A 61,186-nucleotide genomic window follows, 5' to 3' on the forward strand; every position below is an offset into this window, starting at 1 on the left:
CCTGAGCAAAACTGCCCAAGCATTTACCTCTTCTCTGGGAAGTTGAAAATTGAGAATACAAACGTGCATCTAAGATAGTCTCCATCCATTTCAGCCAGATGACCTAACATTTTTCCATGAAAGCACTGCCTATTATTTTTCTGGTCAAGATCAGGACTTCAGTAGATAGGACAAGAATTACAGAGGACTAAGCATAAGTCTTTCATGTTTCTAAAGAGTAATTTAACCTCCCTCTCAAGAACAAGTACAGAGCTGGTAACATCAGAAGACATTAAAGGTGGCTCTGCTCCATACTCCCTTCTATTTTGTAGTTTTTCCTCCTGACTCAATTATCTCATCCCTTTTCACAGCTTTAACTACTGCTTCTCTGTGAATGAGTTCTGAATCTATCCTTCCAGATCTGACCACATTCTCTCTAGTCTTCTCCCTCCAAGGTATGATAAACTTTCCCATTGGAGACTCCATCAGCACCTCAACCCAACTTAATCTAAAATATAATTTATATTCCCTTCAAAACTAGCCTCTTCTAGCTTTTTTTTTTTTTTTTTTTTTTTTGCTGTGACAGGTAGCACTATTCTATGAGTCATCAATGCTGAAAACCTCTACCTCATCTTAGGCTCCTTTCTTTTTCCCTCATTTCCCTTTATAGCCAGCCTCCCCACCACTACCCCATCAGTCTATCAGTAACCAAGTTCTGTTCACGCTTTCACAATGTTGGTACCTCAGGCCAATCATTTCTATTCCCATGCCATTGCCCTAGCTTAGCCTTTTGGCATCTCCCATCTAAATTTACACACTAGTGTTATAACTGGTTGACCTGGCTTTCATCTCTTTTCCAAATTATCTGCCCAACGTCTCAAGAACAATTTCCTTTAAATAGTTTTTGCAGATCTTTTCATTCCCTCACCTATAACCCAGTTCTATTCGCATTCTATGTCAGATAAGTGGATCATCCACCTATTTTTCTGTTGAACAAATATGCATTGAATATATAGTTACCACATTTGGCAGGGTGAGAATTCAAATGCATATTTAAGTATCATCCTTGACCCTCAGAGAAGCTCTGTTCAATGTCTGTAGAATATCTTTCTTGTTTCCGTAATTGTAACCCATACCACTCATTTAGAATATTGTGTCTAGTTTTGAAATTTTCCTTAAAATCTTGCCACTTCTATGAAGCGTTCCCTAGTCATGCTATCACAATTTTCCCTCCTTTCTCAGAATTCCAATAGCACTTAATTTGTGTATCCTTCATTTTGCATTGCTATGCTGCCTTGACTTACAGTTTCCCAATGCCACTTAAATATATATATTTTTTCAGGTGACTTCAAGAACCTGGAGGCCAGAGCCTTTCTTTTTGTGGCCACAACATTTAGCCCAGTGCCCTAACACACGATTGTGCATCTAATACGATCAGAGACACCATGTTTGTCAACTGAAGAAGAGAATTTCTGGGGGCAGAAATGCAGTCTAATATCCTAGGAAATGCAACGGTTCTGAAATCAGAAATAAGTTTGTCTCCAAGCTCCACCAGTTGTTAACTGAGATGTTCAATTCTAAGACTCATGTACTCATTTTTATGAGGACTTAATGAGAAAACATATGGAAAGAGTAGACCAGTGCCTAGCACTGAGTAAAGGCTCAATAAACATCTGTTTCCTTCATAAGTTTGGTTCTGGTATTGAGGAAGGATGGATGGGATGGCCTGCTTTGGGGGCCTCCCAGCTTCAGCTTGTACAGGTCTATGAAAACACAACCGAGTGAAGCACTAACTACTTGGTCACTGCTAGTTTTCTTCCCATCTTTGTTCTTGAAACCCTTAGTTAGCACTTAGCTAACCTCTTTCCCAGTGCCTGGTACTTAGGTGGTGCTCCAGTAACACTAAAGGATAAAAGAATGGTTAAATTGATCAAAGTCTTAATTTCAACAAAATGGAGTAACATCTGGTATCAGAAAAAACTTTCTATTCAGAAGGCTGAGGCTGGAGGATCACAAGTTTGAGACCAGCCTGGGCAACTTAGAAAGATCCTGTCTCAAACTAAAATATAAAGGGGCTGGAAATGTAGTTCAGTGGCAGAGCACTTTGCTAGTATGTACAAGGCCCCAGGACCCCCTAATTGTGTGAATGGAATGATAACAAGAATCAAAAACATTAATAAGTCTCAGAATATGCCCACAAATTCTCAGGCCAATGTGGACCTTCTATTTCCAGCTTCTAAGAAAAGAAGGAATATCCCTACTATGTGTCAGTATAAGCTACTTATACATATGATATGTCATTTATCTACGCACACTCCAACTTTCTCCTTCCAGAAAGATTGCTTATTCTTTGTTCTTTAATACCTCCAAAAACGGGTAACTTCACATATTTCATACGGTACTTTCCCACTTCCATTATTAAGGTTTGCCTTTTGATTAGGGGCATTACCTGATGGTACAATTTAAATGCTGTCCATTTAAAGAATCCCCCTTATAACCCCTGCCTTATTTTCACCCCTACATATATCCCATATATATTTTGCTTTCTTCTCATGGGGTTTCTGGCTTCCTTTCCCACTCCAAAGGCAAATAACCCTCCCTAAACCAGTAAAAAGTAGATGAAATGAAAGAGAGACTGCTGGGTTAAGGTAAAGGCCTTGAGCCCAGAGAGCCTAACGAGGCTGGGAGGAGAGAGCCACCCGCCCTCGTCAAGGTGGCTTTGCCCGCAGTTTTTATTATGCATCGATTTTCTTATCCATCTTCTTTAGAGGCTCTTAGATCTTCGGGCTGCGGCTGTTTCTCCAAATTGTCATTCACTCCAAGCTCTCTAGCTCCTTGCAGCAGCAAGGGAGAGAGATTGCAGGGGGTGGGGGTGGAGGGAGAAGGCAGCCAAGAGAGGTGAATGGGGGTTGCTAAGTAACCGTTGCCAAGGAGCCAGTACCAAGAAGCATCCCAAGTTGCCTGCTTATTCCAACCTATCCTCCTTCCACATCCTCCCCTCACTTAAGTTCTCTCAGGTCTATAAAGCAGCTTGATTCTGTCACCTTCACCAGCTGCAAAGCTTCTTCCTCAGCTCCTCAGGTGGAGGGCTGCAGATTCCAGGGCTGGAGCACCTCAGTTCCCAGACCTGGGCGAGTCATCATGGTTCAGATGACGAAGTCAAAAATAAATGACTAAAACTAATTTAACTAACAAAAAGAAAGAGCCTCTCTGCCTAGGCAGGTTATTTTGTAGTATCTGTTCAGAGGTGGGCACAGCACACAAGTGAAGAGTCAGGCAGCAACCATCTTCCTGAGATGATTTGAGCCTCCACAGGGAAGCTCTACTCGATTTCACGTTGTGTGAATTCCAAGCACTCAAGATCTATCCTGTTTCAGAATCAAATCCGACCCAAAATGACATTTTGATTATTTAAATTTTGGATTATCCACGATTGTTCCCTCAATGGCTGCAGGGACTCCAAAAAGTACTATATAATATTTTACAACAAATTTAATTATTAATTCTGTTTAACTTCATAAACATTAGAAGTTCATATGCCTTCAGGGTGGTAGGGCAACTATCTAGCAGGAAAATTGGTTTGAGTTAGGAGAGTGTCAATGAGTTAAGCCAATCAAGAATTTAAACTTTTTCACAAATAATCCAGAAAACATATAATCCTTCTTCTGCAAATAACCCCAGGTAAGTCCAGAGTTGCCATGACTCTGAAGCTATTTTAAAGGAGACGAGGTAATAAGCTCAGATTACCCTGAGCTTTTCCAAGACCCCATTCTCAAACTGAGTAAGGTGGGCCGGGGATTTAGCTCAGTGGTTTCGCCGCCTGCTGCGCAAGCGCAAGGACCTGAGTTTGATCCCTGGTACCAAAAAAACCACAAAAAACAAAAAAAACTAAGTAAGGACATTCTCTTCACTAAGCCCAAAGCTTCCTATTATATGCCACATATTGTTTTGGGTACAGTCAAAAAGGGTCCTTGTCTTTGATCAAAGGAATCTCTCAGCCATTCTCCTACCATGACTGAGAAAAACAGATCCCAGAATCTACCAGAGTTTTCCATTCCTAAGAGTCCACATATCTTAAATTTTCCTGATACTGCTTCAAGCCAAACAGGGAACTAAAGATAACAAAGTATTTTTTACCTAAAGCTCTCCAAAAGATAGTTATACCATAACACACAGTAGTGGTAAAGAAAAGGTTTTGGAGGGGCCAGAGATTTAGCTCAGTGGCACCAAGCCTGTCTCACAAGCGTAAGGTCCTGAGTTTGATCCCCAGTACCAAAGAAGAAAAGGTTTTGGAGACAGACAAAATTTCATGAGCGAGGAGCTTATCCTCTCTAAGCTTCAGTTCCTCATCTGTAAAAAGAGAGTAATACTATCTATTCATGAAATTCTTCTAGAATTAACAAAGCAAAATCATTATTATCTCTGGCCTATTTAGAATTGAGTAAGTAGACAAATGAAACAGGGAACACAATCACCAAAAGAATCCAACGTTCCTATGCCAATCACCTTCCAAAATTGAGTTAATTATCAGTGAAGTGGACACAGAAGGCTAAAGCTATGTCGAAGGAGTAACAGGGACCCAAGAAGATAACCTGCACTGAAGCTAGGATGGAGTTCAGCCATAACGATGACCCACACCACCTCCTCAAGGATCACCAATTACATTTCAAGCCCACAGAATATCTGGATTCAGTAACTGACCAGAAAGAATGGGTAAGTGGATACTGCTCGATAGATCCAAGGAGTTCTTTGTCTTAACCCTTTAACATCCCAGCCCCATCTATTTACAGTGAGTCAGGAGGCAACTATCCATTAGGCCACCTGTGTCAATATCTAATTCTCCCTGAGAGTCCTTGATGCCTAACTACCATGGCTTTGCTGTGCCCGATGCCCACTCCCTCATGGATCTTCCCAGCTCTTCAAAGTCAAAATCATAGATGAAGAAGGTTGGGAGGGAAAAGAGAAATGTAAATGAGAAAGAAAGACAGTGAGAGGAGCTGGGAAAATAGTGAGTGGAGTGGGTTGAGAGGATCAGAGGTGGTGACGGAAGAGGTTGCTGGGCAAGAATTTTAAAACTAAGCAGCAAAGAGTGAAGTGAATGAATATATAGAGCATTCTTCTCAACTCCTCAGTAGTTGTAGAAAGAAAAAGTCCAGAAGAGGAGGAGAAAGAGATCGAGAGGAATGAGGAGATAGGCAGCCAGCATTTCTGCAGGAAAAGGAAATGAGTTTAGGTTCAAGGGAAAAATTTGCAATACAGATGCCACTTTAGGGTTGTAGATCCTTCTGGGGAAAGGACTTGTGACTTCAAGAAGGTCCCTGACTGAGATTGCTCATAGGAATATCTTCTCAAGGGTAATTTAACAATGTAACATATATGATGTGGAAGAAAGGATTAGGGAAGTTATTAGCAGTCTGGCTTCTTGGAAAGTGGTTGAAAAATGGTCAAGTGTGAAAGTAAAACAGTTAATAAAGATCATGACTTCTACTAAAATTTCTCCCCCTCATCCCCTGATTCAAAGAACCTAGAGAAGATCATTGTACTCTTTTTCCTCTTCTACTCCCATCCTCTCCTTCCCATATCATCTTCTGAACACAGGTCCTTGGGAAAATCAGTCATATTCACCACACTAATGTCAACCCTGGCACCAGAACTCACCTTAGCCTTGTCCCAAACTAAATGTCCTATTCTACCTGCCTAAGAAGGGAACAAGCAACACTGCCACTGATGAGGGGACAGACTCCAGAAAAGATTTCCAGCTATGAATTACAACAGTGGCGGTGAACCTATGGTGGCACACCACAATGGGCTGTTTGTATCATTGAAAGCTCTGAAAGGTTCATCATGCCTGAACTACAGCATCAGGACCTCCCAAGATTACTAACTCTGTCCTCTATTTAAGTCTGGGATCCCTGGGTTCGGGAGTCACCTTAACCATTCTCTTGTATGTCATTCTTCCCTTTCCTCTTTTAAACAATGGTATTTTCTGTTCCACCTCATTTACCATGCCCTCATAGCATAAAGTTCCTTACCAGCTCTAAAACCAACTTCAGTTCCCAGATGCTCTGGCTTCAGGTACAGCGAGTAACCCAGATTAGACAAGAACTTGGCTATTTGACGTCAAAGTTTAAATAAGTAACACTACTGTACTTATTACTGTACTTTCTGATCTCTGATGATCAAAAGAACTCTGTCCTGGATATGTCCTCAGCAGCTACAAGAAACTATGGTTGTTTCTCTTCCAATAAGTACCTCATCAACATCTTCTAAGGATGGGTCTGGATCATGGGAGCAAAGAGATAGGGTTTATCATGAAGTGGGAGAATAGAATAGCCTCTGTCCTTGTTCAAGACACTGCTTGCAGAGAAGCTGGTCCCAATGGGGTCAGAGAAGGATGAAGAGAAATAAGGACAACTTCAGTTTGAGAACCTTGCACTAACAAGTAAGATCTTCTCAACAGACTGAAGTGCCCCTCAGCATGTCCCAAGAGGTCAAGTCCTTTGTGAGAAGAGCCTGAGCCACCTGAGCTACTGAGAAGTTGCCTGAGCCAGTAACCAAAGTTACTGTTATCCTAACAGGCAGTAGGGTTTGGGAATGTTACTGATCCTCTGCAAGAGATACGAACTAATGCCACCAACAATTGTGGCAGGAGAACAGGGACAGGAGAGTACTCAAAAGAAGGCTTTGGTAATGAAAGAACTACCTGAGACTGCAGGGGAACTGGCAGATAGCATACTTATTCCCACAACCCTTTTTGCCTCCAAACGTGTAGCAGGGATCTAGGAACGACCAGGGAAAAACACTAAAATCACGCAGAGGACACCTTCCCCAAAAGCCAATAGGCTGTGGTCAGCTACCCCAAGAAGTACTACCAAGACCAAAACAGGAGGTAAAGAAGAAAAAGAAGCCTCTGTGTCAGCAATTTGCCTCTGTCTCTGTCTACCTCTGTCCCTACCTCTTCCCCAGCTTCTTACATCCTGGGGCACTATTTCAGAGGCCTCTGCCTTGATCTGTCTCCAAATCACTAGCAAGATCAAAGCTCTTAACACCTGTCTTGCTTGCTAACTCCTAAACTAGAGAAGAGGGGGCAGGGTCCATCCTGAGGCAAGGGGAGGGCCCTGACTTCCCCTCTTCCCAAAGCAGAGGGGAGGCTGGAAGGTTGGACCAATGAAAGAATCAAACCAAGGTTGGGTTGGCAAAATCGCCCCCTGGTGGAAAGACTGTTATTCTTAGTCTATTATTGATTTTGTTGCTGTTATTGTTATTACGTAGGTTACAGACTGAATTAACTCAATAATAGTAGGGTAAATATATTCCAGTGACCAAAAGGCTTTTCCCAATCTACTTCAGTCTCCTTATTAGTGTCCATCACAGAACTATTTATTTTATTCAGATATTTGTCACAATTTGTAATTATTTGAACATTTGTTTTCTTGCTTATTGCCAATTTCTCACTACAAAAAAACTCTACATGTAAACAAAAGAAAGAATAAATGATGAATAAATAAAGTATGAGGGATCAAATTTAGCAGTAAGATTTTAAAATTTTCCAAATAATATGATATATATACCTGGAAGTATCATGTCCAGATTTTATTAACAATAACATTCATAATTTTCCTCCTCCCACATCTCTATCTATACTTTTCCCTATATATGTTTACAGCTCATTAAATTTATTTAACAATTCTTAAGCTCTATATTAAGCACTGTGTACAGAATATAAAAATATATAGGACACAATCTCTGCACTCCAGAAGTATACAGTTGAATAAGAGAGAAGGGGAAGACATACAACTACAACTGAAGGCCATACATAGCAAGACTACCACTGTCGAATGAGTAGAGGAGTTCAAAGGAAAGAAATGTTTCTATGCTGAGGTTCTTCACGGAGTCTCAGAAAAAATGATAGTATTTAGGATGGGCCGTGATAATTGTGTAAGATTTTGGTAGTCAGAGATAGGGAAGAGGAAATTCCAGCAAGAAGATACAGCTAATAAAAGGATTTCTTGGGCCCGGGATTTAGCTCAGTGGTGCCGGTGCCTGCCTCGCATGCGCAAGGTCCCGAGTTTGATCCCTGGTACCCTCCCCCACCAAAAAGGATTTCTTGACTTTGACTATCATTTGACCTTGAACTTCTGTTCATTATTAGAGATTAAAATGCAAATCCCAGTAAAATTCAAGATAAAACTATGGAAGCCTGAGGTTTTAAATAAGGAAAAGAAGGATCTAGACCTAGATCTGAGCTAAGGTTCCATCTGTCCCCACTTTTTTTGTATCTGCTCTCATTTAAGGAATAGACAAGGTTCAGACAGGACAGGATGCCCATTATGCCTCCATCTATATGTCTCTCCTCTTCCCTCTCCCCTCACCGAGTTCTTTGTTAACAATGAAATGATCTCTTAATCTCATTACTTAGAAAAGCACCAAGCACAGAAGAACACATGCTACACAAATTAAGTTGGATAATTTGCATACCTGGGTAAAGGGAGAAACCTCTCCTCTCTTCACTATCCAGAGTCAATTTTCCCCGATCTTCTGACACCATATATCAATAAATATCTATATTTCCTCTTGCCCCGGACAAGAGATGTTGGTAAATGTCAAATGTAAAGTAAAGTTTGTCATAAAAATCCCTCATAAAAATCCTCACAACAACCAGCGATGGAAGATGGAGGAGGGGAATCTTCTGTCGTGTTTGTCTCCTGCTAGTGTTCACGTTACTCAGTCTCCTGCATCTCAGACAATCTTTTTGTAAAATTTCCTAAAGACGTAAACAGAGATATTTGGCTCCTCTTATTACCCTTGCTTCGGTGAGAATTCAGTCTGAGGTTTTTAATGAAACAGAACCACTATTTAAATGACCAGTTTCTCATAATCTCAACTGTAGATTTCCTAGTTAATATAATTTTAATTCTCTTCTTTCTGGGATGGCCAAAGTGTGCCATCCCAATGGGAGGCAGAAAAAAAAAAAAAAAGGAAATGACATGATCTCTCTGAGCACCTTCCATCAGGGGGTTCTAGGAGAGCATAGGTGGTTATGTGTATGTATGCACACAAGGACAACCTGGGTAGTAGGCTAGAAAGTAAAGGACAGGAGAGCATTGCCTGGCAGCTGCTGTTTCTTTCTCTGCAAACCTCCTCTGATTATAGCAGATTTATAGGGGCCCCAAAGCAGCCCAGCATCTTGGCCATAAACTTCCCAGAAAGAAAACTCATTGAGGTTCCCTTGAGAGGTGATGAAAAATAAATATCAGGGTTTGGTACAAACACATCAGCCAGGACCAGGGGTGGAAGCTAGCCAGTTCCTAATAGCTGGTTTAACTCATTCAGGATTTGTACACACACCATACACAAAAAGTCTAATAAATATACTCATGTTTATAGACTTGCTGACTTAAGTATCCTCTACTCCTGGATGCACATATCCAGTCAAAGGCAAACACATATCTATATAGAATGCATACACACACAGCCTTCACTGAGTTGCTTTATACCCAGCCTCACCCACTTCCCAAGCTACTGACTACAGCGTGGGGCACAGTGAAGTTAAATGAGGGAATGTCTGAGTATAAATAAGTTTGTATGTGTCCCAAATGTGTGTCCAACTACATTCCAAAAGCCAAATGGAAACTGTTTTTTCATTATTCACTATTTGGAATTATCCACTGTCTTGATTACCTCTAAACACACTATCCAGTTTCAATGGTATCTATCCATAACTAAGCTGCTAATGCATGCAGAGTAAGCTGTGCTCAAACTTGGTCTAAATGCTGGCGTCACTTCTTACTTCACCCAAATTACTCTCCAAACCTTAGCTTCAACTTCTATAAAGTGGGGATAACAATACTTACCAGACAGAACTGTTGTATTACATTAAATAATTATGTAAAGCTTTTAAAACAGTGTACAGGTCATAGTACATACTCAACAAACAGTAATTATTATTGTCCTCATTATATTAGGCATTAGAGATATAAAGAACTAATGAATGAGAGATAGTCTTTTCTCTTAGAAGTTCTAAAAAATCTCTTTGATGAGACTGAACATAGGGAGAATAAAAGGCCTAAACACTCTTTTGAGCCCTAACATGTAGCTTATTCTGCCAAATACAGTTGGTTTTTTTCTTTCAGTGCTAGAGGTGAAACTCAGGGCTTCACACATGCCAAGCAAGCACTCCATTACTCAGCTACATCCCTGGCTCATGATTTGAAATTTTGGGCAAAGGTTATAATACTTTGATGAGATTGTTGTTTTCTTCTATCATTCATTATCCCCATGCCCTACCATCTTAAATACATCTCACATCCACCTAATCATTCATTAAGGAGTTGACTGACGAATATTTGGAGAGAGGAAGATTTTGAGAGTTCATTTTGCACACTTCTCTGTTTCAGGGCAGGGGCCCTCCTGAGGCATTCAAACCAAATGAAACAACTATGTGCATGGCCAGAGAAAGTCTTCATCTTCTCATCTCCTTGAATTCTCTCCTTACCTCAGAAAACTCTCCTCGTGTTCAATTTTAACCCATTTCCTTTTTTTTTTTTTTTTTTTTTGCAGTACCGGAGATTGAACTCAGGACTTTGCACTCGCAAGGTAGGTGCGGTGCCACTGAGCTAAATCCCCAGCCGACCCCCCACCCCCCACCCCCGTTTCCTTTTTCTTTTCCATTTCCTTTTAACACTGACTTTTTGTCATTCATTCTTACTGTGAATAAAGTATACAAACCTGTCAAAAGCTAAAGAAAAGTTATTAAATGCCCACCTGGAACCTTTTTTCCATTGATTATGCCTGCAGGTCTCTGAAATTCTAGGCCTTATGTACTTTACTTGCCATTAGCCCATTAAAAAATCATAAGAAGATCCTTTAAAAACCATTAATTTGGCCCCTGCCCATGCATAAACCCTTATCCAGTCATCTGGTCTCTCCTTAAATCCTTTAAAAGGTGAAAATATTCCAATTTCCATTATAGATAGTTAAGAAGTCCTACTTCAATCCCTCCACCCCCATAGCCTCCTCAATTAATATCATTAGGATCATCAAATTGTCACTCATTTGATTAAGGGACAGCACAGCCCTGAGGCAGCGGCCTGACTGATATGACCTCCCTAGTCCCTATCAGTCCTTCCATGTGAAGTAAGGGAAGCAAAACTGGCAGCAATCCCAACCTATGTAACACTTGCCCCAGGGGAGTCCCTGAGGACCAGGCAGACTCCAGCGTGGGCACAGCAGGCATTTTCCTAAAGTGGGCAGAGTGCCAAACCATGGTGATTGGTATGGGAAGCCTGGAGACAGGGATATGGGCCAGTGCCCACACTTCTCCCTACTCCCTAAATTCAGTTTTCCCAGCCTGGGCCCCTCTTCCTGTGCTCCCACTTCCAAAATTCTCACACCCTTCCTATTTCCTTCCATGGTGTCATCATCAAAGGCCAGACCTTTATTACTGAAAGATGCCTCTCAAACATTAAAGAATATAAAACTCACTGGGGGAGCTTGATAAAAATATGGATTCCAATTCAGTAGTCTGGATTGGGGCCTAAGAGCCTGCATTTTTAACACATGATGCCTGTGCTACTAGCCCACGGATCACTGTTTGAAGAGCAAGGATCTAAAAGATTATAGCAGTTTCTCTAACAGTCTCCCAGGAAGAGTCCATCTATCCAATTCCATCTGTCTATCTATCCTCCACATAGCAATGAGAATCATATCTCACACCTTCCTGACTCAGAAATCTCCCTCCATGGCACAATACACAATACAAACCTAGCTTATAAATTCCACTTCAAATGTGAACAAGTGCGTCCCTCACAAGACTCTCATTCTTTCATGATTCCAAAGATTCATGTAGCCTAGAATTACTGTCCCATATCTTTTCTGATCTGCCTATCCCTCTTTTATTTCCCAAATTGCTCCATAGGCATCCTCCTCCAGGAAGTAACTCTTGACAAATATCTCTTTCTCAGTTTCTACTCATACCTTCCCCTTCCAAAGTAACAATGTCTCAATCTCTGTCTCCTTACTACTTCTTCAGTCCCAGGCTTTCTCTCCATTTGGGGTGTGAACTCTCATCCCAAAGAATTTTAGATGTTCTTACAATGTTTTGGCTGCAGTCTCTCAAAATGGCATCTAAAGAAGTTGGCAAATTTATGGCTAATCCTGCCTCTAGCAGTTTCCCTGCTGTCACCTGCTCCTTTGGGGAATAATTCAGAAATTCCACAAGTTATAGAGTAGCTTCCCATTTCTCTTTTCCTGGGGCAGGTCCTGTATTTAAACACAAAAGACAAACACTGGCCCTTCTGTGCCAAAGCATAAAACTGTGACTGCTTCAGGAAAGATGCCTGACGTGCCCACGCTGGAGCCAGTCTAGCTTTACAGATTCCTTGGAGGCAGCTACAGTGGGTTGGGCCTTCTATCAATTTCACGACCTCTTGCCCTTCCTGGAATTGCATAGATATACATGGAGAGGGACCAAGGGACACTGTTCCAGGCATTCTCCTGCCCCAAGGGTGTATTGCCCTTGCCCTTGTTGCTGTGAATGAACATCACTGTTCTTACTGTTGGAGGAGGGGATCTAGAGGAAGGAGAGAAAGTCATGCTTACTCTGAACAAGATTCTACTAGGATGGAACAAATAAGATAGTCCTCAGGACTCAGGCAGAGCCAAAGAAAGACAAAATGATCAACAGCTGCTGGGCATGGTTCTAGATCCTAGAAGGACGGGGAGAGAGGCTGTTCATCAAGGAAGTCTCCTAAAGGATAGCTATAAAATAAAAGGAGTGATTTAGCTCAATAGTTCCGCTGCCTGCCTCGCAAGCAGAAGGACTGGAGTTTGAGCCCCAGTACCAAAAAAATAAATAAAAGAAGTGAGACAGTGTTAGCCTGAAAGGAAGGAGAATCTTTCATACCAAGGAAATGGCATAAGGCTCAATTCAATAAAGCAGATATGTACACAATGTTCATTACATGTCTGGCACTTAGTTGGGGGGGTGCAGTAAACAGAGTACACAAAATAAAGGAAATAAAAAGACACAGAAAACTATGGTATTTTAGTTAGGTCTTTTAATAAGTGAAAGTGAGTGTTAGGAGTGAGTCTTTGTTTCCCTCTATTCATCTTTACACGTGGTTTCAGCTGAGCTTTGGTTTTCAAATGTGGTCCCTGGACCACAAGCCACATCATCACTTGGTAACTTGCTAGAAATGCAAATTATGGGCCCTACCCAGACCTACTGAATTTGAAATGCTGGGGGGGGGGGGGGCAACAACCTGTGTTTTCACAAGGCCTCCAGGTGGTGCTGATGCACTCTAAAATTTGAGATCCACTGAGGAGAGTACCAACTCCTTGCCTCTCTTTGCTCCCTCTCACCAGGACTTCTGAGCAAGCCAAGCTTGCCATTCCAGGTTTCTGTTTTGGTTTTGCTTTTACTTTTATTTTCACAGCCAGCCTGCCCACAGAACATGTGTGTTCCAACCTGCTTATCCATGACAAAAACCTAATAAGAATTCTCTAGCCCTGTGGTACAAGGCAGGAGAGGATTCAGCATGACCAGCGGCTGAGAGGGAAGATAATGTAGTGGTGTCTGATAGCTAACCAATGTGGGTGCAGATCTAACGTTGATTAAATTATCTGTCTGTCTCCTATATCTTGATTATCTGTTGGCTCCAAACATAGGGGATGGGTAGAGTGCTATTTATTGTACCTCTAAAACTCCGGCACTGGGTTTTAGTGAATAACTGATAGGTTATGATGCAAACTGCTTGCAATAGAGAAACCTAGCTGAGAGAATAAGAAGGCAGAAGAGCCAGGGGAACATTTAAACTAAATAAAACCCTAGAAATCATCCACTCTAACCTCTCATGTTAAAGATAAAGAAGCAAGGCACCAAAGGATTTGATTACTCAAGGTCACATTGATAGTTGGCAGCAGAGACAAGATTAAAACTCAGGATACCTGCCTCTCAGCTGTGCACTTTTTGAGTGGACCAAAGCAGACAGTAGAAAAACTTTAAAGCCCATGAATACAGCCATTACCTAGTAGAAGAACCAACTCCAGGGATTTTCAGTACAGTTAATAGGTGGAAAGCCAGTGTTATGTGCCCATAGGAAAGCTCTGGCTCCAATCCACTATCCATGTTGCCCATTCACATTGCCAAGTCTCAAGCTACACAGCCTACTCTGTGTGCTCTGAACACTGCTTAACTTTCCTGTACTCCCCCTAGGGCTATTCAATGTGCCTAGAACCCTCTGTCCAGCCCCACCACCCCTGTTTGTAGTGAAATCCTCTCTATCCTTGAAGATAGCCAACTGTAATGCTATTCATCCATAGTCTTCTCTGATTCCACTGATGAACACTCAGCACTCTGCCAGCCAAAAGTGATCACCCTCCACTCTGAATTCCCAAAACGTTTTATTTGTATATTACTTGTGTTACTTTTCACTCTCTATTTTGTGTCCCACCTATGCCTTAGGTATTTTTTACTAGCATATAAGCTCCTTGAGGGCATGGGCCACATTGTATCTCATAGGCACTACCCTCCATGATGCCTAGAATGTGGTACACAGTAAATATTTATTGAACTCATTATTCGACCAACCAGCCCAAGCTCAGGAGTCACATGTCAAAGAACATGTCACCTGTTGCAGCCCAAACATCACAGACACTGACACGAAAGGACATCATAGAACAATCAACCCCACTTTCCCCCTAGAAAAAGCTCCAAATACCTCTCAACATTCTGCTTTTTTACGCACCACATGACATAATCTCATTTGGGTTCATCTAACTCATGTAGCTTCATGTACTAATTAAGCTGTAAGACACAACAGGGCATGAATTTATTGTGCAATAACTCACACACGGGATGTTTGTGCAGTGCTTGGGCGTGAGTTATGACACATTAATTCACGGCCTAGAGGGCCTCATTGCAATTACAGAACCATTTTTTAAATATCATCTGGGTTTAAAATACAAATATTGTTCCTCCCAGTCTTAAAACCTTTAGACCCAAAATCCAGCTAGCCCCTCTACTTCTCATTCTGAATTATTCTTCCCCAGTTAGCTGTACTGATGGCAAAGAATGGACAGGCCAGTCATTCACTGGACTCACCTAGGACCACAGGGGCATTGTGAAAAGAAAGGAAGAAGGAGATGGACAGAGACCTCCTATCTGGAAGAAAGAGAGAACTAGCCTTTGGATCAGGAGACACTGGAGAAACAGATCCAGCAGCCCACTAAAGGCCTAAGGAAAGAGAAGGGCCAGAAAGGACTTTTATGAATTCTGGATTCAATACACCTCACTTCAACCAGGCAAAATTCACTCTGATTTTTATGTCCACAGTTAGGAGAATGTGATGGGTAGGGAGAGAAGAAATGTTACCTGCTTAGTAACTCATAACCAAAACCAATTCCTTGTCTCCTCTCTCCTCAGAGTTCTGGAAGAGAAGGTAAGCTCTTCTGCAGAGTGCTGGCCACATCATGCTCTATACACACCTTGGGCCATCTGTGATGTCAGCTGCCAGCTGCCTGGAGAATCTTCCCTGCTCTGGGAGCTTGTATTAAAACACTCACTTATAATTCCCTATTAATTTTTCACGAGGAGTTATTTTTAACTTGCTCAAACCATTGTCTGAATATGCCAAATATATTTTCTTAATGAACAAGCCCAGCATGTGGTTCCTCCCTCCTCTACTCCCCTGCTGCTATTCAAATGGTCCCCTCCTCACAGGGAGCAAGGCTTTGGATGAACAATTCTCAGCAATGCCCCGGAAACAAGAGTAGTGGAGAATAGAGAAAAATAAGTCAGGAAGCCCACACTTTCCTCCCTACTCAAGATTTGGTTTTGAGAGAATTTGAGGAAATGGCAACAGGCTTTTGAAAATAGAAAGATCAAGTCAAAATTGAAAAGTTCTTGGGCTGGGGGATATAGCTCAGAGGTGGAACACATGCTTAGCATGCACAATGTCCTGGGTTCGATCCCCAGCACCCCGCCCCCCAAAAAATGTTTAAAGGCCTCTCTATAAATTATCCAAAGAGACTCAAGTATTGTTGGATCAGGTCTTCCATCTAGATTCCTTTATTTGGCATTCACCCTTTCCAGTATTATTTACTTGAAAGCAAACAACATAGGTTCAATTCTCATGAACTGTTTCTAATCAATAAACCTGAGTTGTTCTCCCACTTAAAATCTTTAAGGGATTCCCCTTTGCCCTCAGGATAAACCCCAAGTTCCTTAGTATGGCCCTGCCAAATTTCATCACAATCCGACCTATACTTATTCTAGTCTCATCCTCTTCCCAGTTCATGCTCCTACCATGCAATCCTAGCTTCATCCTGCTCCCCTTTACTGAGCTAATGCCTACTTATCTCTCAGTCCCCAATTTATGAACTGCTTCCTGAAGAAGCCTCCCCTGACATTTCCTCTGGATTAGGTACCCTTCCTAGGTGCTCTCACAGCACCTGTGCTTACCCCACTTCCCATAAAGTACCAAGATTCCAGCTCAGCTGTCTGTCTCCTTCACTAGATGATGAGTTAAGGGCTCAATAAATATTTGCTGAACAAATGTAGAAACAGAGAAGAGTAAACCTGAAAGAGCAGATAATCCAGAATTTCTATCTACTTGACTATGAGATGCAGACTTTGTGGCCAAGCAGCCTGTATAAATCTGACTCAGGTAAATATATAAATGGTATTACATTCCTTGTAGAAGGCAATCAAAATGAAAAGTGTGAAGGGAAAACCAACTGTGATAAAACCTTGATCGCAGATAATTCATGGCATGTATAAACCACACATAGGTGATAAAGAATTGTTTGCCTGATTTTAGAAACATCAGGCTGCTTTGGGTTGCAGGGAACCATCTCATCCCCAGTTAGAGAATTCTTACTTTTTTAAGGCATGATGCTCAGCCCCCTTAATTTCAGTAGGAAAGCCCCCTAAACTAGAAGTTGTCACTTGGGGTATGGGCTCATAAGAGAGGCATAAGAAGGGCACATGGTAAACATTTTTAAACTGCATATCCTCACTCTGTGATGATTCTTTAACAAATATCCCCTTACTTCCCATGGCTGCTCTAAACTATCCTGACAAGGAATTGTCCAAAATTGAAAAGGGAAGAGATTTTAAAACTTTGCTTTACAGAGGAGAAGCACAGTTTAGTCATTAAAAATAAGAGCTCTACAGACAGACTATATTGGTTCAAATCTCAGCTCAACCACTTCATAGCTGGGTGACTCTGGACAAATTACAAGGGGTGATCAAAATATATGGTGAATGTTTAAATTTTACAAACTTACTGCAGTAAAAAAACCATTGCCAAGAACAATAGGATAGGTGTGTTTGAAGTGAGGAAAAGTATTTTGAGTAGAGGGGGATTAATGGCAATGTGTCTCTTACTGTCTATAATAACTTAATTTAAATATTCACCATATTTTTAATCAGTCCTCATTGATCAAATGTTTATGGCAATTTCTGCCAAATAAAAACATTACAGTGTGTCCTCATTCACCTTATTCACCATATCTGGCACCGTGCAACTTCTGGATCGTTCCAAAGTTAAAATGACCATTAAAGATAAACATTTTGAATGGATTCAGGACATGGAGGTAGCTACAACAGTGCAGCCAAAGACACTTACAAAAGAGGACTTCTAAAACTGCTTCAGAAAGTGGCAAGAATGATAGGATGTGTGTTTGAAACTAGATAAAGTATTTTGAGGAGAATTAATGGCAATATTCCTTTTACTGCAATAAATTATTTTTAATTTAAATGTTCATCATATGTTTTGATCAGATCTCCTATGATCACATCTTATGTGCTTTAATTTCCGCAACTCTAAAATGAAAGTAAAAGTAAATACCTCATAGGGTATTCTAAAGTCCAATAATGCATTTAAAGTAGTTAGCTCCATGTTAGGCAAAAAAAATTAACATAATACAATCTATTATTTAAATTCTGATCAAAATCCCCCCAACTTTGAAAATCAATTCATCTTTTTAAATATCTAGCCTCAAAATCTTTCACTGAAACTTGAGCCTGAGCTGTCTTTCATGAGAAAATGAAAACTTTTATTTCATACAATTTACCTTGAAGGTCTAAGGACTCTAATCAGACATCCTCACATATGCTAAGTGCTAAAATCCTTAGGGGTTCTAGGCCCACTGAATTAGACCAGGCAATGAAAAATGCAACTGCCAAATGTAATAATAATAATAACAACTGACATTTGTCAAACATTTCCTATGTGTACTATGTACAGTATTTACCTGTACTTCCTAATATCCCTGAGATTAGTCCTATTGTTGCCTCCATTTTACATACTAAGAATCAGAGGTTTAGATAAGCTAAGAACCTATGCAAAGTTAACACAGATAGTAAACAATGGAGCCAGGATTTGAATAGTCTGTCTGGTACAAAAACTGAAGATAAACTACTATACCACACTGTCCCCTTTCCTGTAGCTATCTTAGGACTGTGAGTTATGTGGGCTTTCCTTCAACATCCCAATTTCTTTTTTTCTTTCTTTCTTTTTTTAACATCCCAATTCCTAAAACAGGCTGATGTTGGCAGGAAGGCCAAATTTCCCTTTAGTGGCTCCTTGAATCTCAAGAATTCTGTCCAACCAGCCCTAAAATGAGGAAATGATTACAAAAGGAAGACAGAATGAACAGCAATAATAATAACAATGTCTTTGCCTGTGGATACCTCATGTTATTTGTGGAAGAGGCATTACTGGGTACCCTGATAACAAAAGCACAGATTATTGAGTCAAAATTTCTGGATTTGAGCACTAGTTCTCCTTCCTAACTAAATAGATTTAGATAGCTTGCTTAATCTCTGTATCATTTTCCTTTCCCCATAAGATGGAAATAATAATACTTGCCTTATTGGATCAATATCATAATTAAATGAAAAAATAAAGACTATCACACAATCACACATGGCTGGAAGGAATATAACTGGGGCTACCATTCTGAGGTGGAATCCTAGTGGAACTAAGGATCACACATTCTTGAATCTGGCAATCCCACTCCTACATGGATACTCCAGGGAAACTTTCCCCTGGTGCATAAACAAATCCATATAAGGGTATTCATCATACCACTGTTGCGGTAGTAAGAAGTTGGAGGCAACCCAAGTGTGAATTACATATGTAAAATCCTCTGTATATGCACAGGAGTTAGAAATAATAATGTAGATTAACATATAGCAACATGAGTAGATTAACATATAGCAACAGAAACAATATAAAATGGAAAAAGTAAAAGCAGGATGAAGAATATACACAATGACATTTATGTGCATGTTTTAAAACACAGCCAAAGTAGCACAGGGTATTTTCAAGGATTCAGATACATATAATCTTAAAAATATAAATCAGACCATATCATCCCTCTGCTCAAATCCTTCCTCTAGTTCCTTTTCTTACTCAGAGTATAAGCTAAAAATATGTATTTACAACAGTCTACAAGGTCTCACATTATTTGCCACTGACCCAGCTACCTCTTGGGCTTCTGTTTCTCTTTTCTCATTCATTTACTCTAGCCACTGGCCTTAAGCCATTCTCATCTCCTAACCTACAAGACAAGGTCCTGTCTCAGGGCCTTTGTCCTTGCTGTACTATACATGGATCACTATTACCCCCTATGCTACATGACTTCTTTACCTCTCTGTACTCAGTGCAATAGCCCATGTTTGGTATGACCTTCCTTAGTCCCCTGTATGAAATGGCAATCCACTCCTGACTACCCACAACACAGTGTATCCCATGGCCTGCTTGTCTGTTTCTATAGCACTTACCACTATTTAATACATTACTTGTTTACTTGTCCATGATTTATCTCACTCCACTAGAAGGTAAGCAACAGGAAGGCAGCAGTTGTTTTATTGTTTAGTTCACTTAGGCATTCCCAGCAACTTGCAACTGTGCCTGACACCTGGTAGGCACCATATATTTGTCAAACATGTGAATATGTCTAACTAAATACAAGCAGGATGGATTGGAAGAGCACTTACTAAAGAAGATGCCTCTGGTCAGAAGTGGGAAGTGAGAATAGAAGAGAAGGGAAAAGGGAAAAATAGAACAAATTGAAAAGAAGCCTTACATGGCTGATGACACCAGCGTGCCATGAACTGAGCTTGGTGATTAACTCAGTCCTGTGCACTTGAGCTTTAACTACATGAGACACTTGTTCCCTCAACTTTGTTACAAAGGGTGGTTGTGGGCCATTCCCACTTTTGGTGAAGATGACTGAAATGAACTACAGATGAAGGATGAAGATACCAGGCAAGCAACGTGGAGAACCAAACCAAGCATTAAATAATCATAGGTTGTAACTCAGACAGAAGCAGACAGAACAAACAAAGGAGCAGACTTAAAGAGGAAAAGGCGATCCCATGATTGGGAATCCCAAGAAACTCTAATGGCAACACAGTGTGAAACAACAAAAAGGACTATTTCTTCAAATGAAATTCTCAGGAACATCCCTTTTCTGTACAGTCATCAGCAATTATCCCAGTGGTTTATGTTCAGTCCAGACTCTTTAGCCAAGCTGTCAGAGCCCCTCCCTAATTCTGCCTGCCCCCACACTCAAGCCCATCACCTCCTTCCTAACTCAGCCCTGTAACCCTGCAACTCTGTTCCTCACTTCTCTCACCTCACCTCACTTCCCTGCAGGCAAGGACAAGCCTGCAGCCTGTGTACATTTACACCTCTTTCTATCCAGACCTGGAGAACTGGAGTTCTTCTCACCCCTATTGTACAACTCCCCACCACCACTTGTAGAAGCCTTTCCTAAGCCTTCCTGAGCAAATCCCCATCTCTAACCTCTTCCCCAATCCACCTGCTAGCCCTGATGCGCAACTGAAACTAGTTTCCCTGTCTCATGGGTCCTGGATGTGTCCCTTAAATTCCTTTATAGTCTAAAAGCTTCCAGAGCACAAGACCAGGATCTGTGTACCACTTCCTTTTAATTCCACACTCCCACCACCAATCCTTTCTACCCAAGACAAGGACCCTCTCACAATTGTACCAAGCAACCAAAATAAGACAGAGAAAATAAACACACAGATTTATTGACTGACTATTGGATCTGAGCATTCCTAGAAGTAAGAATTTTTAAAAGAGAAATGGCCAGGCAGAGATGGGAACAGGAGACAAAACATGCAGTCTTCTCTTTAAAGAGCATTTCCTGAGGACATTTCCTAATGAGAGCCCTGGGTCTTCGAATCTCAGTTTAATTAGGAAAGTCTCTCCCCAGGGAGGTGCTTGGCGCAGGGGAGGTGCTTAAAGAAATAGGGAGAAAGGCCAGAGAAGGAGAAGCCAGCTTGTATGAATTCCATAAAGCCCCTGGCTCCCTGCTGCCCTCCTCCTCCTCCCTGTGTTTCTCAGTCTCTAAGCTCTTTCCAAACTGCAAAACAAAAGTTCCATCCTAAGTAGCCAAGAAGAACTCATGTCAAATCCAACAATCCACCCACTAAATTGCAGGCTGTCTTGCTTTCCCAGCCAACCCCACCCACACTCTCCTTGGTCCTGGAGGTCACTGTGTTCATTTCTCTGCCTTTAACAAGGGCACTGCCCTCACTCTGGACCTTTCCTTTACAAAACATTTTCCAGGGAAGTATTTCCTCTGAATCGCTCAGTTGAGTATTAATAATCTTGTCAATCAAGAAGTTTGGCCTAGTAGCTTCTATTGAATAGTTTCAAAAATATTTTGAATACAAGTTGCTTTGCTAAAAATTTGATAAAGGCTTGTGAGAGGAAGGCTAATGGGGCTGTTAATTATTTCAGATCTCAAACTTTCAGAGAAATGGACTTTAAATGCAGTATCTCCAAGAGATTACATCATCCCTTTGTATTCAAGTATAGTTCCTTTCATGATTCAAATTATATAAGCTCTCTCCTTACGATTTCCAGAGCATGAAAACTCTGCATTAAATCAAACCAGTGTCTCCCTAACAAGTGTAAAGTTTTCCAGACGTCTGAGATTCCCCAGAGTTTCCTTAGTTCCACAGTCCTGACTCAAGAAACCTCTCAACAATGGGAAGGGACAAGACATTCAGAAATACAAGAGCAGAAGCTTTGAGTTCAGGGTGAGAGTTTTAAATAACAACAGTGGTGTATGTAGTAAACCAACACTTTCAAATTGGATTAAATTCAAAATAAATAAGAAAAAGTAAACCTTGCAAAAACCGACATGAAAACTGGGTCTGAGCCATAAGGTGTGCAAGGTCTGGAAGTAATCAGTTAGCAAAGCCAAATGAAAGTGGAAACTTTTCATTTTCTCTATGTGCACCTTCTCTAGAAGTCTGTGGCTCATCACACACTCATTCATTCATTTAGTAAATATTTACTGGTCCCCAACTACTCAGCACAGGCCATACAGCAATGAAAAACAAACACACCCAAAAAAGTCCCTCTGCTCGTTTCTCACATTTCAGCAGGAGGAAGCAGAAACTAAACAAATAAGTAATGGGAATATACATTGTGTAGATTGTTATCTGTACTGCAGGGAAAAGTAAAGCAAGAAGAGGTCAGGATGTACCCGGGGTGGGAGTGCAATTTTAAAGTGTGTGGTCCAAGAAGGCCTCCAGAGAAGATGGCATTTCACCAACAGTTAGGAGCAGGTGTGGGAACAAGCAATGATCCAGATCCCTGAAAAGAGAAACTATAAAGACTCTGGAGTGTGCGTGCGTGCGTGTGTGTGTGGTGTGTTTTAGTGTAGCAAAATATACCTTGCATAAAATTTAACTGGTTATAAGTATAGCATTAAGTACACTCACATTGTTGTTCGACCATTACCACCATCTATATCCAGAACCTTTTCATCTTCTCCCAACTAAAATCCTATAACCACTAGTCATTAATTCCCCATTCCTTCAGTTGTAGTCAGGATTTGAGCAAGCAAATACATTAAATACAGGACACATAATTTATAGGATTATTTTTATGATAATTACCCAAAAAGTCAAATGCAAGAGTGCAAGAGAGATTAACTGCACACTAGGGGCCCAAAGAATCCAGCCAAGGGCCTGGATCCCAGCAATGTCCCACACAAGTCCAGCTAAAGGCTGAGTCCAAGGCAATGTCCTCCATGAGTCCAGCCAGTGGCCTAGAGCCCAAGGCAACGTCTCATGCTTGTCCACATTGAGGATCTGCACCTGGAAGGCCCAAAGGCCAGTGGTGGAAGCCAGAAAACCTACACCAGTGAGACGAAGGATTTGTGCCACCAAGCTGAGGGATCCACATTGGAGACAGGAAGTGATGCTCACGGTGAAGATCACAGCTCCTCTGACAAAAACAGCAGCCATTCCCAGCGACAACAAGGCCCCAAGCTCCTGCTCTGATGAGAACAGCCTAGTTTGCATCAGGAAAACCATCCGCAACAAGCTTCTCCTACAAAGTCAACAGGCCACAATCTTCCCCTCCAGTTCTCTTTTTGTGGCTATTGGTAACAATGCTCAGGTGGATCTTCCATGCCCAGGCCATGCTGATTCAGTTCAGCTGGGCATTACAAGTTGACCATTAGTTAATCCACTATACCTTCCTTCCTCCAGCTATCAGAAACCACCATGCTACCTCCTGTCTTTATGAATTTGACTTCCCTGGGTACCTTGTATAAGTGGAACCATACAAGATCATTTATGTAGAGTCTTAGAGCCACTGTAAAGACTTCAACTTTTATTTGGGGTATCATAGAAACCCTAGATAAAGTACTAACTTCATTATGTGAGTCACTAATTTTCATGTTCCTTGAATTAAGTATATGTTTCTCAACTTTCACTGAGTGGTTCACTTTATGGATGATTTTTAGCCAAGACTCATTCACTTAAAGATTAGACAGGGCCAGGGATTTAGCTCAGTGGTTCCACCGCCTGCCTCGCAAGCGCAAGGACCCGAGTTCAATCCCTGGTACCAAAAAAAAAAAAAAAATCAGACAAAAGTAATCTCTGTATTGTTCCTTATTTTGGATTGACTCCCTCATTATCAGGCATAACTAAGAGCTGATATAGAGATATACAGTGGGTTTTTTCGTCCCAGAAACTGGTGGGATTAAAGACTGCAAAGATAGGGGTAGGCAGGCTCTCAGAAAAGGGGCGGGAGCAGAGTGAATCAGGTACTCACAGCCCTTGCAAAATTAAATGGATGAATTCAGTCCCAAGCCCCAGATGCCTCAGGAAGGACTGTCGGAAATGTCTGAGATGATCAGAGCTAGGGAGAGAAAGGGCCCCAAAGGGAAGCCTGAAAACACATTTTTGAGAGGCAGAGAGTACCTCTCATAACCTCACTTCCCCCCAGGCGACAGGGATGAAAGCTTCTACATCAAAATGAGAAGTCCAAGGAGTTATAGATTTTCTCAACAATAAATAATCTGGAGAGAATGGCCGCCCAACCACCGTTTATAAATGTTAGAAAATACACACTTGTGTGTGGTGGTGGGAGGGAGATGGAGGGTGGAGAGGGGGAAAGTTATGGGGTTGTCCCCTCTGGGAAAGGAGGAGGGACAGAAATCAGTTTTCACTATGGCATTCTTAGGATTCAAATTGGGGTTAGGGGAGGGAAATACGGTAAAATTTAGAAACCTAAATGACTAATTTCTCTCAGCAAGAAAACAAACCATGTACTCCCAGGACCTCTGTGCGGTTCTACTTTCCATCACAGGACCACCTTTCTCATCTCTCTCTCTACATGGTGTGAACACAGCCACCACCACTCGGGGGAGATAGAGACTCCACAGCACCCTTCACGTAAGCATCCCCACCTCCATAGTCTTTCCTCTGTGGTCTCATTAAAGAAGTTGAGTTACCCTTCTATGGCCAAAGATTTATAATAAAAATGGGACTAGGATAAAAGAAAAGGCTGTTCTTCACCTTGGGTAGAAAAATAATGGACCTTTGGGCCGGGGATTTAGCTCAGTGGTTTTGCCACCTGCTGCGCAAGCACAAGGACCCAAGTTCGATCCCCGGTACCAAAAAGAAAAAAAAAAAAAGAATATCGTCTCGAAAAATAATGGACCTAAATGACAAAGTGTTAGGTCATGAATTCATTCAATAAATACTAAGTATCTACCATACACTGGTCATTGTGCATGGAACACAACGGGGAAGAAAAAGACATGTTCCCTGCCTACATAAAACTCACAATCTTTTAAAATGTTCTTAATAGTCAAAAATGCACGACTTGAATTTGATATGAAAATAATCAGTCAAACTCAGACTCAGTGACCTTCTATACAACAACTAACCTGTGCACTTCAAAATTGTGACTATCATGAACAACAGGCTAAAGAACTATCCTAGATTGGAGAATGACAAAGAAAATTGACAACAAAATGCAGTGTGTGACCTCGGATTGTACCTGGGTTAGGGAGAAACATTTTACTATAAAAAATATTATTGTATAATTAGCAAAATTTACATATGGACTGTAAAATACACACATGAGAGAAAGCATGCGAATGTGTCAAAATATTAATAATTGGTTGATCCTGGTGAAAGATAAATGGGTGTTAATTATGTATACTATTCTGGCAACTTTTCTGTAGGTTTGATATTTTTCAAACTAAAAGATTAGGGGGAAAACAGGAAATGTAAATAATAAAGACGATGAAGTTTTCTTCCCTGAATAATCATTATACACAAACTTACCACCATGCTTTGGTTGGAATGAAATCCCACCCAGAATGATCTAGCCCCAAATTAGAAACTTAAGATCAGAGGGGTGGGTGGGACAAGAGAACTCCTTTGTCTTTGATTTACAACCAAAATTGTCAGCAAGTAAAAATGCCTGGAAAGAAACCACAACCTTGGCTCATGTTAGTATGGTTATAAAAAGTACATACTGTTATTGTCATTTTGCAGGATTGACACAAATTAATAAATCAGGGCTCTAGACTTGAACACTAGGAAGCATTGGGGAAGATGTATAGGGCTGGAGGTAGAGAAAAATGATATCCAGAAAATAAGAGTATCAGTATATGTGGAAGAATTACAGACATATGGGGAAAGGGGAGAACGGGAACCAGAATTTGTTGAGCTGCAAGCAACATCCATATATTATTTAATTTAACACCTATAACAATTATATTAGTCCATTCATTACTAATAATGAGCTACCTGAGGCAGGTTAACCTTATAAAGCAAAGAAGTTTATTTAGCTCACAATTGCAGAGAGTGAAAGTCCAAACAGAATAGCGCTGGCTCTAGTGCTGGGCTTCTTACTGGCAGCATCCCAGGTGGTACAGAATATCGCATGGGCGCAAGACAAGAAGCACATGTGTTCTCTTCTTATCTCTCTCCCTCCGATAAAGCTACTAGTATTCAACCATGGGGCTCCACTCTGATGATCTTATCTAATCTTAATCACCTCCCAAAGCCCCACCTCTGAACATCATAGATAGATTAAGTTTCCACTCTCTTAATACCTCAGAGTGGAGATTAAATTTTAGTCCATGAACCCTTGGGGGACACACTCAAATCCTGTCCCAGCCATAGCAACAACCCAGAGGTGAGTATTGATTATTATTAGTAATATTGTTACATTTGACAGATTTTTAAAGATTAGATAATTTTCTCAGTAAAAAGAACAGTTGAAATTTGAACTGGGTACTTTATGACTTCAAAAGCACCTATTCTGTCTACTACTTGCTTCCCCAAAGAATAAAGAAACCCAAGGCTAAGGCTGTTAAGGGGGTATTTTAACCAGGTTCTACCTTGGGCCCAGGTCACCCATGACCAATATCTTCCTTTTCCACTCAAACAGATACTGATAAGTCAGGGCTAGAAATAGAGAGATCATCTAATCTGAAAGTTCCACCTAAACCATTTCCTACAAAAGTTGTAATCAAATTTAGTGCCAAAAATTCTCCAGACAATCATTTTAGATGCCAAGAAGGGAGATTCCAAAGCATTCTTATAGTATTCCAATAGTTCCCAGACATGAGTTTAAGTGTAATTATAATTTCTTGTCCCGTGATTTCATTCTGTCTTTTTCTGCTTGATTTTTAGTGGAAATACAGGATAACAGATCTCCAGTCCCTCAGTATAAGTAACTCTCCTGAGACCCCATCAATCTATTCCAAATCTTTTCTAATCATTATTTCACTCTTGAGAAGAAAAAAAATCTTCAGTCAGGTTAGGAAATGCTAGAGGAGGAAATGAAACATTGATTTTCAATAGCCAAACAAAGTCGGAGGGATGAGGAGCAGACATTTTTTTAAATGGTAGCCCCATGGCAGGAAAACAGTTGCAATTTCTCTGACAACCTAAATACCTAGAGAGTTGGCCTGCTCAAACCTCAGCAGTCACCCAAGGCTTCCAGATGCTGCCGGCACACACGGTTAGGAAACATCTGCCACAAAAAACAGCCCCAACTGGGACAAAGGAGAGTAGGAAGGCAGACGGTGCCAGTTTAATGAGGATGGTTTAGCAAAACATGTTTAAGCTTCCTAATTCACTTGGCCATTTGCTCCTTAGATTTGGCTGCCAATCAGGAGCAGACTGGAGGGAATGTTTACCATCGAAAAGCATTCTCCTCCTTACCCCTAATCCAGAAGAACACATTACCCAAAAAATGTCAGCTGTCAGTCTCTCCAAAACATGATTAATTCCATTTCAGAGCTAAAAAGTCACAGTGATGCTGGGGAAAAGGACTTGAGCTACATGAGGTTGATCATTCTGGATGGGTTGTTCTTCACAATCAGAGACTTGATTGATTTACTAGAATATGAAAATGGATAATAGTTTCTCATACTGTGTCCCATGTCTATGCCCAGCTGTGAGCTCACAACATCTGCAGCATTCTGTGCTCATTAATCCTTCAAGGAAACAAACACAAACACTAAGGGATGTCAGGCATCAACACTGACCTCTCAGCTTTCTATGTTGAGATCTCCTCGTCATTTTTTTAAGGCTTATTAAGGAATATGGATGTGAGATGAGGATATTGTGAACATGCCATCAGTATAGGAAGATTCACAGTTAAGATAAAAAAATCATCTTTCCAAGGGTCGGGGATTTAGCTCAGTGGTTCCTCTGCCTGCCGCACAAGTCCAAGGTCCTGAGTTCAATCCCTGGCACACACACACACACACAAAATCACCTTTCCATTCAGATTTCAAAAGAAAGAATACCCCACCTATGTCTAAAGACAAAGTGGTTTGACAAAAGGATCCTCGTTTTATGCAGGAATGTTGCATGGATTAAATTTAAGGAATCTCAACAAAAAGCATTGGCTTCAGATATCTGAGGCTCACTATCCCAGCCCAGATCTCAATTCGGCCAAAACAAAATCACTCAGATGCTTAGCACCTTGCTCCCACTAGAAGTCTGTGCAGTAGTTCTTAGTTTGTATATACTATCTGGCCTCCTGCTGTAGTCCCTGCACCACCCTCTTGACCTCTAAAGTCGGTGACTCTAAGCAATGAGGTTCTCTCTAAGCCTCTCAGATTTACCCTAGCTGCCATCAGGGAGTGCTGTCTGCCCTCCCTGGAAGCAGCCTTGAGCCCTAAATCACTACATCCTGATTGCTGCATTGCAGCAGATAATTGAAGTGTGAGCGCCCTCTACCCTCCTTCTAGAAAATTACACTTTCCTCAAGGCCCAGAAAAACAACCCCCCCCACCCCCCGCCACCAACTAGACCTGCAACTTCCTGCTCTGTGAAATCCAAACTTATAAAATCGTATTTCCAGTGCCATCCTCTTGATGTCCAGTTACTGAATGACAGAAAATAATAGAATTTTATTTCTTTCATTGCTTTATTTAATTTGGAAAAATAAGTCACCTAATGCTTTAGCATTAATCAATATGATACTATAAAATAACTAAATTTAAGTGTATATTATAAAAGGAGGAGTTTCCCACAATTAAATACTTGAACATTATTTAGAACAGAATGTTACCTGTTTGGGGAAGGATAGGGAAGGAGTCATGAACTGCCTTGCTATTGTAAAGTCCCAGAGAAGAGAATTTTCTGTATTCACTACTATGTGTCCCATGCCATCCCTAAATAAGTTCACAGAACAATTCTGTTTAATTTGAGTTGAGTCTACACAGAAAAATTGGATGAGCTGAGCCCTATATGTTTCAGTGTTTCTCTCAAGTGGATAGGACTAAAAGTTTCTAAGTGATAAATGCTGGGCTCAGACTATTAAAAATGAGATTTCACATGCATAGATCCCTGGCTTTTATCCCCAGCACTGAAAAAATTAGATATCAAATAAGTATAAATGAATAAAAAGGCAAATTCCAAATTAGAAAATTCTCTTTGGACAATTATTCTTTTTAGAAAGGAATTAAATTAAATCAACATCCCCCTCAATCATTAATATTCCCAACATCACAACCAAACCACCATACACTTTTTTATATATAAACTAAAACAAATGGAGGCAAATAGAGAATTCCCCTCTCTTGGACCTCACAATTAAGGGCATTTCATGGATACTTCCTCACCCCTCAAAATAAATAAAAGAATGGATAGAACTGGAGATCATCATGTTAAGTATACTAAGGCAGACTCAGAAAGATAAGTTTTATGTGTTTTTCTCTAATATGTAGGATTTAGAAGAAAAAATTAAAAAGATGACATGAAAGTAGAAGAGAGACTATGAGACCAGAGAAAAGGGATGGGATGGATGGATATGATCAAAATATGTTACATGCATGTATGAAAATGCCACAAAAACTAATATTTTATAAATTTAATATGACCATTAAAATATAAAAAATAAGCAACTAAATCAGAAATGAACAGGAAGGTAACTGCATGAGTCAAGGGCATTTCAAGATCCCAGATGATGTCACAGTTGACAGAAGACATGACTGATAGGGGCTTCATTTTCCAGTGTTGGCCAGATTAGGGAGAATCTTCCACACACCTCAGGTCAGCCTGACAAAGCTGCATGGAAGAGGGAGGAATTGTCCCATGAGAGCATTCTATCTAACTGCTTCCCTGTGAAGATCAGTTCAAGCTACATCTTCATGATGATGTGGAGCTTGGACTATGACCCAACCACTAGAGGCTCACTTGGTTCTTCCTTCCCTCCATACCACCCACCAAAACCAACAGAGACCAGAACACCACATACACTTTGAACCTATAAGTCATGTTGGCCCAGCCATACAGGTCCAGTTAAACATTTGTTACAGATTTAGACTCTAAAATATAATGAGTCTCTGTCTTGCTATGTGCAGAAAAGGAAAAGAATCAGAAGGAAACCATTTCGATAGTAATAAGTGTGTTACCTCTCCCCGAGGAAAGAGAAGTAAAGCTCAGATAGCCTCGATGAAAGGTTAGAAAGAAGGCCAAAGTGACCAAATCCAGTTTACACTAAAGAAAATAAATATCCAAGCTTATATCCCAGGGGTCTTCTGTGAATGACCTCACCAAACTGACTGCTTACCAGGCATCTTCCCCCACCTATGAATTTACTTTGCACTGCATTTCTGTTCAAATGTTCCTTGGGAGAATATTTTGTCTCCCAATCTGAAATAAAAACTCCTCAAGGTAGAAACTGTTTGTGTTCTCCCACAGAGGTTAGAAATCATAATTCTGAAAGTAAATATTACTAGCTGCAACCAAGTCTCCACTTCAAGAGCTATGGCAGCCCACAAACTGTCAGCTCATTAGAAATGCCAAGAGGAGGGCCGGGGATTTAGCTCAGTGGTTCTGCCACCTGCCTCACAAGTGCAAGGTCCCGAGTTCGATCCCGGTACCAAAAAAAAACAAACAGAAATTCCAAGAGGAAACACAGGCACTTCCTCCAACTCACATACCCACCTTCAACCCCAGCACCACCCTCCCAAATCCCATTCTAGCTAGGCAGAGGTTGAATTCCAAGTTGGTAAAAACCCATTCCAATGTAGGCCAATATACTTCAGTTGGACCAGATGGACACTAAAGTGATGTAGACAAAATCTATCCAGGTACAAACCAAATTTCATCTAGATAGACCAAAACAGTTTTTGCTTCCTTCTCTCCATATTTATTGAGTCCCTGCCTCATGCAAAGACTACAGTTTCACTAGAAGTTATGTATAGTCCATGTTATCTAGTGTCATTCTAGGACAGTTGCGAACAAGTTGGCTTTTCTGAGTTACTCTGGGATAACGTTAGAGAGAATCATCAAATCCAAATTTCTTCATTCATGACTTGAAACATTCACAGGTTTAGTTTCAGTCACGAATTCAATTTTGGAAATTCTTATCATTTCTGTCACACCAAAAAAAGATGATCTTCTTGACAAATCAGAACAGCCTAGGCTTTTTTCTGGAGCTCTTTGGAAACTATAGATGAGCAACTGGGAAGAGTCAGAATTAGATTTTCTGAACAGGAATCAGAAGAACTAGGAAAATTCAGAGAGAGTGTAAGAGATGAAGAGAGTAGAAAGGTGATATGATACTTTGCCAACAGTAGAAACGGATCTCTTCTCTCCTCCCCTCTTCCCAGCCTACCATTTTATCAATCCAGAACTCCTCAAAAATGTCCTCAAGAGAAAGCAGTCTGCCTGTCTGCCTTAACTTTCCAAACTACAATTGTAACACAACATGGCCTTTGTCTACATTGAGCTCTGGCCCACATTCATTTTTTCCAAGAAATGGCCTTGGTTCTATTCCTTCCCCAAAATCCTTCATTTTCTTATAAGTATGGAATGTAGAAATCCATCCAGTCATCCCTTCTGTCACCATATCCTGTCTCTACTTTCAGTTACTCTACTAGCATTTATGAGTGACCAGAGCCTATAGCCCCTTTTTCCATGTTCCTCCTTCTAAGAACCATAATAATGCATTGTTCACAGGTAGTTCAGGAAATGTCAACTATCTCTCTGGATATTTTCCTTCATATCTTTATTTACAGTTCTTTGCTCCCATGCAAGTAGTTGTCAATCCCTCCTTCTCTTTAGCCACTTTCATCAGACTTTGCTTGGTTCCCCTCGTAGCCCTATTTAGCTGTTCCATACCCCCACCATGTCTCTTGAAAAGTTAATTTGTTTTGTTGTAGGAAAAATATCAGATCCTATGGATGAAAAGAAGGTTGTATCATCCTTCAACTTGAGTTCTTATCCAAATATAGGCCGATATGATTTCTCCAACCAAGACCCATCTGCCTCATTGCTAGCTCATATGTCATAATCTACAACTAATGGCTTATGGCATCACGATTTTTAGAGGACACTCCTTATCCTCATCCAGTTCTCTCTAATCCCCAATCTGCCTTGTGAGTCCTTTGATAATAAAAGATATAAATAAAATAAAAAATCATTTCTATTAACATATGAAATACAATTTTTAAAGGAAATTAGGATTTCCACATGATTTTGCTTAAACTAAGGTTAAAAGAGTCTCTCTCCTAGAAGCTTTACCTGTTAAACTGATAATGGAGAGAAGTTTCCCAAGACCTGCTGGAGAATGAAAGTCAACCTTAAGTTAAAAATTTGCCAAATATAGTCAGTCAATAAAACAGATGTCAGGCAGTAATAAGTGTTGTCTGGGCTTCTGGTGTTGCCCAAACTGTATATATGTGTGGGGTAGAAAGCAATTTAGGACTCCAACAGCCTTGGAAATTAAAGAATTTGAAGTATGTCTTGTCATAGCAACAAACTGCCACTTGGAGACCCAGAGCCCCAGTACTATTTCAGGCTTCTCCTCCAAGCCTTTATCAATCAATAAATATGCCTATCATGTACATAAAATTGATCGACTCACAGGGAGAGAATGGAGCCATCAAGTTTCAAGGTTTACTTAGCACTGACTCATTTGTGATATAGTTGGGTTTTTGTTCTTTGTTGTTTTTGTTTTGTTTGTTTTGCTGTTTATTTGTTTCAAAACTGGGGATTGAATCCAGGAGTGCTCTACCACTGAGCTACATTCCCAGCTCTCTCCCTCTCTCTCTCTCTCTCTACATATAGATATAGATATAGATATAGATATAGATATAGATATAGATTTTTTTGTGTGTGTGTGGTGGTGGTGGTGGTGGTGGTGGTTTGTTCAGATATGGTCTTACTATGTATCCCAGACTGGTCTCTAACTTCTGGGCAATCCTCCTGACTCAGCCTCCTGAGTGCTGGGATTACAGGTATCTAGCTCTCATTTGTGATACAATTAGGACCCAAGATAAGCTCTCAGACAGAATTTTAAAGACCGTTAGGCAGGTACACCCCAGTGGAACTTAATAATCTTTCCTCCCAAGCCTATAATCCCATGCTTTTTCACATTACTTAAAACTACCTCAAGCAACTGTGAAAATACATATCTAGCTCCTTGAGAAGGAAGATCTTCAAATTCCTCTTGCATTACTAAGGACCTCCTATGAAACTGGGACTGATACTCTACAAAGTCTACATCAGTGCCCTCTCTAAGATGAGACACAGTTTCAGAATCTGAAATAAGAAAGAATGACAAAACATGAACAAGGCAGCAGCCCCAGGTAGGCAAATAATTCATTCAAAGGACATATCTAAGCATACTGTGTGCTGGGCCCTGAAGCAAAGACAAAATGAATAAAGCAAGATTTGCACTAGGATAGAAAGGAAAGACCAAGGAGGAAAGCAGGACAGAGGGGGAAGGACACTGGAGGGAAAAGGGTAAGAAATAGCCTCCCTAACTCATATTTTCCCAGGATCAGGTTTGCTTGGAAAGAAACAGAACCAAAGCTGATTAGCAATACTCCTTGGAAAAAATAAGTGCAGATCAGCAGGTTTCAGGTTTGGAGTCAGATGGACGACAGGCCTCCAAATCACTCTGGCTCCAGCAAACCTACGTAAGTCCACAGTCCTCTGATCTGTACCCCTAATCCAGAGTCGAACCCCAGCACCAAGGAATACTCTGTTCAAAACCCTCAGGAACTCTATGATCAGCACCACACCAGGCCCTTCTCCTCCCACTCAAGTACCTTACCAACTTCATAACAGTGTTTTCTATGCCAGAGGAGAAAGATCTGAGCTAAGTGGGAGCTGTCTTTGGAAACCTGCCTTAAAGGAAGAGAAGGAAAGTGTGAAGGAGGTGACAGAATCCAGAATCCAGGAGGAAAGCTAGAAGTGTACAGTGGGGAAGGACTGGGCCCTGTTTGGGTGAGAAGGTGGAATGAGTGATAACATGGAGCTCATTTGGAGACTGGGCAGCAGGAAGTGGATTTAGAAATAAGCAGATGTTCCAGGTGAGTCCCAGGAGCACCTGATTGGCTGGAGGAGAGACTGGCAGGGTGGAGCCCTTCCAGTGACAATTTGCCAGCCAGTCCCCAAACCAGATTTTTAAAAACTCCACTCGTGTCCTTTACATAAGGGCAGAAGCACCCAGTCTCCTAATCTTTCCCAAAATGTTTCCACTAGGTTCCTCTACTAACATCACCTTTCCCTTTCCTTTTCACATTCCCCTTCCCCTTCCCCTTCCCCTTCCCCTCACCCATGTTTCCCATCAGCCCAGAGACACAATCAAACGGAAAAATGGCTTAGGCTTCACCGTGATGATATCCAAGACAATCATTCAGCATTCACACCACAAGCTAAGGGAATACTCATTGAGCACTGTGGTGGAGGAAATCAAGATAAAAAGATACAGTCCCTGCCCAAGAGCTTCCTACTGTCTAGAACACACACATTCAACAAGTAAGGCTTCCAAGACCCTGAAACATATGACCATAGGAAGGTATCTCCTTCCTTGAATATTAATCTTCAAACAGTAGCTTAAAAAGCCAAGAAAAAGAAGCACCATTGCCTTTAATGAACAGTGCTGCTAATCCTTAACCCTAAATTAGGTGCTAGAAAGACCAGAGTGAAGGTGGGAGGGAAGGGAGGAGAGTAGAGGCAGGACCCTGAAGACTTATGATCTATACTAATTATACAAAAGAGTATTGAATTTGGCACAGAAAAAAATCTCAAAAAGCCCTCCAACTAGGAAAACCTAAAAATCATAGTGACCCTGCCCTCCCACTTCCGTTAGACATGGACCAAGGGCATTAACTGAGCATCTCCTTAGTGCAAGGCCCCACACTGGGCAGTGGCTGAGTGTTCCCACTTTGGATGACAGAGCCAAAGCTCCCAGAGGCACAGGAGACAGGCAGGCATTGGAAGGATGGCTGCAAGGACAGAACAGAGGGGAGGAGCATCTGAGTGTTTGATTTATGTCTGTTCCAACAGTCCTAGGCTGTTTTCCCCTGCCTCAAGCTGGGATTTTCCCAGATGTGCACAGCTTAGGGGAAGGAGGGTGGGCACAGGGGGAGGGTCTCCATGTCCTTGCATCTGGGCCCAAGATCAACCCCTTCACTTTCTCCCTGCATTGTTCACTGCCTGCTGGGTAAAGGGTGGGAGACTGGGGGGAAATGCCAGGGGCTCCAGATAATCACCAGGTAATGAAAAGAACGGGCGGGGGGGGGGTATGCAGAGGAGTCAGATTTGGGGCCATAAATCTCTCAGGGAGAGGGGGTACAGTTGGCTGACAACTGGAGCCCATCCAGGTGATTTCACATGAAGTATCTGAAGCCTGAGGGGTGGGAGCAGGGTGACAAGAGGCAGGCAGGGATGTGAGCCAGAGACTAGGTTGAGGTAAAGAGTCAGAGATAAGAGAAACAGAATAGAGAGAAGGAAGGGAAGAGGTGGAAAAGTGATGGGGGAGGCAGCAAAAGGTGAGGAGGGGGCGTGGATGGAGACTAAAGGGCACCTGCAGTGAAACTCATAAAGATGTGATGGTAGGAGGGACCCTCAGAGACTGAGGGGAAAAGAGGGAGGCAGGGAGGGAGGGAGGGGAGGATGGTAGGCAGAGTCCTAGAAAAACTTACACCAAAAAATATCTGGAGTCAAAGAGACAGACAGACCCACAGTCAGACCTGCCTCACAAAGATGAAGGTGACAGAGGCAAAGAAGGAACAAAGAAAACAGGGATGCAGTGAAGAGTGGGGAGGGAGCGAGACAAAGAGAGAGAAGGAGGCAAGTGTAGAGCAGGGGAGGGAGCGAGGCCAGGGAGGAGGATATATATTTTCTTTATGATCCTCTTCAATCTCACTCTGCTCGCTGCTGAGCCTGTTCCCCTCTCAGGTGCTGCTCGGTGGTGATGTGCCCAGAAAGCTGATGGGGCAAAGCTGCTGCCATAGCTGCCCCTGAGATTGCTCCTAGCACCAACCTGGAGGTGGGGCACTCAGAGACCCCTGCCTGGAGATGGCAACCTGACCTGCCTCCCTCTCCCCAGATGCAGCAATCAAGGCAGGGATGAGCCCAGCCCTAAATTTCTGCAGATGCAGCCTAGTTCAACCTGGGCAAGGGAGCGTGGGGCAAAGGGGAAAGAGAAACAGAAGCAGGCAAGCAAGAGGGACGGGTCCTGAGGAGAGTGCTGGGGACAGACTTTGGCAGAGAGTGCAAAGAGTCAAGGACTAGGGAGATGACTGCATCTGAGAGCTTAAGCTGCATGCAAAGTATAAGCAAAATAAGATACTAGGGACTGTCTCCACCACTTTGGGGTCAACCATTTAGAGGCCTTCTGAGAAGTCTTGATCAATGCCTTAAAACAACCCTCCACTAAGAAGCTCCCATAAATATATACATGAAACCCACAAGAGAAGAAAGTGAGGCATAGAAGAGCAATCTTGAGGTCAGTGTATGTGCATGGACCTCAATTTTAAGGAAGCTATAATGAAATTAATAGTCAAATTTCTGAACACCTAAGACTTGACATGGCAATGTGGACTTTGTCTTTTTCCCTAGGCTTTCTTGGGGCTGAGGTAGTAGCTGAGCTCTGCAAATACTAGCTCCCCCAGCTCTTCTCAGGACCTAGGACAACCCTAAAAGTGTTAACTCAGGCAGCCTAAAGGGAATTCATTCCCATCAACCCAGTAAGCCACATTCATGGTCCATGAGGCCAGATGTTGGGTTACAGCTAGAACTCAAGGAGTCTTCTTAGCAGCAGGAAGAATTTTACCGCAGCTGATTTGGGCCCCCAGAGCTAAATTCAGAGGCTTCAGGGCAATAACTTGGGTTATCTACCTCTTCTTACCCATCCCAAAGGGGTATGGATGGAAGGCCACTAGGGCACAGGGTCAGAGGGTCTTCGCAAATCAGGGGCAAGGAGGACCCAAACCCCAGGGTCTCTAGCAACATCTGTAAGTTGGCACATCTGGAATAGGGACATAGTTGAGTAGCCCAGGCTCCAGGCAAGCTGAAGGCTCCCAGAAGGCAGCTCTGAGTCTGTTCCTCGGCTGGAAACGGGAAAGCTCTGCAATACCAGAGGGGACCGCTAGGGGGGTGCGCGCTAGCAACTAGGTTCGGAGAGGCAGGAGCCGGTGACGCCAAGGAGACCGGAAAGCAATCGATCAGAGTCGCCCTGGCAACCGGGCTGAGCCCGAGACAGACAGCACGTCGATAATGAAATCATCGTTAAATGACTTCAAGCCCTAATTAATAATCCAGGCCAACCGTGGCCATGCCTGACTGGGATCGGGGGAGGGGATGTCATTGTTGGGGGAGCGTTGGAAACTTCTGGACAATTAATCAATTAATCCACTTACTCAATAATTGGCTCCTTTGTCCTTTGCCATACCCCCCTCCCCCACCTCCTCCACCTCTGACTGTGCAGAAGCTGGGATGCAAGGCTAACAGTGTCCAAGAGCCACTGTGCCTCTCTCTCCTTCTCCCCTCCTTTTTATCCTGAGCCAACTCAGAAGAGGCCACCCTAAGTGAGGATTGGCTTGCTTTTTCATAAGACTCACCAAAGGGTGAATATGTCAGGACCCGGAACCCCAGGTGACCAGACACCTCCTCATTTCCCCTACTCCTTATCCTACCTCCCCACCCCACCCCCACCCCCGCATGCACGCATCATTTACCCGTCACAGCCCACCCTGGCTGAGGAATGAGCACTAAGCGATGAGTCATGAGAGGCAGGTAAATCCCGCCATACCAGCCCACCCCTAGACAAATGACCTTCAGCAGGTGATGTGCCTTCTCGGAGGCCTCAGTTTCCTCATCTGAAACCTGAGAGGGTCCAACTAATTTCTAAGGTGGCTTCCTGCCCCATCATCTACTATTCTAAGATTGTACCTGGATCACTTCTCAGCCCTCTACTCAGCTTATTTCGGGGAGGTAAAACTGAGATTACAAGGGGTGCCCAAGGAACTTGCCTTGAGACCTGGAAAAGGGCCAACGACAGAAGATACAGGGAGGGAAGCCTCCCTGCCCATCCCCCACCTGCCCAGTCCTGGTCATTGCCACCCACCTTGCTTATTGCTCTACACAGCCCCCAGCAGGAAATGAAAAAGGTACAGGAAATTGCACTTTAAATCCCCTAGCTCCTGGCTCCCTCCATCAAGCCGGGGAAACGGGGCAGGCTTACCTCACAGACAGGCTTTCTCTGTTTGCAATTAGTAAGACACTTAGGAAAAGGGGTCTCCCTCCCTCCTAAACAGCTAAGCATGTTACACCCCCCCCCCGAAAAAAAAAGTGCTGGGGAGAGTATATCAGGTTTGGAGAAAAGGAACCAGGGGCTCTTGGGAAAGATAATGAGCCAGTGAGACACCTGGACTGAATAGCCTCTTTTCCCGGGTAAGCCAATTTATAGCGCCCCCTGTAGACAGAAGAAATGGTATGCAGCCAAAGACTGGGCTGGGGACCCAGAGTTGGGAAGCAACACTCCAGAGACATCCTGGGAGCAAAACCCACCCCGGTGGACACTTACGAGGTTAACAAACTTCAGAATGTTCAGGGCTTACTTATAATTAAAGCCAGGAGCTGGGTCATTACAGTTTTTCCCCCAAGTTCTACTCTTTGCTTCCCCCCACCTACACACACACACTCACACACAATCTTTTACAAAAGACATTGAACCAGATCCTGGGCTTTAGATAATACCTCCACTAAAGAGATGGGCTTAATTTCAGCAAAAGAAACTTAGAGTTGACTTTATAAAGGATTTCTGTGGAGTTTGGGTTGGCAAATACAAATGAAAAGAAAAATATGACAGAATCTCCATCAATTCACACACACACACACACACACACCCCAAATAGGAAAGGAAAACCCTTTCTCTTCAGTGCTGTTCTTTTCCTACAGGACTGACCTCTACCAGTCAAAACATTGGGGCAAAACATAGCCTCTAAACATTAGGAAAATGCCTCCTTAACCCTTAGCTCCATGCCAAACAGCATGTAGATAAGAACCTCACACACAGACACCTAGTTTGGGATCTTCCCCAAGCCTCCCCCGCTTGTGTTTTATCTCAACCTCTCTGCACTTCTCAGTGTCCATCGTTTGCAATCACTCCACGGACCAAGTCCTAGAGGGAGGGAAGGAGTCCAACAGCAGGAGAAGACAGGATGACCCTGCCCTCTGGGATGTGAGGAAGGAGACACACAAAACAAGGAACTGAAGCAGAGGGAAAAAATAAAATAAAACATGAAAGTTAATCAAATGTAAGTAGATCTTCAAAGGGCTGAGGGAACAAAAGGAAAGGAGTGTGAAAACAAGAGATGGAAAGTATGGCTGGGCATAGTGCCCACACCTGTAACCCCAGGTACTTAGGAAGCTAAGGCAGGAGGATCACAAGTTCTAGGCCAGCCTCGGCAATGTGATAAGAGCCTGTCTCAAAATTATAAAATAAAAAGGGCTGGGAATGTAGTGATAGAGTGCTCCTAGGTTCCATCCCCAGCACCACACAAAAAAAATGAAGATCAGAGGAGAGTAAATGGAGTGTTAGAGATTGGAGAGGGTACAAAGGGTGTGGAAGCAAGACAGCTGATGTCCTCAGTAGGTATGAAGAGATTAAGCTAGAAAGACACCAGAGATGGGGATACAGCTGATTTTTAAAGGCCTGATACATTTAGATTTATAAATTTTTTTCAGCTGTACACAGTTCTTTTGCATAAATCTCATTTTATCTTCAGTAGCAATCCACAGAAGTGGCTAACTAGTATTGTCATTTTATAGATAATAAAACTAAGACAGAGAGAGGTCAAGTAACTTGCTAGGCAGGAATCAACTTGCTGAGTTCAGGTTCCAAATTCTGAAGATTTATGCTCTGGGAAGCAATTGGGCTTGGAACCTAGCAGTATGTAGAGAGTTCACCCCTGGCCCCAGGTAACCTGCCTCCTGAGCATGTTCTGCTCAGAGACCTCTGTAAACCTAGTCAACTTGCAACCTCTGTGACATGGGGAGGTAGTGTCTTACCTTCTGAAAGTGGAAGGCTAGAAAAGATAATTTATCGACGTTTTTAAGCTGTGAAAATGAATCATTCAATCAATTAAAAGAGTAAAGAGAAAGCCAGGAAAGAGGTCTCAAAGCCTTCTATCTCCTATTACCCCTCCTCACCTCTACCTCTGTCTGCCTGTCCCTTTCCCAGTCTGCGGACCCGACCCGAGGCCTCTACCCCACATTTCATATCCTGAGCAGCTGTCTCCACCCAGCTATGGTTCACTAGCCCATGAAATCCCTGCTCATCCATCCTCTCACTGTACGAGGACTTGTCAGGACCAGGAAAGTCAGCCTGGCTTCCCAGCTTCTTGCCCAACCAGGAAGGGTCATGGTGCTGTTTCAAGGGTGGGACATTTTGTGCTGCTGCCCCATATTCCACCACCACTGCCACTCCCATCCCAGGGGTCCTCCAGGACATCCCAGCCCAAGCTCTCTGCTGAAGCCCAACAAACCTGTCCTCCCAAACCTGCCTCCTCCATTCCTCTCTCTCCCCAGCACACACACACACACACTCACATCCCTGCACATACCTTCCCCATCTGCCTCCAAGTTCCACATTGGCCTTTCCCTATGCCAGGATAAATGCACATTACTGAGAGCTTCTCCTCTCAGTTTTGCTGCTCCCTACTCCAAGGAATGCATAACGTTCTCCCTATGTTCTAGGAAGCCTCCTGGACTTTCTCTTCGTCTTCCCTTCTTCAGTCATTCCCAAACTCTCCTATGCTAGTCACAGGGCTTGAATCTCTACCAGCTCCTGACCTTCTCAACTCACTAGCCTTTGCTAAATTCATGCAGGGCTTTGCGCCTGTCAGTGTGCTTGGGTACATCCTCATCTTGCCAACAGTTCACAAGCTCCTACAGGGCTGCATCTGAGTCCCTCCCTCTGGGTCTCCCTTCAGTGCCCATCAAAATGGATAACTGATTCTTCTCCTCAGGAGTGAGGAGGGAACTGAGGGAGAATCCAAGCAGAGATAGAATTACGGGTCCCAGCTTTGCCCTGTATGGTTCAAGTGTCAAGGAGACAGCAGCCCTACACTGCTTTCCTTTGGAAATCCCAAAGCCCCCCCACACACACACACAGTGGGGGTCTTGGATGCATGGACAGGAGTATGAAGGCTTATGGTTCTAGGATTCAGGTCCCTATCTAGGGGTGGAGTACTGGGGAGCTGGACGCCCAGGCCCACTGCATTTCCAAGATGACACAGCAGTTCCATTACTGTATCTCTCCTAGCACAAGGCCTGTGCTGCCAAAGCAGAACTAACGCAGGTTGGACTCTGAGCAGACCCCATAGTCCTGGGTTTTAATTTGACCAGTCATGGCCACACCTAAACCCTGGAGGGTAAGGGGGCCAAAGAAAGAACCCAGCAGGAGACAGAAGGCGGGAAAGGAGACTGGCTGGGTGCTGGTGGACGTGGAAGGGAGGCCACGCGGGTGTGCAAGGCCGGCAGACAGCAACGCGGGACGCGCTGATGGGGATGCGCAAGGCCGTGAGAGGAAAGTCCGCGCGGAAGTCTGAAAATGGGAGAGAACAGAGAGACCCTGTGGAAGAAACACGGAAACTGCGGCAAAAGTGGAAATGGGGGCGAGAGGCTGTGGTGCGAGCAGGGGCTGGAGTCTACAGCAAACAGAGGGAGAAAGCGAGAGCGGAGCGGAGAGAGAAAGAGAATGAGGGAGACCGAAAGCCAGCAACTCTACTCGGCCTCCGCTGTTGTAGCAGGCGCCTTCATCTCAAGGACACTGAGAAAGGCAGATGGATCGTGGAGATGTGGCGGAGCGGCACTGCCCGCAATCCCTGGTGTCGATCCGCTCTCCCAGGACACACCCGCTCCGCGCCCGCAGACCCCGGCGCGCCCTGGCCCCCCATCCTGCCCCGGGCCCCCGGCCCCACCCGGCCGGGGCCCAGCCCGTGCTCGACGCTGGCATGAAATTGGCTGCAGCCGTAATGAGTCCGCGCCGCGCAGAGGAGGCTGAGGGCCCGCCAGGGAGCCCTGCGCGCCTCGTTTAGCTTGTTTATTGTTCAGGCCTAATTAAAACGTTCCACCGCGCTGCGTTTACATCCGCCCCCCGCTAATGAATTCTCGGCCGCTGGGCGATTTCGGAAACTGCCGTGGGCCGGAAGGCGGGTGGGAGGTGGCAGGGCTGGGAAGGAGTGAAGGAGGGGGCACCCTCCCGCACACACACCCTTCCACGGCCAAAGGAGCCATTAGACATCCAGAGATTGGCTCCGAGATTCGAATGAGCAGTCCCAGACTCAGCGCCCCCAAACCCAGCAGGCTTTTGGAGGTGCTGGAAGGCAGGGCCACAGGGCGGGGGCGGGCTCTGGAGGTCAGGGGTGCGGGTGCACCCGGCGCGAAGGCCTGTGTGCCGCCAGGCTGCGCGCGCTGCACCTGCTCTACCGAGCGCGACCGCCAAACAGGCCAAGAGCTCAGGGGCGCAGGGCTGCCTCACTGCCTTTGACTGTTTATGCCCGTTTCTCCCCCACAGGGGGAGTCTGCGGGGCTGACAGTGTTTCTGATCTCTCCGTCTGTAGCCATTAGCCGCTTTGCTTTGCTGTTTGCCTCCTTGTCACGACCTCGGCGAGGGCAGATGGAGCCAGTGGAAGGAGAAAGACAAACTGCGATGCTTGGTGCCGCCAGGGCTCCCTGCTGGCCCCTGTGCTCCTGCAGAGGCGAGCGCGCACATACACAACACACACACACCCCTACCCTGTGCTGCCTGTAGCCAAATAAAACATCCAAAAGGCAGCGGAGATACCATCCACACATGACCACATGGAAACACAAATGAGCAAACACGCTCAGACACAGTCGCTTGCCAATAACACAGATGGAAAGACAAGAGCCAAGGGCACAGAGCCACTTAGATGTACATGTGCCTATACACATGCACGCGTACACAGTCGTGGAAACTGAGTACACTAATATCTAGGCAATCGTGAACCCACGCTGCCTGCCTGACACGTCAGTGTACCCGGCAGTAGTCCTTAATTCCTCTCACAACAAATTCAGATCATCTGCATGCCATCAAAACCTGTCCCCTCCAGTCCCCTTCAAGCTGGCTCCAAATTCTACTCTTTACCCCTGGCCAGAAAAGCCATCCACAGCCTCACTTACAATTTGTTCATTTGCCTCTGAATCGTGGGAAATAGGCACTCCTCACACCCCATCCCCCTCCCCTGCTGTGTTTCTCCTTCCAAACCCTATTCAGAGCTCCCCTCCTCCAGGCAGCCTTCCCTGATGAACTGACTGGCTCTGATTCTAAATTTGCCCTGGTCCTTTGCACTTGGTCGGTGCTGTGTGGCATGTCACCAGATTACTATGTATTATGTCCATACAGAAAGGGATTGTGGGCTCCTCGGGGCAAAACCACTCATGACCAAGTATACCGGCAAATGCCAGGCCTCAGCCCTCCGATGGCAGACGGTGAGTGTTTCTGGGGACACTAGTGCCTGCTTTTAACAACAGGGAGTGGACCTTGAGCAGTGAGTAGAAGTTCTCTATCACATCCTTCAAGGTTCTCCTTCAGAATGGCCTTTCAGAGACATTTTGGGGGAGGGGACACCTTCCGTCATGTCTTTCCACATGCACCTTGTTCTTAATGGGAAATATTGTTCCCAGCTGGGTCCTCACTTTATGCCCCCCCCAGCCTTGATTCCTAACAACACTCGGCTGTTTTCAAAAATTAGATCCACCCCTAAAGGATAAAAATTTGCCTCCAGTAAGGATGATTAGAGCCGTGCTGCAGGCTTTAAAAGCGATCCCCAAAGAGGAATTGGTAGGAATGACCCGAGCAACTGCAGCAGCAGTGAAAAGTGCTACTTTGAAGGAGACTGAATGCATCAGAATAGGTTCTTTACAAAAAAAAAAAAGCACAAAGTCACACAAAATCTGCAGGGTTGTTTCAGCCCAGCACAGCCTCTCTGGGAAGACAGGTGCCCTGGCTGCTTTCTGTCCCCCATTTCTCCTTAGTCTGTCTTTCTCTCAACTAACTCTCTCCTTGCCTTTCATTCCATACACCTCGCCTCCATCGTGTGTCTCTCCCCACCTGTCTTCTCTGACTGTCCTCTGTCAATTTCTATACTCCTTTTTCCATATCAATTTCTGTCCCTCTGGTTTCTGCTGGGTCTCTGCCCTTTCTTTTTCTTTCTCAGTCCCTCTGACTGACACCTCCTTGCTGTTCTCTCCTCCAAGCCCCACCATAATGGTGGTAAGCAGTCACTCACTGCAGAGGGAGGACGTGTGGAAGTCTATTTCAGCAGATGATTCCAGCATTTGTAGAATTGCTATGTTCTGCCCCAACACACACACAGACACACAGCTTCTCCTGCCACCTGAGTCCCAGGTCCTAGGTAGCCAGCAGAGCCCTTGACCCAGTCTCCATCCCACCTGCACCTGCTCCCTTTCACTGCCTCCCTCATTTCCTCTGTTCTCTGCTCCAAAGTCTCCCTTTTATCTCCCTCTCTGTTTCTGTATTCACTTCTCAGCCCTGGCCCTGGGTCCACGGCTTTGTTTCCCCTGGGCCTGAGTCCTCGCCTGTCTCTGCTGTCTTGAGTCTCTGGGTATCCCTCTCTTTGTGTCTCTTCTCTCTCTCCCCACTCTACCAGTGTCTGTCTCTGTTCTCTCTGCATCTCCACCTCTTTCATCTCCAGGGTGCTGAGACCTGTCTTGCCTTATGGGCCCCATTCTGCCAGCCCTGGCCCTGGCTGAATTTACTGGGTATGCCCATGCGTCCCCTTCTCTGTCCCTCTGCACTACCCCACCATTCTGGGGATGGAGCGGGGAGGCTGGTGCAGAGGCTGTGAGGGGAAGGGGCTGGCAGCCCTTTGTGTGGAAGATTGACGGCCACGAGGCAAGCCTCCGCAGCGCTGGCTGATTAGGATGCAGCTCGGCTCTGACTGCAGCATTCTCCTCTCCGAACATTCTCCACCACTCCAAATGTCGGTTCCCTCCCTGCCACTACCTCGTTCTCTCAGGGCAGTATGGTTTACTCTGATCACCCCAGTTCTGACACTGGGAGCCACTGGAAATTCTGGGGCACCTGAGGGCACCCTCTTACCCCCAGGTATCTGCCTGTCTTGAACATTCTAAGAGAAAAGGAAGGAAATTTGGTGGGAGGTCGACAGGAGGTGCTTTACCACAGGGGGTTGTGTGAAGAGCATAAAAATGCTGGAGGGCTGGGGGTGCAGCTCAGTGGCAGAGCTTGCCTAGCACGCAGGAGGCCCTGAGTCCCACCCCCAGCACCAGGGGAAGATCAAGTGCCCGCCCTTTGCACCCCTTAGGGAGGAGCAGCATGTCCAGGGAGGAGATGCAGGAGGTCCTACAATATGGGAAAGAGAGCAGGAAATGTGGGGTGGACCTCTCTTCTGTCCCCTCATAGCACATATAAACTTTCTACGTAGTAAGCTCTCAATAAAGTTGTTGGCCCATTTTTCACCTGTTTTCCCAAAACCCAGGCTTAAACCAGTGGGGCTCAATTCCTTTACACAGCCCCCCATTCCCCCACCTACTCAACCCCCAAAACTCTGCCTGTCCCCTGGACAATTTTCCCTACCAAGTCCTTCAGTTATCACCAGACCTCAAATCCCAGTCCTGCCATCCACTACTCCTCCATCACCTGCAGGTATTTCTCCCTCTTCCCCTCCCTCCTTGGTCCACTGCAATGCAGCCTGGTCCCTCCCCAAAGACAGACAGTCACTAATGAGCATTGAGTACTAGCAGGGGAGGGCCAAGGGCAGCCTGGTGGGTGGGAGGGGATTCCAGAGCTCGCAAATAACGAGCCCTGTCAACATCTGTCAAATATGCCATCTCCCTCCATCATCCCTGTCTCTTGCCTCCTGGCTCCTGCCAATCCATCTCCCAGCTGACGCTGATGGACTGAGCTCAGGTACGACTTCAAAGAAACCTAGATGCACAATGCCTGGTCTGCTCTGGACCTGTTTTCTCCAGGAACGTCACCAGACCCTGACTTCTTTGAGAATTCCACAACCCTAGGAATCTGGGTTTGTGGATGAACCCAAGGAGGAAGAGAAATTGTCTTCTAAAAAAAAAGAAAGAAATTGTCTTCTACTCAGTCTCAACCCTTTGTCTCCACAGTGCTCTTTCAAAACCCAGAACTTCAAATTTTAGGCAAAAACATAGAAGGTTGTGTCTCGGGAAGTCCTTCAAATTGTTGAACCAAAAGGATGCTATTGGAAACCCAAGATCGCTTCTTGTAATATACGCAATTTTTCCACCAGGGGGCGAGGACGCAGCTCTGCTAACTGGAGCTGACTTCTCAGCAGCGATCTGGGAAGGGCTCGATGGCCACAGGAGGGCGGCAGAGAACAGCGGTCCCAACAGAGCCCGACAGAAGCCCTAGACGCTGGGCTGCCCTGGCTGGGGCACTCTGGCTTGAGCAAGAACGCACACATTTGTGAGGTCAGGAAATCCTTCTTGCCCCCTTCTTCGCCAGCATCCCTTCTCAGGCGCCCTTGAAATGGAGTCACCTACCCTAGACGCATCGCCCCGCCTTCCATTTCCTGGTCCCCCAGCCCTGGAGCTGCGGACAGAGAAGGACCCTGTGGTTTTTCCTTCACCGTGAAGCAAATGACAGACAAGCTGAGAGGTGACGTTCCCTAGGGTCTCAGCTGATAACTAGAGCCCGAACTAGAACCCAAATTGTCTTGATTTTCAGAGCAAGGACTCTTCTTCCTATGGTGCCAGCTGCTGCTCCTGAAATAAATCCATACTCTACAGGTCCCAACGATTTAAAAAGTTGATGCCAGCCAGGGATTTAGCTCAGTGGTGCCGCCGCCTGCTTTGCAAGACAAGGTCCCAAGTTTGATCTCTGGTACCAAAAAAAAAAAAAATGATGCCAAAGCCACACTGTTCCTCACATTCACATATGTAACTAGAGCATATAGGGCTGCTTGCTCAGAGCACGGAGATGCACCTTGTGAACACCTTAGAGTACACCCCTCATCCTCAGGCACACACCTCGGCCTCTCTTGCTCCTTTCTGAACTGCAAGAGGAACTTCTCTTCATTTGCAATCTGTGCTTTTCACTCTATTTCCAGAGGCTCCTCGAGGCTGCAGACAGAGAAGGCCTTTCACCATTCTCATGTTGGTTCCTCCTACCACAGCCCTTTACCAAGGGAGGAGGGGGCCATGCAGGGTCCCCAGCTCTGTTGTCCTGGGGATGCTTTCTCTCAGTCCCTTCACTGCTCTGTGGCTCTCCCATCCCTCCCTGTTACCTCCCTACTCCTTCTCCAGATCCTTCTTGCTGCCCCAGTCCTCCTTTAACCTCAAAAGTGGAGTCAGCCAGGGAGGGAGCACAGAAGAGAGAGGAGGAGGAGCAGGAGGCTTTGGGAGTAGGCACTATCTCTGCTGCCTGCACCCTCTGCTGGGAAGCTCTACTGTGGGTATGGCCTCAGTCCTCTGGCTGGGTCTCCCTTCTACTCTTCTTGGAGTTAGACAGCAAGAGAGAAGGTAAAAGCTAGAAGTGGTAGTGCATGCCTGTAATCCTGCCACTCTGTGAGGCTGGGGTAGGAGGATCACAAATTCAAGCCCAGCCTGGGCAACTTAGTGACTTAGCAAGACCATGTCTCAAAATAAAATATTTTAAAAGGCCTGGGATGTAGCTCAGTGAAAGACTATGGGTTTAATCCCCAGTACCAAGAGGGAAAGAGGGAGAGAAGGACAGAGGGAGGGAGGGAGAGAGAATATGTAAGAGTAACTGAGAAAGAGAGCCCGTTATAAGTGTGGGCACACCTGTGAACTTGTGGGCCTATGAGCTGTGTGTGCACTGTGAGCCCCACATGATCCCGTCCTCATAGCCCCCATCCACCCACCTCCTGGACATTCCCCTCCCCAGGGCTCCTCCTTATAAAACAAAGGAGAAAAACAGCTCACCCAACCTCTCAAACACCTTATTCTAACTTCCATCTCAAAAAGGACAAACCCTCCCCTTCTCACCTTCCCTCCATGTGTCTTCGTGTCCACCCTGGTTTTTGAGATTTACCCTGGACCCCCAGGATGCACCCCTACTACCTCTTCCCCAGAAGCCAGGAGGCACCAGAGCCTCTGCCCTGCAAGCGCCTGAGACTAACGCCAATCACGTTGAGGCCTCTCACAGTGCCCATTCTGCTATGAATTCCCAAGGTCAAAACCATTCTGGTGTTATTAAAAACATAAATGTTGCATACCAGGCAGCGGGGGGAAAAATTATAAGGCAGCCAGACAAAAGGGAGATGGAAAGGCCGGTAATTGTCTCCATCTTCCCAGAGTCAAGCTCCATGGGGCTGGAGCCGCACACAGAACATTGCTTTTTAATTTAACTCAGTAAGGTCAGCAGCAGCAAATGAGGCAGGGGAGGAATGGCACCTCAGAGGGAGGGCACTGGGCCTGCAGAGCCAAGGCTGTGGGCCAGCATCTTTGCAAAGTGCCAGGGGAAGCTGAGGAAGGATGGCAGGGAAGTCTCCACGACTTAGCTCACAAGGGAAAGGGTGGGACTCTGGGGTGGGAGGAGATACAGGAACTTCAGGACCTTGTGAGAGCCTGAGGGGGCCTAGGATTTAGCTGGAGCAAAGGGACCCTAAGGGAGCTCAGAAGGACTCAGGCTGATAGGGTCCAACATCCCCATCACCCCTCCCACAATACCCACTCCACAGGAGGGAATAACAAGGCCTACAGTTGAAACTCAGAGGTTCCCCTTTCACACAGCACCTGTGAATCCTGAAACCCAAACAGAATTCTCGGGTGAAGTGGGCTACTCTGTCCCGTCCTTTTCACCTCCAGGAATCCAAGCAGGCAGGGAGGAGAAACTGAACCAGAGCTGCCCTCCCTTGGGACCTTCCCCACTCTCTTGGGGTGCTGACTTCCCATCTGCAGCTCTGCCAGCTGTGCGGCAGTTCTCTCCAGAGCGGACTGACCAGAGAATGCACTTCCCAGACCAGCATATTGGCCATCGGCACAGACAGACTGGAGCAGGAAGGCTGAGGAACCTGGCTTTTCTGGATAGACCCACTGAGCTGAGTGCAGAGAAGGTGGTGTCACCGATGGGGTGGGGATCAGCTTTGAGATGCTGTGCAGCTGTGAGATGCAGTGACCTCAAATGCACTCTGAGACTGACTTGGGAAGTCCTTCTGCAGGGCAGACCTCAACTCCTCCTGCTTCAGTTTTAGACTGTCTCCCTTTTCGGGCTTCTTCAGGGAGGGAGGATTGGAACAACTGGTTTGAGACTTAAAGTCAGAGTTTCAATTATCTCTCTCCATCTAGAAGTGTCCTTGCTACTTGGCTCTTCTCCCAGGCTTCTACTCTCCTGTCATTTGGGAATTCAAAGGCTCACAGAGGAAGCCTCCAATGTCAGTTAGGAAATCTGAGGCCCAACACCCTCATAATTAATGCACACCCCTTCCTTCATCCCCTTCTCCCTTTCCAAGAGGGTCCGCTCTCAGCGCAGGGACCCAAATCCTACAGTTCTCGGTATCCGCCACGAGGTGGCAGCCAATACACCAACTGGAGCCTCGCGGGAGCCAGGACCCTCTTCTCCACTCGGATCTCCACTCCACTCCTGCGCTTCTCAGGCAGAGGCCAACCTCCTCAAAGAGGACTCTGGAAGGACTTCGTCTTTGGGGACAAATGCGCTGGGTGCAGACTGGGTGGGAGAAGGAAAGGGAGGGTGGAGGGAAGCAGGGAGGCAGGGGCGGACAATGAGAAACCCAAGCGGAGAAATCGTGGGGGCGCCTGATACTCCGCCGCCAGGCCCGCACTCCAGGGGTCCCAGGAAAGCAGTGTACAGGGTGCCCAGCAGAGGCCTGGTAACCCGGCCAGAGGCAGCCAGAGCAGAGGCACCCAGAGCTAGGCCTGAGGCCGAAACAGAAGCAAACAACAGGATGAGGTCCGGGAAAGGGTCTGCACCACCACCTCCCACTATGGGATGAGAGCCATTAACTCTGCAATTCCCAGAAAAGAGGAGCGGGGGATGGCTTCGGCAGTCCTTCACTGCAGTCCTCTGCTGATGCATGGAAAGGCAAGAAGGAGGGCTGCAGGGAGGAGAGACCACAGCCCTGCTCAGGGGAGGTGTGGAGAAGAGGCAGTCAGTTAGGAAAGGAAAAAACAAGAGCCCCTAGGCATTTCAGCAGTGTTTTAGAAAGGGACCACTTGGGACCCTGGGGCAGGAGGATTAAGCAAGGAGGGCTTCCCAGAAGAGCAGAGTATAGGGCACAGGGCTGAGGAAGAGGGGCAGAGATGGCTCAGGTGGGGACAGACTGTATGAGGCTGTGAGGAGAGGACTAATGACTGCAAAGTAGAGCTAAGAGACCAGACTGAGGGTCCTGCGGGGGGAGAAGGAAGAGCAGTGGTGAGCAAGAGACCTCCAGGCCCAGCCAGGAAGGCCAGGAAAGTTTTGCAAAGAGGAAGAGGACGGAGCCCCAGTCTGGCTGAAATACCCCCACCCCCCAGTCCACCTCCATAAAGCCCAGAGACCAGCAACAGACTCAGGTCCTCCAGATGGGGCACAAGAAAGACCCCTAGACCAGGAATCAGGGACCTGGACTTTTCAGACAGCCACTATGTAGCAGGGGACTCTGGCTTGTGTCTGTAAGGAGAACAGGAACTTTTGCCTCTGAACTCCTTCTCTGAGACTGTCCTGTTGATGATTGCCTTCCTCCCAGAGAGTCTGTGACCCACCTGGTTTAGTCCTGCATTCTCAGGGTCCCTGTATTTCAGACCCACTCCCCCAGCCAGAAGAAATTACTCCCATGCTGCAGGGAGAGGGTGAGGGCAAGGTTTCCATTTCACAAACTTACCACAGGCCTTTTGGGCTTCAAGTATTGAAAAGGATTTGAGGTTAGACTCACAGAAGAACTTCCCCTACTAGTGGCCTGACAACCTCAGTTTGTGCACAAATGAGAATATAGATGTGGCCTTATCAGGCTCCAAGAGACAGAGAGGTTGCTTTGGACCCTGGGTAGTGCTGACAAGAGAAGTTTTCACTGTAGCATGATCCTCCCAATATCAGAAGGCTGCACATAAAGACTCCAGGGACTTTCCCATCCTAAGGCAGAGTAGTGTGAGTTTCAGTTAGGAACTGCAGGGTAGTCTAAAGCTAATTCCCAAAACCTGTGGAGAGGGGGGTTAGTGAGAGAAGAGATTATTAAACGATTCGCTGCCCAGGCACCCTCCCTGGCCAGGGCAGCACTTCTAAGCTCTTCCAATTCAAGCCCAGCATGAAGGCCTTAGGACCCAGACTCCACCAGGCCCCAGGCTTGGGCCCCTGTTCCCATCCTCCTGGCCTGACAGGGCAAAGACACCCACTGCTCAGGCTCCCCAGCCACCCCACCCCCAGGCAGAAAAAGCCTTCCTCTCCTGGCCCACCTCCTCACCCCCACAGACCACCTCCGGGAGCCTGTCGGTCATTTGGACAAATCACAGACATCTTCAAATGAGTCTTCAGGCTCCCCTGGGACATCACATACATGTACACATATGCATATATTCACTGGAACACACAGGTGCACACATAGATGCACATACATATACACAGACCCTCAAAATACACACCTGCACACACACATCACACATTCTAACACAGATGCAACAGACATGCATACAAAGATATATTCATCACTTTTATACACACGAACACACCCTCTATTCCTTTCTGCTAAGAATCTAGAGACCAGTCCTGTAGATTCCAGAGGCTTAGAGTGTCCAGGGACACAAGTGAGGCCATAGGAAACCTATTTGCAGTTTCCCAGCCCAAACTGCAGCCTCTTTGCTATATTCCCTTTCCTGTCTACCCAGACCACAGAAGCGGAACTTGCAAAGATCATTCATTCATACAACAAACACTTCTGAGCACCTGTCCTACTATCCCCTGTGCAGGCAGGTGAGGCAGACACTTAAAAGGGTGAGATTGTCCATGGTGTGGTGGAGTAAGCAAGAGCTCAGGAGTCAAGGATCTGAGTTAAGGTCCTGCCTTTGTCTCTTTATAAACTGTGTTACCTTGGACACATGACATAACCTCTCTGAGCCTCAGTTATTAACTGTAAGGCGTGGTTAATAAAACTTACCCAATAATGCTGTGAGGATTAAAAGACAAGCAAAGCCTTCACTAGCAATGTGCCCGCCCTGAAAAGCGACCTCACTCCCTTCTCTAGCCCCTGCGGTGGAGCTGGCGACAGAGCAGCCCCCCAACACGCTCCCAGGCCTGCAGTAGCTGAAACAGAATCCCAGTCCCTCAGCCTCAGACCCCTCAGGTGTGCACACCTCGGGAAACTTGATCCCGGACTTGGCCGGCTCCCTCTGACTCCCCCGCCCTCGACTCCCGCCCCTCCTGGTCCATCAATGCCTCTCGCCCCGTTTGCAGGTCGCGTTTTCCGTAATAACCTTTAATGCAGCTGGCCACGGCCCAAATGTTCGCGATGGAGCGCTGGGCCCCGCGCATCAGATGGACGATGAAGTGTTAATCATCCCCCAGGGAGCCGTCCCGCGGAAAGTCGTCATTAATTTCTCTGAATTACACCAATTCCGAGACATTCTTTATGGACAGACAGTGCGGGAGACAGTTATATGACAGGACTTGCTGTGCTAAGCAGATGTGGGAGAGATTGCGTCGTCCCATGAATACTAAACAATTGCTCTGAAGAAGCCCCACCAGCTCCGGCACTCAGAGCTGGGAATGGGCCCAGCTCGCCCCGGCCCCGCCCCATGGGCACGCCCCTCCCCGCAGGTGCCTGGAGCGGGGGGCACCCTACTGCCGCTCAGGTGGCCTCTTAGCTCCCTTCCGGAGTCAGGCCTCAAGCCTCAGGGCAGGAAGTGGCTCTGGGGCTGCCACCTTCCTGGGACCCTCCAAGGACCCACAAACCCCAGGCTTTCTTTGCCACAGCCTTTGCTCCCTTTTTCCCTTCCAAGGCCTGAACCGCCACACATCTTGCTGTCTCCCTTGCTGTCTCTGATCCTCCTCGAGCTCTGCGTCCGGACAACTCAGCGCCCCGCCATCCCTGAGTTCCCATCTAGCACTGTCCCGTCTTGGCTCAGCACCTCCTCCTGCTGCCCATCTCTCTCCCACCACAGCCTCCCGCACCTGCTCCTCTCTCCACCTCCCCACCTGCCGGCTTTCTGCCCACCTCCCCCTCTGCTCACCTCCGCACCACACAGCCTTCCCCCTCCGGTCCTGGTCTACCTGCCTCTCCTGCCCACAGCCCAGACAACCTCATCCTCCACCCTGCTACAGCCCACCATTTTGCCCCATTTCAAGGCATTTCTCCTACATCTGCTTTCACCCTTCAGAATCAGGGGGCAAAGTGCGAAGCCCCGGGGAAGAGTGAAAGCAAGGAGGTTGCCCTCTTTTCGCTGCTCATGCCCTCTGCTGCCCTCCGCTCGGCGGCCTCCTGGTCAGACACCTCCCCACAACCAAAGTGGTGGGCAGCTGGGAGCGGGGAGAGGGAGAGGGTGACCAGGCGAAAACCTGCCAAGGCGAAGTGGTCACACCTGAGGGAAACCCCGCCCACAGCCCCCACCCCCACCCCACCCGGTCCAGCCGGGCTGGGGCCTCGGTGGCGCTTGGTTTCCCGGCCATCCCTAGCCACAGGCCCTAGGGGAGGGCAGCGGGACACACTGACTGTTCCCCCATGAGGTTGTCCCCCCCACCCCTGCGGGAAGGCGGTCTCCACCTCAGCTCCTTGTGCGGGTTTGGGCTAGAGGAGGAAAAGAGCGCCGCCTCTGCGTCTTTTCTCCTCGCAGATAATTTATGTCTGAGAGTGGAACAGATGGCGGGTAATTTAGCAATTACCGTGTGCGGGAACGGGACTCGTGCCTCCACATGGAAGCCAAAGAGTCCCCGCCGCAGTCTCATCTTCCTGCCTTTCTCCAGTTTGTGCCCCACCCACCCACACATACACACACCCATACACACACCTTGCTAAATCCCAACACTCTGGAGAAGGGATCTCCTTGTGGGGTCCTGTTTCACCCTAATCACTCCCAGCATCAGGCACACATTTCTGCCACAGTGGACAAGTAGAGCCCTTCTGCTCAGTAGAAGTTCTTCCTGTTGTCTCACCTTAATCTTTCTTGCTGCTCTGTGTGATCACAATCATACTGCCCTGGGAAATTGTGGGGTTCTCTCCCAACCTCCCCTCCCCGTATCCTCAGGTTTTCCGTAGTATTTCTTCCAAATATCTGGGTTCCAGATCACGGGTTTCAGAAGAGGTTTCTGGACTTCAAGGTTAACGCAAGGTCTGAGTCTGCATGGGCTGTGAGCGGGGAAGCAGTGATTCAAAGGTGAGAGAGGTGGGAAGGCGCTCTAGCACTCTGTACACACGCACGGTGAGTGTGTAATATATGTGAAATGGCTGCGAAGCTGGCTTGTAAGCTGAGGGAGAGCAGGTGGCAGGAATGAGGTTGGAAGGGCCCCAAACACCCTTGCCCCCACGCCCTCCTCTCTGTGCCACCTGCAAAAGGGTGGTGTAAGACAGGCCCCCCCACGGGAAGACCACCCTTAGCTGGGGGTGGGGGTCCTCCCTCCATCCGCCCATTCCAGGCCACCGGGACAGTGACAACCAAGAGGATGCACCCCACCCATACCTCCCAGCCAGGGCCTCAGGTCTCTTGACTGTCACTCTCTGATCCTTCATCTTGCGCTCCAGTCTGCATGCTCCCATCCCAACAGGACCTTAGGTGACCTCCAGGGTCTGAGGAGCTGGACTCTGGGGCTCTGAGAGACACCCCACCACAACCTCCCCCAACTCCTCCTCATTCCAAGACACCAGAGAAGCACTAATTAATTAGCGTGTGCAACCAGCCATGGGCACGATCTCGTTACTCACCACAGGGACTGCTGTTAACACACCAGACCCCTGGGACGCGGGCACACGCCAATTACACAGCCAGCAGCTCGGCTAATCACAGCTCCTGGTGACACTGTGGCTCACAGAGGAATCCCCCACCCCACCCACCCACCCACACACACACTCACATGCACCACCACCTTCTATGCTGCTGCCTTTGGGTATAGGAAGCTGGTGGGGAGGAGGTGAAAGCTGGTTGGGAAAAGTTAAATCTTGTTGGGAAACAGGAGGCCAGCCACAGAGATGCTGAGGGGAAAGTGAGAATGAAAAGGTAGAACAAAAAGAGAATTTTCTTACTGATCATTTTGGGCTATAGACAATCACTATGAAATCGTTAACTGCAGGAAGAGGAAGTGCTTATTAGACTACAAGAAAGACTTCCCTGTGAGGAGGTGCTAGGGTAGAACTGAACTGGAGAAAGGGCAGCCTTTCTCACTATAAGAAGCAGGCATGAGAAGATAGTGACGTGGTGGAGGAGGAAGACAGAGAAGAGTAGTTCCACAAACCCAGGTACCTAGTACCATTCTGTCCCCCAGCTTCAGTTCAAGGGTACAGAGAGGAGGCAGCCCCACTGCAGACACAGATAGGCAGCTTCCCTCCCACACACATCCCATTGACTTTGCCATTCTGCTGTCAGTCCACAGCTTCTCCAAGATTTAACATATTGACTCTCTGAGCTGCAGAAAATTGAATTTTCTTCATTACGACTGTCTCCTGACAAAAGCAGCTCATAAATTCTCCATCTTTTCTAGGCTTCCCACCCCCTCACCACCCAACATCTCTTCAAGGGATTCACGTATTTGAACATATTATTCACATGGGTGTAAAGACAAGCGTGACCAGCACTCCCCATGGCCATGCCATTCACCAAGACCGGGTATCCACCCATCATCCCTCACTGCCTATGCAGAAATCCAGGATACACACAGAGCCAGGCCACTGACCCCAGAAACCAGGGTGCATGTCTTCCACAAGAGTCCTCCCTGCTATGGTCCTCATGCCCCCACCCCATAGCAGATACAGGTGCTCCTTCCAGGGGCTGGAAAGGCCCAAAGCCTCGGGCCACACCTGCACTTCTGTACCCTCCCAGCAGCCTCCCAGGTGTCACTCCTACATGGGACAAACCCTTATATCCTAAGAGGTCATCTTGAGGGCATAGGGGCATAGCCCCTGTTCACACTCCCTGTAGGACATGCCCACAAGCACAAAAACTATGCCAGTCCACAGGCCTTGCGCAGAACCAGAGGGAGAAGAGACATCGCCTAGGCCCTAGTGGCTGTCTCCACATTCCAGCACCTGCTCTCTCCTCCCAGCTCTGCCCCTGCCCCCACACATATTCAGAAGCCTGGGGCCTCAGGAGTGCTTCTGAAGGTACAAGCACCCCTTCCACTGTCCCGGGATGGACACAGCCCCTCGGCTGACTGCCGTCTCAGTCCCAGGAACAGAACTGGGGGAGGCAAGGGCTGTTCCTTTTGGTACCTGTGCCAGCCTGGCAGCTGAGGCTGTAATAGATGGGCAAGGGGCCAGGCTGATGGCCAGCACCGTGTGGCTTGTGCTCAGGGCTAGATTGGGGCGGGCAGTAGTGGGCTAGACGCCCAGGTACTCCACCCTCCAAAATGCCACACAATCTGTGAGTGAAAAGAGACAGAAAAAGGGACCCATATAGATACAGACTAGGACACCCCCTGAGACCAGACTAAGCCATTCTCTGGCCCCTGGACAGCTGTTCCCTCCCCCAAACCCTGACTCCGTACAAAAGGAAGTCACCATGAAATGGCAAGACGGGGGCAAGCCAGTTACTGTCTTCTCAGGTATGACCACCCCAGTGTAGGGATTGTGAGAGAGCAACCAGAAAACAGGATAAAAATGGTTCATCTATTAAGAGAGGGGCTGAGACTGAGCAGGGAGTGTGAGTGGATTTTTATCTGAGCAAATGCAGAAAAAATCTATTGTCTTTACACACACGCACACACACACACACACACACACACACACACTGCAAAATCTTTATAATTGGCTCATCTTTTTCTCTCAGCACCTGAGTTTCTAAACCATCCTCCATCTTTTTTAGCCAAGCACAGTGGTGCACATTTGTAGTCCCTGGTACTCAGGAGTTCAAGGCTGCCTAAGTGAGACCTCGTCTCAAACAAACAAAAAATCACAAAATAAAAGAACAAATTGGAACAAAGAAAGATGGCCAGGAAGATCGAGGCCCATAGTCCAAGGAATAGCCTTCTGGAGACCTATGGGTCCTTTAAAACCTGTGTCCAGGAGCAGTACGGCCTTCCCCATCCTAGTCCTCCACAGACCCAACCCTAAACCTGCTCCTTCTGCCAGGGTTCCCACCTCAGGAACAGATTACCATCTACTCAGACATCCCAGTCAGCTTCCTGAGATCAGCCATGACTCTTCCTTTCTCCCTAGGTTGGCTGAGATGGGGCAGCAGAGTCTGTTGAATATATCATGTGATTAAAGTAACATTTTTAAAAGCTAAACATAACTCTTTTAGGGCCACGGGTCTACAGGTACCAAAATGACCTGCACTTCAAAAATCAAAATGTCTGGCTTCCCTCTCCTTCATCTCCTACATCACATGCTACTCATGCTACCTCTTAAATCATACTTTTTTTCCTCCTGTTCTGGGGGTTGAACCCAGGGCCTCCACAGGCCATGCAAGTGCTCTGCCACTGATCTATACATCCTGCCCCCTCCATAGCTCTTGAGTCTGTACTCCCCATCCATTCTCTCTAGCAGATGAGAGTGGGTTCTAAACTGCTCTTACTGCATTCCCAGGCTCCAAGGTTAACCCCTCCACTCCCTTAGCACTGCAGAAGCCAGAGAAGCAGAGAGGAAATACCCAGCCACAGTTCTCAGAGGGCAGTGTTTTAAAACTACCAGAAATGGGGTAAACTGCAAAGTACAGGAAATCAGCTGTTCACATTAGAACCATAACACAGCTGTTAATTTCATGGCAGAGTAAAAATTTTCAAGCTTTTAATTGATATAAGAAAAAAGAAAAACTATGAATATATGAATAACATTAGTGAGACCTCATCTCAAAAAAGAGAAAAAGTTAATGATTTCTCCACTTCCCACAAAGTCCACAGTTGGGAAATATTAATTAAAGTGTACAATATCTGATAACACTGCTTCTGTGTGTTTTCTTTATGGGGGGGGGTACTGGGAATTTAACCAGGGCCTTCACACTGAGCTACACCCCAGCCCTCTTTTTATTTTTTATTTTGAGACAGGATTTCATTGAGTCTCTGTGTGCTCAGACTGGGCTTGACCTTGCAATCCTCCTGCCTCAGCCTCCCAGAGTGCTGAGATTACAGAACTGTATTTTCTCAAACACCTACCAGAGTGCCTCACACATGGTAAATACCATGTGGCTGGTAAATACCAGCCATTATTTATTTTCTAAGAAAGCATGCTATTATATTGGGAAAAGTATAAGTTTCAGAATAAGATTGTTTTGAGAGACTTTGGGCAAGTTTCTCTTGAAGTCTCTGCCAATCCTGTCAAGTTTGGCCAGCCCTTGCCTACAGTGATGATTCAGGAAGGGATGGCACCTCTCACACCATCGGCATGCAGCTAGTCATGGCTCCTTAAAGCATCCCCGGGGATGAAGACAGCTTCCATTTGACAGGCATTATGTGCTGTGCCTAAATTATATGAGGTCCTGGGTTCAATCCCCAGCACTGTATTTTTAAAAATCTTCAGGAAAATAGGATTCCTTTTTCTGTAGCTCCTTCCACAAACTCTAGGGAGCCCTTCAAAGATCATGCCAACTTTTTCCTTCCCCTACTTAGGAGTTAGCTATATTCTTTCCCCCTACCCCCACCCCTCCGGTACCGGGGATGAACTCTGGACCTTGTGCTTGCCAGGCAGGCGTGGTGCCACTGAGCTACAGCCCCAGCCAGCAGTTATCTATATTCTGAAAAACCAACAGTCTCCAAATCTTTCAAACTCAAAGTATTCTTTGAACCCTACAACTTCCATCCATCTTCACAGTATTATTCTGCTTGTTCAAAACATCTTTAGTATCCAGGCATGGTGATGCATGCCTATAACCTCAGTCTCTTGGGAGGCAGAGGCAGGAGGACCACAAATTTGAGACTAGCCTGGGCCACTTAGCAAAATCCTATCTCAAAATTTAAGAATATAGTAAAGTGGTAGAGCTCTTATCTATCATACACAAGGCCCTAGATTCAATCCCCAGTACCACAAAAAAAAAAAAAAAGAAAGAAAAGAAAAGAAAAAAGAAAAAGAAAAAGAAAGAAATCATTAGTGGCTAATGTCCTATTCCTGATAAGAATCAAGTTCAAACCTTTGAACTTGATGAAATGATTAAGAATACACTAGCTGCTGTTCATTGGTCAAGTAAAGCTCAAAATACTTGATCTGATTAGTGGGCAGCTCTCTACCTAGTGGTAAGTCAAGAAACTGATTTTTTTCACCCTGTAGCTCCACTATCTTTAACATGTGACTTTCATGATTACTGAGCATAAAGCCATCACCATGAAGCCCAAAAGGAAAGAAAATGAAACATCTCCTTTGGGAGGTTTCATAGGCCAAATCTGGATAGCGCAAGACATCAATTAAAGGAGAAACTAGAAAATGTGATCCAGCTGTGCATCTAAGAAAAAGAAGCAAGTTCTGATAAATACACAGCTGGCTCTGCCTCACTTGGCATTTAAGATTGTCTGCACTGGCTTAAACTACCTCTGGATTAAACCTATCTTTCATAATTGAGGATGATAGGATTATTCATTCATAGATATTAGTCAGCTTTGCTCCAATAACAACCAACTCCAAAAGCTTGGTGACATACAACAACAAAGGTTTATCTCTGACTTGTATGTAATGTAGGCTATAGGTAGGCTGCACTCTGCTCCATAGGGCTCCTCAGCCCAGTGTCAGGCAGAAGGAGCAACCCCCACACAGAACATGCCCGTTCTAGAAGCAGGGAAGATGAACAAGAGAAAACTCAGGTGCTCAAATACAGTATAATTCATATCTGCTCACATCCCATCCACCAAAACATGAAACATGACCAACCCCAAAGTCAACAAAATAAGGCGTATACTCCTTCTACAGGAGATACCATAAGTCACATGGCAATGGGCAGTGAAGGAGAAAGGAAATAATTTCAAACAACTTCAGTCTACTACAACTGCCATCTTCCATTCTGGAGTACGCGGCAGACATTACTAATTAATCCCAGCCCTTTTTTTTTTTTTAAGAGTCCTTATCAATGCAACATTTCAGGGTGCTATTACCAGTGATCTGAGTTTTTATTTTAAGTTGAAATTGATGGGGGGGGGGGTTGTTTTGTTTTTTGTTGTGGTTGTTTTTTTGGTACCAGAGATTGAACTCAAGACCTCAAGCTTGTGAGGCAGGCATGGTGCCACTGAGCTAAATCCCTGGCCCTGATGTGTTATTTTTATGTGCCTCTCTAGATTCTAGTAAACATTATTCCCATTTCTGAATCTTTAATTCATCCTAGAATAAGCTTACCCTTCCTAGTCCCCATCTTGCCAAACTATCCAAATCTAATCTTCAAATAACGATGTTTTATATTTCTTTCAATAAAATTTATTGAATACCCAGCATAGTACCTGACACATATTTGTTGAATGAATCAGTTTCACATTACCTTGTGCCTTGCACAGAGTACATAAATGCCCAGTGAATATTTATCCCCTGATTAACAGCACTGCTCCTTAGAATGATGAGAGCTAATATCACATACTAGAATTTTTGGGGTGTGAATATAATATACTATTTGTGCTTGAATCTGGATTATACCACTTACTAGCTGAATGGCCCCAGGCAAATAACTAATTGTGCCTCAATCTCATCATAGGTAAAGTAGGGATAATAATAGGGCCTACTATATAAAGCTGTTTAAACACATTTTGAGCAAGCAATAAATGGAAGTTAATTCTGTGTAAGACTGAGTTTTTTTATAGGCCTTTATTTTGGGTCAGAGGCAAAAATCAAGAAAACTTGAAACTTGGGTCCTTGAATAGGCCTCACTCTTAGCCCACAACAGGACCCTGAGCCATCGCCTCATCCAATAGTTTGTTCCTTAACTCATAAACCTGACTAGTGACACAATGTCACCTCAGTGCTTGTGCAGCCCAGTAACTTATTAAGTGCTTGGAGATCTTCAAATGAAATGTACCCAAGTGCAGGTACCAGGCACCCT

At 45.4% G+C, this 61,186-nt stretch overlaps 1 long non-coding RNA gene across 1 annotated transcript; it reads left to right on the forward strand.

Moving 5' to 3' along the window:
* The first annotated feature begins 42,212 nt into the window (after window positions 1-42,212).
* On the forward strand, window positions 42,213-42,994 carry LOC147828491 (uncharacterized). Its single transcript, XR_015450676.1, has 2 exons — window positions 42,213-42,425; window positions 42,673-42,994. It is a non-coding gene; the product is annotated as an uncharacterized LOC147828491 (long non-coding RNA).
* The last annotated feature ends 18,192 nt before the right edge of the window (window positions 42,995-61,186 follow it).

Source organism: Heterocephalus glaber, unplaced genomic scaffold, assembly GCF_053883595.1.
Source record: "Heterocephalus glaber isolate CG9 unplaced genomic scaffold, H.glaber_assembly_v1.0 deba00001060, whole genome shotgun sequence".
In the NCBI taxonomy this organism is placed as follows: domain Eukaryota; kingdom Metazoa; phylum Chordata; class Mammalia; order Rodentia; family Bathyergidae; genus Heterocephalus; species Heterocephalus glaber.